General features: G+C 45.5%; 2 pseudogenes; both read left to right on the top strand.

Annotated features, from left to right (window-relative positions):
- Window positions 1–17623: 17623 nt before the first annotated feature.
- On the top strand, window positions 17624–29465 carry LOC123019746 (annotated as a pseudogene).
- Window positions 29466–40578: 11113 nt separating this feature from the next.
- LOC123019745 lies at window positions 40579–46822 on the top strand (annotated as a pseudogene).
- Window positions 46823–54684: the final 7862 nt, after the last annotated feature.

The following is a 54684-nucleotide window of genomic DNA, read 5'->3' as shown; positions in this document are numbered from 1 at the left end:
CATGCTGTATATTTGGCCTTTTAACTGCTGTGAATCACCAAGAGAGTTTTGGCTATTGGCTTGCTACAGTAAATGAATATATATATAATAATCCAGCCAACACTGCTGCATCTCTTTTGTCAAAAGGCTCCTAGTATTATTACATTCATTTCCCACTCTTTATCTTCTTGTATCGTAGTCAGAGCAGCTCACAAGGTTTTATCCACATTTTATTCAGAAAACCAAAACTTTGGAATGCCTGTGACTGGCGAAAGATCACCTTTTGAGTTTCATGCTCGAGTGGGGAGGACAACCCGTGTCTTTCCAAACAAGCCAAATGTGCTTGGAACACCTTCATTGTTGAGCTACCTTCTCTCTGCTCCTCAGAGAAGAAAGCTTCTCCTGTTGAACTTCAGCTTGGCTATATACTAAGACCTGCTGTTCTGCCAGATAATCTTGGACTGCCCATCCCCTGAAAGGGTGGCACTTGCCCTCCAGAATGCCTAGAATCGGTTGAGGTTTTTGCAGAAGTTTAATGCATGTGGTCAGAACAAGGCCTGGTTTTGCAATCAAGTGCCTACACACACAAGACTTGCAATGGAAAGCTAAGTTGATTCCTCTGAAAAATAGAGGACAGGCCCAAGCTTTTCACCTGATAGTGTCCAGACAGCAAATACTCCTGTTGTATCCAATCCCTCCTCTTGATTTCTAAAGAAAGAACATGAGAAAGAGTGGAGAAACCCAGTTAATTCTACCATCCTTCCTGGCTTAAGAAGTGTGGACAAGACACGATTCATGGCCATCCCACGGACGACATCCCTGGATGTTAGGGCAGCTTGATACTGAGTTTGGCATTTCAGTTTCCATGTCTGCATTTATGAATATGATCCTGCATCAGCATGGGTTAATCTGTGTGGTGCAAAGTGATTGCCTGGAGGGAATGGATGGTCCTGTGCAGTGGTCCTATCTCATGATATTGGACAGTTCCAAGTTCATTGTGGAGTGGGGGGCCATTCAAAGTTTGGTCCTTTTTGAATATACTAAGTGAGTTCACTTTTGATTCTTTGCCCATATAGAGAATTGTGATTGGGAAATTTCTTCAGCCTTGTTATCCAGACTGAGCTTTTCAGAGATGCCACTTTTCAGAAAAGACACTACTGGGAAAGGAGGCTTGATCCTGACTTAGAAGAAGGACATTCCTACAACCTAAAGGAGAAGCTTGGCCACATTGGCTTGAATGGGTCTCTGTCTAAATGCCTGGCTAAGCCACATGTTGCATTTGCTGCCCTTGCACAGATTCCAGGGTGTGTCAGAAGCTTTGTAGAGACTTTTCCCCTTCCCTGCTTCTGCCCCTCAAAATTATTTCAATCACACTGATTCCAGTCACTTCTCCCCAAACCTTGACGGATTTGTCTTGAGACGTTTTTTCACTCAAGAATGTAAACAGCAGCATCTCATGCCTCAGGAATAATATGCCTTCCACCTCTTAATTCAATACTCCATATTGAGTATTGCTAGTGCAAACCTTACCGGAGTGCAAACCTTACTGGAGTATTCATCAGCTTCATCTTGTGATTGTCCTGGCCTTCCAAAACAAGCAGACTTCCTCTAAGCTTGGCTCATTTTCCAAGACTGGACCTTGCAAGAGGAGAAGTCCATTCATGCTAGAGGGCTGGATTCTCCTAGGATTCAACCCAACCCTACACAAACCCACAACAACGCACACTACATGGCTTATCATGCTTGGAGAGAAGGAGAGGAAGGACCACATTTACCACCTGGGGAAACCAACATAGCTCTCAATTGAAAGAATGAGGATATCTGCAAAGGGCCAAATGTTGCCCACTACTGGAATATCAAAAGATGTTCCCGATTTGGGTTCCTTTGCAAGGGGGTCTCTGACAGAGGTCTGGCCAAGCTCCCATTTCCCACATCCTCTGCTTACAAAAGTTGCAGGCTATTAAAAGAGGACTAAAACATGTTTCTCTCTCTGTGCTTCTGTGCCTTGAGGCACACAATGGGTCCAGCAACAGAAGAATTATCTCTCTCCTGTTGGATGTTCCAAACAGAGTGATTATTTTTGATTCCAACCAATGCTCTGGAGGCCTTCTGGAGATTTCTTTTGAGACAAATAAAGAACATTGCAATATTAAGGGGAATGTCAGAAGATTGTATGCTTTGTGCCTGGCAAATTGACTATGTACAATGCCAGCAGTGCTCTTGAGGCTCATGGCAGGCAGAGAGATGCAGGGACTGTGCCCTGGTAAAGATTAGAAAAGCCCCCTTAGGCTCAGAAGTTATTGAATCAGTTGGACTGCAGGGTCAGTGGTTTCTGGTTGAGTTGGGTGTGCTGGTGAGAAGAGCAGGCACATGGGACATGTGGAAACCAAGGCAAGGTAACCCAGTGTCTGTGATTCTGCTGTTTCTGCTTTTGCCACATGCAGTTTCTGAGATGCAGAAGACAAATTGTCCTGTGAATATGTTTAAAGAAGGAACACATAACTATTATCAGCTGGGAGACTACCTGAGCAGTGGCATTGTTTCTTCACGACAGTTTGGGAATTACCAACCCTATGTCTTTTATGAGTCACCAGCCAAGCAGAGGGATCGGAAAGACATGATGCTTACATGCTTCCCATACCACACTCCAGCTGTGCCTCTCTTCTGCAGCCAGCCCATAGCTCTGGTACGATAGTTGTCCCCTCAGATTTTCTGCTCTGTATTTTGTCCCTCTGGTCTTTCCTGAAGGAAAATTGGGAGCATCCATAACAAAAAGCTGCAGTCTGCATGGCCACTGCTCGCATGGTTTCAGTCTTAAGGAGAATGTCTGCTTGCTTTAACAAGCATGGCAGGATCCAGGCTAGAGCCAAGGGGACTTCACATTGTGGTTGCCTAAATTACTCAACCTATCACATGCCTCCCCTGCCAGTTGCAAAGGAAGTGGATGTCTCTGAGTTTCATGTTATCTCAAGGAGGTAGAACAACATCCATTGTGGATCATCTGTGGGGAAGTCAGGGAGGCTGAATGCCAAGCAAGCTTCTTTTGTGTAAGCATGGGTCTTTTCCTTCAAGTATTTCCACTTGGCATCTTGGGGAGGAGAGGAGGTCTTGCTTCCCATGACCTTCTTTGACTTACCTGTTGGAAAAAGTCAGCCACATGAATGTTCCATCTCTGGCCCTTTCATGTGAATAAGAAAATCAAATACTTCAGATGGGGAGAAAATGAATGAATGTGCCTGTGAGTATTCTAGGTGCAAAGTAGTTTCTGTGACTCCTTCAGGCATTGTGGCACATCACCTGTTGGGACTTCTCATCTAGCCTTCAGCATCACAAGAAGACGTGAATGGTCCATCTAGGCCAGCATTTGATGTACACAGTAGCCAACAGAGTGGTAGTGGGAATCTCAAAAGCAGGAATGAGAGCAATAAAACCCCTCTATTTGCATTTGGGTTTTCATATGATCCTGCCTCTGCTAGGGATGTGTGAGCAATGCATCAGGGTGGAAACCTATCATATTCCTTGAGTTTGGCTCCCTAGAAGCCAGTTCACGTTGCTGCAGCCCAAAGTCCAAGTTGCTGGAGAGTTTGCCCAGTATTTTTGAGGAGCTATCCAGGAATAAGCCCACACCTTTCACAAGCAGTCCCTCTCTCACACAGCAAGTGAAGCTTCCCTTTGGGTGCCTGCAACTGATGCTGAAGAAGGCAGGTGTGGGGGCTCACTGGGAATGTGGTCCCCATGATGGCTGGCAGCATGCCCTTCACAGGCCAGGAGTAGCTCCCATGTAAGAGGTCACAACAGACAGGCAAACTTGCCTAAGTGGTAGTCTGCCAGCATTCACAGACTTCTTCTCAGGTCTGCAAAGATTTGAAGAACAGCCTGAGCACAAGAGGAAGACTGCAAATGCTCAGAGGAGGGATTTTGAGAAGTTTCATCCCAACTCCAGTCTTTAATAGCAGAGGCAGCATAGAGCCATCAGAACTGACACAAATTCAGACAAGTTGCCCTGACTAGGGTTGGTATGAACAGTTCTGGAATCCACCCGTGCAGAATCTGTGGGCTTCCTCTCATGTTTGGCTCAGCCCTACAATGGTAGCCGAGTCAAAAGGAAACCCATCCAAAATATTTCCCAACTAAATGGTGCACTTGCCACCAGTGGGCATGGAAGAATAGCACTGATTGTGCAGCATATGGGACTCTATTCCTGTGAAACGTCCTGCAAATGCTGGGTGTGCTCTCCAGGAACCCAGGCTCCATGCTGATGTGAAGACACATTGAATCTGGGAAACTAGAACCAGGCAATCCAACAGATTTTTTGCAAATTCCTAGCTGTGACTGCACCAGCTGCAAGCAAATGCCAGCATTTAATTGCATGCTGTCTGATTGAAACCTTCTCACTATGTGTCCTGACTCACATCTGAATCTTCTTCATAGAATGAGCAGCATTTCTCTATTTCTCATACTGCAGTTTCCCATTTGTGAGGTACTGGTACACATTGTCCTTCTTGTTTTCTATCTGTGAGATCAACAAGAATCCCAGGCTCATACCCAACATCAGCCTGGGCTACGACATCTATGAGAGCCATTTTGATGCTAGGACAACCTCCTGTGCCATGGTAGGCCTGCCTTCTAGTGGGGAAAGCCACCTTCCCAACTTCAGCTGCAGGAAGAAGAAGAACCAGCTGGCCATTCTCAGAGGAACTGAATCAGACATCTCCACAGTTATTTCAGCAATGTGGGGCATCTACAAGATTCCTCAGGTAGGCCCTGAGAGGGGAAGAGAGGGCAGCTCCACCCACTTCCAGGAGACTGATATCACAGCACTTGGACTGATATTGGAGGGATCAATCTTTCCTTGGAGACATGGACAAATCCAGCCATATCTCTCATGTGGGTGTTCCTTCTGGAGAATAAGGCAGCTGTCCAATGAGAATTCTTCTCATCAGTCTAGTGCTTGGAAAAAGAAGATCCCTAGTCTCTCCAAAGTGAAAAGGAAAAGAATCATTTCACATACTCACCTAGTCTTGACTGTTCTGGTCTTGTCTAGGCACTTGCTAGGCTGGGGTGGAGTTGGGAGAGGTCTGGTCCCTATGCAGAGAAGGGCTCCACTTCCCCAAGCAAATATTGAATTGCTACTGTAGAGATGATCCTTGATATGCATTGTCACTCCATTCTTCCACAACTTCCAATACCCTTGTGATGGGTGTCTGGTTAGACATTTCATGCTCATATGATTCTGCTGTTCATCGTAAAGATAAAAGGATACAAACCACCATGCTCTTCCTCTCTTCATTAGATCAATTTTGGCTTGGTTAACCCTCTTCTGGAGGATCAGACTCAGTTTCCATTCATCTACTGGATGGCCCAAAAGGAAGAAAACCAATATTTGGCCATTGTCCATCTGGTTGCAAGTTTTGGTTGGACATGGATCGGACTGTTTGCCCCAGACACTGAAAATGGAGAAAGGTTTCTGAGGTCAGTGATCCCACTTATGATCAGTCATGGGATCTGCACTGCCTTCACAAAAAGACTCCGTCAAAAAGTCATGGTCGGAATGTCTCAACCAGAGCTCACTTTTGCATGGGGAGAAGTGAATGCTGCAGTTTTCTATGCAGACTCTCACTACAGCTATATTCCAATTGGTTTAATGGAAGAGGTACTTGTAAAGGAACACATTGGAGGAAAGTTCTGGATCACAACCACTGTGACAGACATTAATTGGTCGATAGACTTTTATCCCAGTCACCTTCAGTTTCCCTATGGATCTTTGCCCATCATGAGGAGCCCCCAAAACAGAAGGCTTTACAACTACAATCCAGCTTCTCCTGCTACATTATGGTGTTGGTACAATGCTTGTCATTGCTTCTACTCAGAGCATGCTTTTTCCATGAAAAGTTGGTCAAGCAACAGACAGAAGGAGACAATGGAGATGCTTCCCCAGGAGGAGCTTGCAGAAGTCTTTTCTCAAGATGGCTTCTGCACTTACAACAGTATCCAAATGGTAACCCATGCCTTAAGTGCTGCATCCTCATTACAATTCAAGCAGATATTGATGGCTGGAAGAGGAGACAAGTCACAAGTGCAGAGGCTGCAGCCCTGGCAGGTATTCCTCTTTCCTGTTCTGGTTCCACAGCAAATGGCAAAAGATTCTGGGTTCAGTTGAGCAAATGTGTTTCAGGACATCATCATGCCTATTGAATGACAGTGCAGGAGAGGAAACTGGGCCTACTCTTCTGCCTTCACTCTACTTTTAAAATGAAAAATGGGAATGTATTTAAAAATGTCCTGAGAGCAATTGCTCTTTCCTTTGAGCCCCTCTGGCACACTGAGTCTTGTTTCCTGATATTAATTTCAGCATATTTTTGCTTTGTATATTCATGCAGTCAACTTGATGCTGGTGTTATGAGAGACACCATTCAGAAGTCTGTCCCCTGTGCTGGGTACATGAGTCTGCAGCCACAGAGTGTGACAAACCCACCCTTTCTCAAAGCACTGCCATCTCCAACTTCAGGGGTACCACATTTTCTAAGAAAACTGTTCTAGACAGCATAAATTCCAGTTACTAGTACCTAATTGCTCATAACTCCTTTTTGGCTCAGGTTCTTGAGAAGGTGCTGTCAGGTATTTGCAGGCAGTCTCAAGGATGGCCATATTCTAGAGCAGGGCTCGGCAACCTTAAACACTCAAAGAGTCTTTTGGACCCATTTCCCACAAAAAAGAAAACACCAGGAGCCGCAAAACCCTTTTGACATCTAAAATGAAGATAAAACTGCATATATCGTTTTTTACATTTATGCTATGTATAAAAAAACTATAGTGTGTTGCACTTATGAAATCAATGAACTGCTACATAGAAAACAAATGTTTATTTCTGCATGCAACAAAAATATATTAAGCATACTGGTAAACCAGTCTCGTCAGCAGTGAAAGCAAATGAATCTGCCCACGTACTGTTAAATATTATGAAACTTTTCTTTTCTTGGATTTATCCATAGTTGGCTTACTGGGGGTCGAAAAGCTCAATAAATTGTGTGCTGGTGGGTGTCACACATTGGCAGTTGTGATGCACATTTTGAGTGACAGGGAGCTGCAGCAGAGGGATGAAAGAGCCACATGTGGCTCTGGAGCCACAGGTTGCTGACCCCTGTTCTAGAGGTTGCTGGACTACTTCTGATCCCCAGGTGGTTGACCTTATTCCTATCCCCAACACTTGACTTGACCTCCAGATAGATGACCCTCATAGAGAAAACTGGGTGGACTTGACCCAGTTTTTTCCACCTGCTCTATCATTCCACTTTGATATGCTTATTCCTGGTATCCTGCTGGGCTAGCTTCAGTTTTGGGGTGTTGTGGGTACTGCATTCAGAGGTTCTGCTCCACTCTGCACAGCTGGTTTTAAAAAGTGTATATAGAGGTCAGTGTTTGACCCTTTGGCCTCTAAGCTTTTCAGTCCCACAAAACTTATTCTTCTTTGCAATCATTATTTTGAATGGGGAGAAAGTCAGCTTACAAATGAGATGTGTCTCTATGTCCCTGTAGACTCTGCTTGTGCTGTGGCCATGACAGTCCCTGACCAGGGCCTGGACTCCAAAATGCACTGGAAGAGGGTCAGTAGAATATTTGTGGAACCTGGGTAAATAGAGACTGTACCTTAAATATGGTGCAGGAGGAAAGCAATGTGGTTACTCAGGATCAACAGAAGGACTGAGTCTGGGAGCAAATCAGGCCAGGACTTTCCCCAAAAGCAAGCATGATGAACTTGAAGCTGCCACATTTCAGACACACGATTTGCAAAAGCTGAATTTGGGTTGTTGCTGTTGTTATCACACACCCTAATTCCTAGGGTTACTGTAAGGGCGTGTGATAACAACAGCAAGATGTAAAACCTCTTGCAAGTAGTTCCCAAGCCTGGAAGCAAGACTTGATGATTTTGGTAGAGTGTGTTACATTCCCCTTGCAGGAATTGTCTCTGGGCCAATTCTACACCCATAACTGGAGGATTGATCACTTTGGCAACTCTGATGCCTCTGCACCTCTTTGTCTTGCTTTCTGTCTGTGAGTATTCATGGAAGGGACAGTTTGGCTCCCCTGGTGCAGGCAGGCATTGGTCACCTCAGTGGTAGATTACTGCAATGTGCTCTGTGGAGAGCTACCCCTGAAAGAAGCATGAAAGTTGCAGCCATGGCAGAATGGAGTTTTCAGGGGCCACTCCAATTATTCCTGGAATGTCCATGCTAAAAGTCCTGCACTGGATGCCCATCTTCATCTTTGCGAGGTTGAAGAATCTGGTCTTACTCTAAAACTTTGGATCAGGAGATATGAGGGCATGTCTTTTCCTTGACCATCCTGTCCAATCATTGAGTACTTCTGAAAAGAATCCGCATACTTTGAAAAACCCCTTGGCAACCAGCAGAAGACCCTTTAATGCCACTATTTCCACACCACCATTGGTATGGTTATGTCTTTCCAGGCAAGCATGAACTAATTGAGAAATGTTGCCACCAGGTTTATGAGTCTTTTGATTTCTCACTTCATTCTGCTATCATGTACATTTTTACATCATTTTGACCTTGATTGATCATTGATCTGATCAAGCATTTTTGGTGTGAAGCAGACTCTAAATATTACAGAACAAAATCAGAAATTGCACACTATTACACAACCAGAGAATTATGATCTTGCATGCTGGGTCAAAGATTCACGGAAGATGTTTGCCCAGCTCTTTGAGACAAGTTCAGGTTTTGATGCCCTCAGTGGAGCTATATGTTTATGTACTCAGCTTGATGTGGTGTTATGATGTCTGTTACATCTGCCAGCTCCATCCATGCCATGAATTTCCACCTGATCATTAAGACCAAGTACTTGCAGGAATGCCTCTGAACGGTCTCTTCCCAATGATTTCCTATAGTGCCTACTGCAGAGGTACTACCATTTTTAAGAAACCTGTTCTAGAAGGAATGGATTTCCATAACAAGTACCTAGTTGCTGGTACCTCCTTTTTGGCTCAGGTTCTTGAGAACGTGCTGTCAGGTCATTTGCAGGTAGTCTCAAGGATTTCTGTGTTCTAGAGGTTGCTTGTCTAGTTCTGCTCCCCAGATGGATGACCTTCACACTATCCCCAACCCTTGACTTGATCCCCAGATGGATGACCCTCATAGAGAAAAGTCATTGCACTTGACCCAGTTCTTTCTACTTGCTGTATCATTCCACATGGATACACTCATCCCTGGCATCCATCAGTGCTAGCTTCAGTTTTGGGATGTTGGAGGTAACACATTTCAGTGATTCTGCTACAACCTGCATTATTACTTAAAGAAAGTACATAGAGAATCACAATCCTACATACTGAATCAAAGATTCAGGGAAGACATTTGCCCACCTCTTTGAGACAAGTACAGCTTGCCAGGGTACCAGTGGAGTTCCAAGTATCTTTCTGCCATGGTGACATTGGTTTTCCATGGTTGCTTTTTGGTGCCTGAGGGAGATAAGTTTGGGCTCTCCCAGCTGGGAGGCTGCTGATTGACAGTTGAGACTCTTCCAGCTGGAGGAAAGCCCCATCTTCACAGAAGTTCAGTGAAGACCTGTGAATTTGGGACTAACTCCCTTCCAAGCAAATAGAATCATAGAATAGCAGAGTTGGAAGGGACCATGAAGGTCATCAGATCCAAACCCCTGCTGTCGAGAGACAACAAGATACACCTTCCCACTCAGAAGGGTGTCCAGTTTCTTTTTGAATGTCTCTAGTGTGGGAAAGCCCACCACCTATCCAGGCTGTTGTTTCCACTGCTGTATTACTCTGACAGTGAGGAAGCTTTTCCTGATGTCCAGCCTGAATCTGGATTATCAGAGCTTGAATTGATTGTTCCGTGTCGCACACTCTGGCATCAGCAAGAAGAGATCTTGAACTCCCCTTTTGTAATAGCCTTTGAGGTACTTACAGAGGGATATTATGTCCCCCCTCAGTCTTCTCTTCTCAAGGCTGAACATGCCCAGTTCTCTCAGTATCTTCTTATAGAGCAGTGTTTCCAAACCCTAGATCATATTTGTGGCCCTTCCCTGGAACCTTTCTAATTTTTCTGCAACTTTCCTAAATACTGCATTATGTCTAGACAGCACTGACCACTAGGCAGTTGTTACATCTTCTCCATCTATGTTCAGTCTCCTTATGCCTATATTGTTGTTGTTGCTAGTTGTTAAGTCATGTCCAACACATTGTGACCCCATGGACAACACTCCTCCAGGCCCTCCTGTCCCCCAGAGACCATCCCCCAGAGTCCACCTAATCTCAAACCTACTGCTTCAGTGACTCCATCTAGCCACCTCATTCTCTGCCGTCCCCTTCTTCTTTTGCCAACTATTGTTCCCAGCATTAGGCTGTTCTCCAGAGAGTCCTTCCTTCTCATTAGGTGGCCAAAGTATTTAAGTTTCATCTTCAGTATCTGGCCTTCTGAAGAACAGTCAGGGTTGATCTCCTCTAGGACTGACTGGTTTGATCATCTTGTGGTCCAAGAGACTCGCAGGAGTCTCCCCCAGCACCACAATTCAAAGACCTCAATCCTTTTGTGCTCAGCCTTCCTTATGGTCCAGCTTTCACAGCCATACATTGCAACTGGGAAAGCCATAGCCTTGACTATACGCACATTTGTTGGCAGGGTGATGTCTCTTCCTTTTAGTATGCTGTCTAGATTTGCCATAGCTTTCTTCCCCAGGAGCAAATGTCTTTTAATTTCTTGGCTGCAGTCCCCGTCTGCGGTGATCTTGGATTCCAGGAAAATAAAATCTGTCACTACCTCCATTTCTTCCCCATTTATTTGCCACGAAGTGAGAGGTCTGGATGCCATGATCTTATTTTTCTTAATGTTGAGTTTCAAGCCAACTTTTGCACTCTCCTCCTTCACCCACATCAAGAAGCTCTTTAGTTCCTCTTCACTTTCTGCCATGAGAGAGGTATCATCTGTATTTCTGAGGTTGTTGATATTTCTCCCAGCAATCTAAATTCCAACTGGTGATTCATCTAGCCCTGCCTTTCTCATGATGTGCCCTGCATATAAGTTAAATAGACAGGGTGACAGTATACAGCCTAGCTGAACTCATTTCTCAATTTTGAACCAATCAGTGGTTCCGTTTCCAGTTCTCACTGTTGCTTCTTGACCTGCACATAGGTTTCTCAGGAGACAAATAAGATGGTCTGGTACTCCCATCTCTTTAAGAACTTGCCACTATTTGATGTAAACCACACAATCAAAGCCTTTAGCATAGTCAATGAAGCAGAAGTTTTTCTGGAACTCCCTAGCTTTTTCCATGATCCACTGTATGTTGGCAACTTGATCTCTCTTTCCTCTCCCTCTTCGAAATCCTGCCTGTACTTCTGGTAGTTCTCGGTCCACATACTGCTGGAGCCTAGCTTGTAGGATTTTGAGCATAATTTTGCTAGCATATGAAATGAGTGCAATGGTGTGGTAATTTGAACATTCTTTGGCATTGCCCTTCTTTGGGATTGGAATGTAAACTGACCTTTTCCAATCCTGTGGCCACTGTTGAGTTTTTCAAATTTGCTGGCATATTGAGTGTAGCCTTTTACTGCATCAGCTTTTAGGATTTTGAATGCCTCAGCTGGAATAGTGTCGCCTCCACTAGCTTTGTTGTTGCTCAGACTTCCTAAGGACCATTTGACTTCACATTCCAGGATGTCTGGCTCGAGGTCAGTGACCACCCCATCTTGGTTATCAGGGACATTAAGCTCTTTCTTGGATAGTTCTTCCGCATAATCTTGCCATCTCTTCTTACTCTCTTCTGCCTCTGTTAGGTCCTTGCCATTTTGGTCCTTTATCACGCCCATCTTTGCATGAAATGTTCCCTTCATATCTCCAATTTTCTTGAAGAGATCTTTGTTTCTCCCTATTCTATAGTTTTCTTCTATTTCTTGGCACTGTTCATTTAAGAAGGCATTCTTATCTCTTCTAGCTATTCTCTGGAATTCTTCATTCAATTGTTTTTATCTTTCCCTTACTCCCTTGACTTTCACTTCCCTTCTTAACTCAACTATTTGTAAAGCTTCCTCAGACAGCCATTTTGCTTTCTTGCATTTCTTTTTCTTTGGGATGGTTTTAGTTGCTGCCTCTTGTACAATGTTGCGAACCTCCTTCCATTGTTCTTCAGGCACTCTATCAGATCTAATTCCTTAAATCTATTTGTCACCTCTACTGTATATTCATCAAGGATATGATTTAGGTCATACCTGAGTGGCCTAGTGCTCTTCCCTACTTTCTTCAACTTAAGTCTAAATTTTGCAATCAGAAGCTCATGATCTGAGCCACAGTCAGCTCCTGGTCTAGTTTTTACTGACTGTTTAGAGCTTCTCCATCTTTGGCTGCAGAGCACATATTCAATCTGATTTCTGTGTTGACTGTCTGGTGATGTCCATGTGTAGAGTCGTCTCTTGGGTTGTTGGAAAATAGTGTTTGCTATGACCATTGTATCCTCTTGACAAAATTCTACCAGCCTGTGCTCTGCTGCATTTTGTACTCCAAGGCCTAACTTGCCTGTTATTCCAGTTATCTTTTGGCTTCCTATTTTAGCATTCCAATCCCCCATGATGATAAGGACATCATTTTTTGGAATTAATTCAAGAAGGTGTTGTAGGCCTTCATAGAACTGGTCAACTTCATCCTCTTCAGCACCAGTGGTTGGTGCATAGACTTGGACTATTGTGATGTTGAATGGTTTGCCTTGGATTCGAACTGAGATCATTCTGACATTTTGGAGATTGCATCCCAGCACTTCTTCTCCTATTCTTTCATTGACTATGAAGGCTACTCCATTTCCCCTGAGGGATTCTTGCCCGCAGTTGTTTACCTGATGGTCATCTGCATTAAATTCACCCATTCCTGTCCATTTTGGTTCACTGATTCCTAAGCTGTTGATGCTCAGTCTTGTCATCTCTTGTTTGATCACATCCAGCTTGCCTTGATTCATAGATCTTACATTCTAGGTTCCTATGGAGTATAGATCTTTGCATCATCAGACTCTCCTTTCACCACCAGATACATCAGCAACTGAGCACCCCTTCGGCTTTAACCCAGTAGCTTCATTCTTTCTGGCGCTACTAGTACTAGCCCTCTGCTCTTCTCCAGTAGCACATTGGACACCTTCTGACCTGAGGGGATCATCTTCCAGCATCATATCATTTTGCCTTTTGGTACTTTCCATGGGGTTTTCATGGCAAAGATATTGGAGTGGGTTGCCATTTCCTTCTCCAGTGGATCACATTTTGTCACAGCTCTCTGCTATGACCTGTCAGTCCTGGGTGCCACTGCACAGCTTTGCTCATAGCTTCATTCAGCACGGGATTGGGACCCGGATCTTGGAAGTGGTTAACACTTCTCTGAGGGAGAGTCGGGTGCCTGCCCCTTTAAAGGAGGCGGTAATATGACCAGTCCTGAAGAAAGCATCACTGGATCCAGAGATGGCCACTAACTATAGACCTGTGGCCAACATCCCGTTTCTGGGCAAGGTGTTGGAGTGAGTGGTGGCGGGACAACTCCAAGCACTCTTGGATGAAACTGATTATCTGGATCCTTTTCAGTCCGGCTTCAGACCCGGGTACAGTACTGAATCTGCCTTGGTCGCCCTGCACAATGACCTGTGCAGGAGGAAGGACAGGGAGAGTGCATCCCTGTTGGTTCTTCTGGACCTCTCGGTGGCTTTCGATACCATCGACCATGGTATCCTTCTGGATAGGCTAGCGGGATTGGGGGTCAGAGGCACTGCTTTGCAGTGGTTCTGCTCCTATCACAATGGTCAATTCCAGAAGGTAGTGCTGGGGGACCATGTCTCTAAGTCATGGCAGCTATGCCATGGAGTACCACAGGGCTCCATTCTATCCCCTCTGCTATTTAACATCTATATGAAACTGCTGGGAGAGGTCATCAGGAGGTGTGGGCTGTGGAATCATCAATACGCTGATGATACCCAGCTCTACCTCTCATTTTCCACTAATCCAGGTGAGGCAGTGGCTGTGCTGAACTGGTGCTTGGCCGAGGTAATGGAATGGATGAGGGCCAATAAACTGAAACTCAACACAGACAAGATGGTGGTCCTGTTGGTTGGCGGATCGGGCTTCGGAGAGGGTGGATTTGACCTGGTCCTGAATGGTGCAACACTCCCTCTTAGGGACAAGGTCCGCAGCTTAGGAGTACTCCTCGACCCAGAGCTTACTTTGGAAGCTCAGGTGACAGCGGTGGCGAGGAGCGCCTTCCTTCAGCTTCGGCTGATTAATCAGCTGTGCTCCTACCTGGAGTACGACTGCCTGGCGATGGTGACACATGCACTGGTGACTTCCCACCTAGACTTCTGTAACACGCTTTACATAGGGCTTCCCCTGAAGACGGTCCGAACACTTCAATTGGTGGAAAATAGAGCTGCCAGGTTGCTGACGGGGATGGAGCGTTATGCTCACATGACTCCAGTCCTCCGTCAGCTTCACTGGCTTCCCATTGAAGCCCAGGCCCAATTCAAGGTGTTGATTATGACCTATAAAGCCCTAAACAGCTTGGGTCCTGGCTACCTGAATGAGCGTTTATGTCTGTATATGCCCGACCACCCTTTGAGATCTGCAGGAGAATCCCTTCTCCGGGAACCCTCCATGCAAGAAATTAGGAGAGTAAGTACTTGGAGGAGGGCTTTCTCTGCGGTGGCGTCCAACCTATGGAATTCACTCCCCAAAGAGGTCCGCCTGGCACCATCGTTACTGGTTTTTCGGCGCCAGGTAAAGACCGTTTTATTTAAACATCATTTTAATTGTTAAAATATATGATCTGGCCAGGGCAACTTCTTCCTTCTCTTTTCTCCTCCTATATAATTTATTTACTTATTTTATACTGTTAGTTTTAATTTTATATTATTATGTTTGTATCTCGGTGTATTTTTTGTAGTTTTGTATTTAGTGGTAATTTATTATTTTCTATTGTATTTCAATGTATTTTTTTGTGTTGTAAGCCACCCCAAGGCTTCGGCAAGGGGCGGCATAGAAATGTAATTATTATTATTATTATTATTATTATTATTATTATTATTATTATTATTATAACAACAACAACAACAAAGTGGGGAAAATATTTTCTGTCCTATTATAGGCCTGTGACTCAGTAAAGATCTATTGATCTGTGGGATATCACATGCAAGGCATTTACTGTCATTCAATGCACACTTTCTAGGGAAGGAAGTGCCACTGAGCACATTGGGTCTTCCTGTTGCATTATGACAGGCAGGATGGCCTTCCAAAAGGGAAGCTTCTCTCTGGAGCATAGGCTCGGGAGTGTTTTAGGGTGTCCTTCTGGTTCCTCAAAGCACATGAGGTCACTAAACACTTGGATTATCCCATACTTATGAGAAAATCAGTATGCAACCTCCAGAAATGTTGACATGAAGAGCCAACAGCTATCAAAAGCAGAGTTGAATATTTAGCTGTAGAGAGAGGAAAAACAAAGGCTTGGTTCAGCATCATCTCCCCAGTCTGTGTGTCTTTCGTGTTGGCCAAGACCATCACTGTGGTGCTGGACTTCCTGGCCACCAAGCCTGGGAACAAAATGAACAGGTTGCTGGGGAGAAGTTTTGCATGCTCCATTGTAATTTCCCATCTACTGTCTAGGTTGTCATCTGCACAATCTGGCTTGCCATGGTTCCACCTTTCCCTGACTTTGACATCTACTCCCAGCCTGGACAGATCCTCTTACAGTGCAATGAGGGCTCTGTGGCCATGTTCTACACTGCCCTGTGCTGCATGGGCTTCCTGGCTGCCATCTGCTTCATGGTGACTTTCCTGGCCAGGATGCTTCCTGGGGCCTTCAATGAGGCCAAGCTGATCACAATCAGCATGCTGGTCTTCTGCAGTGTCGGGGTGTCCTTTGTGCCCTCCTACCTGAGCACCAAGGGGAAGTACATGGTGGTTGTGCAGGTCTTCTCCATCCTGGCATCCAGTGCCGGGTTAATTGGCTGCATCTTTCTTCCCAAGTGCTACATCCTTGTCCTGAGTCCTGATCTAAATAAATCAGCCTCTCACAGTTAAAATTAACCCCAAGCCTTTGCTGACCTGATATTTTTGGCAGCATTTGCAGCTGCTCACAGGGCATGAACCTCCCTAAGGGTGGAGCCAAGACCTCTGGGATATTTTAAGTTTGGAATCAGCTCGTTCCATGGGCAAAAACTTCTCCCACAAACTGAAGAGATTGTTCCTTGATGAATGCTAGCAGTGAACAACCTTTCTACAAAGCATCCTGTACCACCTTAAAACCTGTCCATCTCTAATAAAATATTTATGAAGAAAGATGCAGTCTTTAAAGAAAGTATGAAAAAAAGATGTACTGCCCACTTGGTAGAGCTGCTGCTATTCCTTTGGGTGACTGGAGAGTGTCCACTACTTGGGTGTGGTGGAAGTGAGTGGTGTGATTGCTTGAGGCAATGATTCTGTCCTACCAAATGTCTTAGTTTCCAAAGAAACATTTGTGGCTCAATAGCAGTTCTGTCAAGTAGTGGAGAAGGAAGTAGCTTGGCACCTGTGCACCATTGGTGTTTCTAGGGTTCTGTGAGAAATCAATTGGCTGTCATTGGTGTAGGAATCCACTGGATACCCTGGATTGGCTCCCTCTACTCTGGTCCACTTTCTAGTGCTCCTATCTCTGATTTCCTGCTCAGCATTTGTGGGCTGATCCCCCAGGAGTGGACCCAAAGATGACCACTGTGTGAACAGAATCCCCTTCTCTGCTCCTCCCTGTTACACAGGCTTCCTTCCATGTTTGTTTGCAAACTCGCTTGGCTCATTTTCCATGAATGGGCTGAGTTAGAGTAGAAGCCAATTTATGCTAGAGCAGTGGATTCTGCTAGACTTCAACCCAACTCTACACATTCCTACAACAACCCACACCACATGGCTTATTGTGTCTGAGGTGAAGGAGAGGAAGAACCACGTTTACAAGCTGTGGAAAGCCAACATGCCTATCAATTGAAACAATGAGGAAAGCTGCAGAGGGCCACGTGTAACCCACAGCTGAAATATCAAAAGATAACTCCAATCTGGGTTCCCTTGAAGGTTGGTCTCCGACAGAGCTCTGGCCAAGCTCCCATTTGCACACCCTCTACTTGCAAAAGATGCAGCCTCATCAAAGAGGAGTAATCACATGTTCCTCTGTGCCACTGTGCCTTGAGACACACTGTGGGTCCAGCAGCAGTGAGGATGGCTCTCCCCCACTGTTGTTCTAGCCAATGCACTAGAGGCCTTCCTGAGATTGCTTCTGAGAAATATAAACTAAATCACAAAATCAAGGGCAATGTCAGAAGATGCCATGTCTTATGCCTGAGGAACTGGCTGTGTGCAACACCTGCAGTGCTTCTGAGGGCTGGGGTGAGGCTCAGAGAGATGCAGGGACTGTGTCCATCTCAAGCTTAGAAAAGCTTCCTGTCAATCAGAAATGATTGGCTCTGTTGGATTGTAGGGTCGGAGTTTCTGGTTGAGCTGGGTGTGTGGGTAAGAAAAGCAGGCACATGGGGCATGTGGGAACCAAGGCAAGGTACCCCAATGCTGGTACTCCTGATGCTTCTGTTGCTGCCGCATGCAGTTTCTGAGATGCAGAAGACAAATTGTCCTGGGAATATGTTTGAAGAGATATCCAACTACTATCAGCCAGGAGATTACCTGATCAGTGGAATCATTTCTTCACAATATTATGAGCATCAGCAACCCTACGTGTTTTATGAGTCACCAGGCAAGCAGAGGGAGAGGTAAGTCATGATGCTTACGTGCTTCCCTTCCTGCACTCCACTCAAGCATCTCTGCCCCAGACAGTACATAGTTCTGGTCCCATGGTCATCCCCTTGGAAGTTCTGCTCTGCTTTTTGTCCTTCTTGTGCTTTCTGAAAGAAAATGGATGCATCCAGACCAGCAAACTCACATGTGTCTGGCCACTGTTTGCATGGTTTCAGCCTTAGGGAGAAACATCTGCTTGCTTTAACCTGCATAGCTGTAGCCATGGGGAACTTTTCCTTGGGGTTTCCAAATCACTGCACCTATTGCATGGATTGTGCCACCCCTGCATCAGCACCTATTATGCAGTAGAAAATGAGTTGGATGTCTTTGAGCTTCAGCTCTTCTAAAAGAGGTAGCACAAAACCATTGTGGACAATATGTGGGGAAGTCAAAGAGGGTGAAGGCTAAGCAAGGATTCTTGGCATGAGGGTGAAGATGTTTCCTTCAAGTATTTCCACTTAGCATCTTGGGCAGGAAAGATCTTGCTTCTCAAGTCCTTGCCTGACATAGCCTGCTGGAAAAGGTCAGCCAGTTGAATGTTCCATCTCTGTCACTCCCATCTTAATGAGAAAAACAAATACTTTTGCTGGGGGCAGGGGGAATACATGTCAAAGTCTTTCTATTTCATGGATGAAAGGCAGGTCTTTCCTCTACACTCTTCTGCCGCAGTAGTTTGAGATAATTTTGTGTGTCTGTGAGTATTCTAGGTGCAAAGTAGTTTGAGTGACTCCTTCAGGGATGGTGGTGCACTACCAGCTGTGTCTTCTCATCTAACCTTCAGCATCCCAAGAAGACATGAATATAAGGAGAGCCATGATGCACCAGACCAATGGTCCATCTAGGCTAGCTTTTGATGCACACAGTAGCCAATGGGGGGGGGCAGTGGGAATAGCAAAATTAGGAAGGAGAACAATAACACTTCTCTATTAGCATTTCCATCAGGAGATAATCATATTATCCTGCCTCTGATAGGGATGTGTGAACAATCTCTCTGAGGGAGGAAATCCATCGCATTCCTAGGGTTTGGCTCCCTGGAGACCGGTTCATTCTGCTACAGCCCAGAGTGCAACTTCCCAGTGAGTGTGCTCAGTGCTTTTGAGGAGCTCTCCGGAAAGTGAGCCACACACCTTGAGCAAGCAGCACATGCAGCTGCCCTCTTAGTGGCTGCAACTGATGCCGAAGAAGGCAGGTTGGGAGGAGGTCACTGGGACTGGTGCCCTGTGGCTGCTGGCCGCATCCCCCTCCCAGGCCCAGGCCCAGAGTAGCTCCCATGTAAGCAGTCACAACAGACACAGAAGCTGGCAGAAGTGGAGTTCTGCAAGTATTCACAGACTTCATCTCAGATCAACCTACCTGGAAGAGCAGGATGAGCACAAGAGGAAGCCTGCAAATGCTCGGAGGATGGATTCGGATCATCTCAACCCAGCCTTTGATAAGTGACGTAACATACAGCCATCAGAACTGGCCTTCTCCTCTAGGAGTTTATCCTGTTTAAGTCATCAAAGTTAGTGGCTGAGACAAGGGTTCATATGAATACTTTTGGAATTCACCCCTGCCGAATCTGTGCATTTCCTCTTGTGCTTGGCCTGGCTCTGCAAAGTAAGCTGAGTCAAGATGAGGTCAGTCGACTATACATCCCCACTGGCTGCTGCCAGTGCCAGTGGAGGACAGGGAAGAATCATGCTGATTGTGCAGCACATGAGACTCTTCCCATGAAACATCTGGGAAATGCTGCATGTGCTCAACAGCAACTTCAGCTCTTGTTTATGTGAATAGATATTGAACATGGAAGCCAAAACCAGGGAATCCAATGTATTTTCTGCACTGTCCTAGCAGGGGCTACATCAGGTGCACATGAATGCCAAAATTTAAGTGCGTGCTGTATGAATGAATCCTTCTTTTTATGCATCCGAAATCTCCTATTCATCCTCTTTATATAATTAGTCCAGTTCTAATCTGGCATTTCAGTTTCCTATTGCTGAGGCATTGGCACATGTTGTCCTTCTTGCTTTCCAGCCATGAGATCAATCAGAACCCCAGGCTCTTACCCAACATCAGCCTCGGCTTCGACATCTATGAGAGCCATTTTGATGCCAGGATCACTTCGTATGCCATGTCTGGCCTGCCCGCTGCCAGGGAAATCCACCTTCCCAACTTCAACTGTGAGAAGAAGAACCACCTGCTGGCCATACTTGAAGGAAGTGAATCGGGCATCTCCACTCTCATTTCAGCCATGTCAGGCATCTACAAGATTCCTCTGGTAGGCCCTGGGAGGGGAAGAGGGGCCAGATCCACCCACATCAAGCTAGCACTGCCACAGCTCATCCCTCTTCCCAAAGCATGGTTGCCCACTGAGGAAATACATCCTCAACTGAGGACGTTAAACTAAGAACTGGTGCTTTGAATTGGGAGGCAATTAAAAGGAGGCAAAATTTCTCCTGTAATACAGACATTCTGCAAAAACATAATTGAAGGTTGCCATCATTTCAAGTTGTTCCATACAGATGAGTATACAAGTGGAAAACATGTAGCAAGAACACAAATATCATCGTGCAGAACAAAAAGTTGTATGTGTAAAATTAAAATACTTTGGTCCTAAAACAGTATGACAATGTGAAAAACACCTTCTTGTCAACTTAGAAAGAGGAAAACAAGAATATATAAAAGTTGTGAACTGAAAACTTGGCAAATGACATGCCAAATCCTGCTTGGTCAATGAGCTATTAAAAAATCTGCAAAGGCAAATCCTGGACACATCAAAGATTTAGCTGCTGGAATGCCCACAAGATAGCATACTAAAAAGGGGGCCAATACCACAGCACTTGAGCTGATCTTGGTGGGATCAATCATTCCTTGGAGACATGGACAAATCCAGTCTTATTTCTCACAGGGATCTTCCTTCTGGTGAACAGGTCAACTGTCCAATGATAATCACTTCCATCATCCTAGTGCTTTGCAAAAGGAGAAAATATCTTAAGCGGAAAGGAAAAGAGCCATTTTGGGATACTCATCTAGTCTTGACTTTCCTGAACTTGTCTGAGCACTTGCTATGCCAGGTTGGGGTTGGGGCTGGGGTTGGGAGAGGTCTTGTCACTCTGCAGAGAAGGGCCCACTTTCCCCAAGCAAATATTGAGATGTTTTGTCCCTCCTTTCTTCCTCAACTTCCTCCTCCCTTGTGCTGGGCATTTAGTGAGAGGTTTCATATTCATAGGATTCTGGTTTTCATCCTAAAGACAAAAGGGTGCAAATCTCCTGGCTCTTCCACTCTTCATTAGGTCAGTTATGGCTTGGTTAACCCTGTTCCAGAGGATCACATTCAGTTCCCATTCATCTACTGGATGACTCCAAAGGAAGAAACCCTATATTTGGGCATCATCCAACTGGTTGCGAGGTTTGGTTGGACATGGATTTGTCTTTTTGCCCCAGACACTGAAAATGGAGAAATGTTTGTGAGGTCAGTGATCCCATTGATGATCAGCTATGGAATCTGCATTGCCTTCAGTATCTGGATCCTTTTCAGTCCGGCTTCAGACCCGGGTACAGTACTGAATCTGCCTTGGTCGCCCTGTACGATGACCTGTGCAGGGAGAAGGACAGGGAGACTGCATCCCTGTTGGTTCTTCTGGACCTCTCGGCGGCTTTCGATACCATCAACCATGGTATCCTTCTGGATAGGCTAGCGGGATTGGGGGTTGGAGGCACTGCTCTGCACTGGTTCCGCTCCTATCTCAACGGTCGATTCCAGAAGGTAGTGCTGGGGGACCATGTCTCTAAGTCATGGCAGCTATGCCATGGAGTACCACAGGGCTCCATCCTATCCCCTCTGCTATTTAACATCTATATGAAACCGCTGGGAGAGGTCATCAGGAGGTGTGGGCTGCGGAATCATCAATACGCTGATGATACCCAGCTCTACCTCTTGTTTTCCACTAATCCAGGTGAGGCAGTGGCCGTGCTGAACCGGTGCTTGGCCGAGGTAAGGGAATGGATGAGGGCCAATAAACTGAAACTCAACCCAGACAAGACGGAGGTCCTGTTGGTTGGCGGATCGGGCTTCGGAGAGGGTGGATTTGACTTGGTCCTGAATGGTGCAACACTCCCTCTTAGGGATAAGGTCCGCAGCTTAGGAGTACTCCTCGACCCGGAGCTTTCTTTGGAAGCTCAGGTGACAGCGGTGGCGAGGAGCGCCTTCCTTCAGCTTCAGCTGATTAATCAGCTGCGCCCCTACCTGAAGTTCGACTGCCTGGCGACGGTGACACACGTGCTGGTGACTTCCCGCCTAGACTTCTGTAACGCACTTTATGTGGGGCTTCCCCTGAAGACGGTCCGAACACTTCAATTGGTGCAAAATAGAGCTGCCAGGTTGCTGACGGGGATGGGGCATTATGCTCACATGACTCCAGTCCTCCGTCAGCTTCACTGGCTGCCCATTGAAGCCCGGGCCCAATTCAAGGTGTTGGTTATGACCTATAAAGCCCTAAACGGCTTGGGTCCTGGCTACCTGAACGAGCACTTATGTCCGTATATGCCCGATCGACCTTTGAGATCTGCGGGAGAGTCCCTTCTCCGGGAACCCTCCATGAAAGAAATTAGGAGAGTAAGTACTCGGAGGAGGGCTTTCTCTGCGGTGGCTCCCAACCTATGGAATTCACTCCCCAAAGAGGTCCTCCTGGCACCGTCGTTACTGGTTTTTTGGCGCCAGGTAAAGACCTTTTTATTTAAACATCATTTTAATTGTTAAAACATATGATCTGGCCAGGGCAACTTCTTCTTCCTTCTCTTTTCTCCTCCTATATTATTTATTTACTTATTTTATACTGATAATTTTAATTTTATATTATTATGTTTGTAACTCAATGTATTTTTTGTATTTTTGTATTTAATGGTAATTTATTATGTTCTATTGCATTTCATTGTATTTTATTGTGCTGTAAGCCGCCCCGAGGCTTCGGCAAGGAGCGGCATAGAAATGTAATAATAATAATAATAATAATAATAATAATAATAATAATAATAATAATAGACTACCACGAAAAAACATAGCCAGAATGACTCAGAACAAGATCTCTGCTTCATGGGGAGAAGTGAATGTCACTGTTTTCTTTGCATACCCTCACTATGGCTGTGGTCCAATATTTATGATGCAAGAGATACTTGGAAGGGAGCAATTGGAGGAAAGGTCTGGATTACAACCACTATGAATGACAGTAACATTTACTTAGCATTTGATCCCAATAACTTTCAGTTTCTCCATGGTTTTTTTTTCCTTCATCATGAAGAGCCCCCAGAAGACAAGACTTGACCATTACAGTCCAGTTTCTCATGCCACTCTATGGTTTTGGCAGAATGCTTTCCATCGTTCCTACTCAGAGCATGCTTTTTCCATGAAAAGTTGGTCAAGATACAGACTTAAGGAGAAACTAGAGATGCTCCCCCAGGAGGAGCTGGAAAGAGTTTATTCACAAGACAGCTTTCACACTTACAACATTGTCCGAATAGTAGCCCATGCCTTAAATGCTGCATCTTCATCCCAATCCAAGTGGATATTGATGGCTGGAAGAGGAGACATATTGCACAGGCAGAAGCTGCTGTCCTGGCAGGTATTCCCCTTCCCTGTTGTGGTATCACATGGAGAAAGATTTGGGGTTCAGATGAGCAAATATGAGTTATAGGACATCATCTTTCCTATCATCTGTCAGTGCAGAATGGGAAATTGAGCTTGCTCTTCTGCCTTTGCTCTACCCTTAAAAAGCTACTTGGGTTTGCATTCTCAAATGTCGTGGGAGCATTTGCACTTTCCTCTGAATCCCTCAGGAACATAGCATCCTATTTCCTGTACTTACTTTCAACATCCTTTGCCTTCCATGTTGATGTAGTCAGTTTGAATCTGGTGGTATGAGAAAGGCCATTCAGAAGTCTTCTACTGGCCCCATCTATTCCACTGATTTCCATTTATTGAGCTGGGGAAAGGGCTTTCAGTGATGCCTCTGACCAGTATTCTCCTGATGATTTCCCATAGTGCCAATTACCAAAAAAGTATAAGTGGGCAGCTTCAGAGTGTGACAAACCCACCCTTACACAAAGCACTGGCATCTACTACTCCAGGAGTACTTCATTTTCTAAGAAAACTCTTCTACATTGCATGTATTTCAGTAACTAGTACCTAGTTGCTCATAACTTCTTTTTGGCTCAGGTTCTTGCAAAGAGGTGGTCAGGTCATTTGCAGGAAGTCTCAAGGATGACCATGTTCTAGAGTTTGCTGGTCTAGCTCCAGATTGAATCAGACTTGGTCCCCTGATGGATAGCCCTCATACAGAAAGTGGGTGGGCTTCACTCAGTTCTTTCTATTGGCTCTATCATTCCACTTTTATATGCTCATCCCTAGTATCCTGCTGGGCTAGCTTCAGTTTTGGGATGTTGAAGTCCTGCATTTCAGTAGTTCCGCTCCACCATGCACAGCTGGTTTTAGATAGTACATAGAGAGTTGTGTTTGACCCCTCAACTCCTAAGCTGTTCAGTCCCACAAAACATGTCCACATTCACATACTTTTGAATGCAGTAAAGGGTCCTCAGCATGCTGATGAGAAGTTTCTCTGTGGCCCTGTAAACTGTGCTTGTGTTGTGGCCCTGATAGTCCCTGACCAGTGCCTGAACTCAATAATGCACTGGATGAGGGTCAATAGAATGTTTTTGGATCCTGGGAAAAAGGAGGCTGTGTCTGAAACATGGTGCAGGAGGAGAGCTTTGTGGTTAGTCAGGACCAAAAAGAGGACAAAGTTGTGAAAACTGAGTGCAGATGGAGTGTGTTTTGGATTCTGCACATGGAAGTTCAGAACTCAGAGCAAGGATGGCTAAAATATTGAACATCCTTTCAACTCAGAGAGCTCTAGGACTATGGAGTGGCCTACAGATGCAATGAAGGAAGGAAGGAAGGAAGGAAGGAAGGAAGGAAGGAAGGAAGGAAGTTAACATGTTGTCTTCTCTGTCATTCTAGTTCCACCATTTCTTAAGAGGTATCAGACGTTCTAACACTTCCATAGATGGGCAGCATTTGGACAAGGATGAATGGCTGGAAGCCAACTTTGATATTGTGAATTGGGTGTTTTTCTCAATCACACACCTGGAATGATGACCACTGGGAGTTGGATGAGAGGGGAATTCCCAGAGAAAAAACTCAGCATCAACCCAGGTGCCATTGTGTGGCCCAAGCATTTTAATAAGGTGGGGAAAATAATTGCTGTGCTATTATTGTATGTGGATCAGTACTGATCTATTAATCTGTGAGACAATACTTATAAGACCTCCATTGTCACTCATTGCACACTTGCCTGGCAAAGGAAGAACATCACACACCTTGGGACTTGAACTTGTGTGCATTGATACAAAATTGCCATGCCTATGGAACATCCTTATTGCAGTATAGGCTGGGGAGCTATCCAGTATCCCAAGCCATCCCATTTGTGGATCCTTGCTCTTGTTTTTCAATGCATGGGTGATGGCATGACAAAAGCCTTCAACAACACTCCCAACCTAATCCACACTGCCAGGTAGCTCAACTCCTGCAAAAGTAGACCCAGATCAGCCAATAGCTACTCCATGCAGCGGGGTGAACATTTATCTGTAAAGGAAGAAAAATAGAAAGTTGACTTGGAGTGACAAAGCAAGCTTAGCATGGATGAGGTGAAAGGACAGTGAAAGGTGAGGCTCCCAGGGAATATTCTAAATGTCCACGGAGAGAGCTGTTTTCAACTGTTTTTGTCCCATACTGACAAGTTGTCCCCAACTTCTGGCCAACTACCCATTTTATTGGGGATACTGCAGAGGTTTCTCCCCCACAGATATTCACCATATCTGCTAAGCTGCTGTGGTATTCATTGAGAGTTTTTTGAATGAAACGTAGAAACAGAGTGAGTCAGAAGGGGCCTCCTGGGCCATCTAGTCTGACCCCCGGCTCCAGCCAGCTCCACTCATATCATGCCCACCATGTGCATGTCTAATGAGGCGTCCCTGAAATGCAAAGAAAAGAGAGCTCCATTTCTGCCCAGACAGTGGAATTCAGGGAAGACAGGCATCTTCTGAAGCTGTGTCTGGGTGCACTAAATAAGGCCCACAGACTGGTTCTGATTCTTGACAACTCCCATATTGCATGGCTTGCTAGTTTGGAAATTCAAGAATGGGGGAGTCTGTGGCATTGCATTCTCTGTGAAAGAAGAGGTGTTTTTGGATGCCTTACAGGCAGTAGAAGTTCAAGTGACTTCTGGGACCTGGAGCAAGAGGCAGATTATGTGGGGGAGTGGGGTTGTGGGGGTTTTCAGTTCTGCCATTTCCTTGAGTTGCAGCCTGGCTTATATTCTCCATGTATTGGGAACTTCATCTCTATATCAATACCATGCACTTTATGTGGGGCTACCTTGGTACAGAGGCTCTGGTTGTTGTGTGACGTGGCAACCAAGATAGTGAAAGTGAGCCAAATCCATATTTATGCAGCATTTAGTATTAAAATAACATTTGCCATTTTTGCAGCCACATCACATTGTTTTTCATATTCAGCTTGTGATCTACAGTAGTTCTAGCTTCCTTCCCGAGTAGTCACCATCTGGTAGCCATGCATTTGGCTTCTTCTTCCTAGCTGCAGAACATGGCACAATCTCACTGTGCTGTTTTCAGTCTAGCACTCCATTCCATGAAAATAATTGAATTCTGTTTTTGTCTCCCAGGGGATTAGCTATCCCACCCAGTTTAGTGTATTATGAACATTCTATGTGCATTCCCTGAACTTTCTGCTCCAATTTAATGAAAAGTTTGGAGGACAGGGCCTATGACTGAACCCTGTGGCACACCACTCATGGCCTCCCTCCAGTTTGAGAAGGTTCTGAGTCTTTGAGTCCGATTCTGTAGGTGGCTGTGGTTCCATCTAATAATTTTTCTATCCACTCCAGCAACATAATTCCTTTTAACTGGCAATGCTTCATTTGGATTCTTCCTCTTCTTTCTGATGATGCTGATGGTGGTGGTGGAACAAGGGAAGTGACAGAGACCAGACAGGACCCTTCTCAGGTGTGGCTCTCAAATCTGAAGTAGCTTCCCAAACAAGAGAGGGACTGTCTCTACCTGCATTGAAAGCAGCAGTCAGGAAAAACAGGAATTTGGGACCAATCTGCCCTTTTTATTAATAATCAAATAAGGGCTTTTCCTGATGTCCCACACCACCAGGCTTTATGTGTGCTGTTGTAAAGCTTGTTTGCATGTCACTTCTGTTCTTTGAGGCTAGTTTGTGAGTTGATTGCACTAGTGATCTTGCAGTATTGCACAGTTTATTGCAAAGCCTGGACTGAATAAATGAGTGGACCTGCTGCATTGGAGCTGAAAAAAAAAGCAAAAGTCCTTGGGTGGATCATGCTTCCTTTACTTATTCCCTGCACAGTTCAATGCTCAAACAAGTGAGTGAATGAAACTGGATTCCCTGCCATATGTAGTACATGAAAGAGCCACATTCAGAAAGTATTTCAAAAAGGGATTGGTGGTCACTGGAACTACAGATCCCACTGGACACGTTCACACAATACAATTCACTGCCAGGAAATTTACTCCTCACACTGCTCCTTCTCCTCACTGCCAGGTGGCACCTCATTCCAGGTGTGTGGAGAGCTGTCACCCCAGTTATGTCAAGCAGACTAAGGAAGGGAAGCCGCCCTGCTGCTACGCTTGTGCCCCGTGTGCGGAAGGGACAATCTCCACTCAGGAAGGTGGGTCTCCACAGAGGAAACACTTTTCCCTTTGGATGTAAGGCAAATGGCTGAGTCTGCCCAAATTCTCTATGTGTAATAGGTGGCCCATTTGTGAAATGAAAGGAGCACATTAGTGAGCAAGAAGGGAGCCTTTTCAGGTGTGGCTGCCTGTCAGTGAAACACGCTGCCCAGAAGACTCACCCACTGCCAAAGGTGCTGGGATCCCAGTGGCAGGGGAAGCCAGGTACATTTGCTCCGCCGTTTTAGCAGTGTTGATGCTCTTGAACTTTGCATCCTCTCAATTAAGTCCTCCACTTCTTAGGAATTAATTGATCATCATTTTTAGACAAAACTGTCGAGGGTAGCTTTTGAAGTCAGTGGAGTATCCAAGTGGGGCTCCGAACATGTCCATTCCATCCTGCCCCTGTGATTTGGCTTTTCAAGGAACCCTCCCCACACAGCATTCTGCCAGATCCTGCCCCTCTTTAGGAACTGGTGCAAACTACCTGCTAACCTTTGCATTATAGGCAGCATAGCAATGAAGTAAAATGAAATGAAATGAAAGAAGGCAATGTCCCATAACTTAAACTTGCTTCACGCAACCACTTCTTGTGGACATCAAAGAGGAAAAAATGGGTCTCTCAACTATGTTGGCCTTAGCACAGTTTAGCATCATCTATTTATTTAGCTATTTGATTTGTATTCTGAGACTCTTTAGCCCAAATAGCCAACATGCATAATCCTTTCATTGAGCTCATATTGATGCTTTACTTCTGACTGTCAGGAGCTCCATCCTGTCCTACAGAGATGTGCTGACATATCCTGTTATTGCAGGACCTCTTGTAGTGGAAAAGCCAGAGAGAGAGCCAGGGAAGCAAAAGGTGTGCCCCTCCACCCCCGACCCTTGGAGACTTTGCCTTCTCTCCCTGCCAGATCACACACAATTACCTCCTGATGTCTCCCACATACCCTTCGTCACTAACTTCAGTAGCTGCTGATCTGGATGTACCACAGATGGTGACATTGCTGAAGGAGCTTCCCTTCTTTCCAGATGCAGAGCAGTGCAGCACGTGTTCTGAAGATCAGCATCCAAACAAGGACCGAGATCTCTGCATCCCCAAGAGAATTACTTTCCTCTCCTATGAGGAACTGTTGGGAATTCTCCTGGTTTCCTTTGCCCTAATTTGGCTTTTAAGCTCAGGTGTTATATTGGGAATCTTCATCAAATTCTGAGAAACACCAATTGTCAAAGCCAATAACAGGAACCTCTCCTACATTCTCCTTGTCTCTCACCTGCTTTCCTTCTTGTCTTCCTTTCTGTTCATTGGCCAGCCAAGCAAAGTGATTTTTCTGCTCCGTCAAACAGCCTTCAGCATCATCTTTTCAGTTGCCATCTTGAGTGTGTTAGCCAAAACCATCACTGTGGTGCTGGACTTCCTGGCCACCAAGCCAGGGAACAAAGTCAGAATGTGGCTGGGAAAGAGCTTGGCCAATGCCATTATCATTTCCTGTTCCAGTGTACAACTGGTCATCTGCTCCATCTGGCTGGCCATGTCTCCACCCTTTCCAACTCTGACATGAACTCCCAGCCTGGGCACATTATCCTACAATGCAATGGGGGTTCTCTGGTCATGTTCTTCACTGCCCTGTGCTACATGGGTTTCCTGGTTTCCATCTGCTTCACAATGGCTTTCCTGGCCAGGAAGCTGCTGGGGGCTTTCAATGAGGCCAAGCTGATCACCTTCAGCATGCTGGTCTTCTACAGTGTCTGGGTGTCCTTCGTGCCCTCCTACCTGAGCACCAAGGGCAAGTACATGGTGGCCGTGCAGGTCTTTTCCATTGTGGCCTCCAGTGCTGGGCTGCTGGGCTGCATCTTTCTTCCCAAGTGCTATATCATAGTGCTGAGGCCTGAGTTGAATTCCAAGGGACATCTCATGCTCAAAAGCAAAGGTGCCATCTGATTCATTTGTTTAGCCTGGGAATAGGACTCTGGATATCTGCTAATGTGATCGTCTTTTCAATACTGTTCCCCAAGGGGTTTAATGCACCTCCTACATAGGCTCAGCTGGCTACCTATTTTTTGACCTTTGGTGCCATGTGAAGACTTTTGTCTTCTTGTAAGCATTAAAGTTCTTCAGCAGCTGTTGCTTTAAACATGCAAGTATAGTTTTAGATCTTTGCAGCATTGCTAGATTGTACTATGACTTTTAAGTGGGGTGTCAAGATTTTGAATGTTTTACATTTTTTATGTTGCTGTATTTTTGTCCTTGTATCTGCAGTGAATGTCCAGAGAGTTTTGGCTATTGGCTTGCTACAATAAAGCAATATGGATAATAATCCAGCCAGCATTGCCACTTCTCTTTAATCAACAGGCTCCTGTTAGTACTACATTCATTTCCCACTCTTCATCTTCTTGCATGTCAGCCAAATCAGCTCACAAGGTCATTCTCCTCTATATTTTATCCTCAAAACAACAATTTTGTAACATCTATGACTGGTGAATGATCTCTGTATGAGTTTCATGTCCATGTGGGGTTGAGAACCTGTGTCTTGCCAAACAAGTTGAAAATAGTTGGAGCACCTTCATTGTCAAGCCACCATTTGTCTCCTCCTCTGGAAAAGAGAGCTCTCCATGTTGAGCTTCAGCCTGGTTGCATCTGAACACCTGCTTTTCTTCCAGAAAATTTTGGGGAGCAGATCCCCTCAAAAGGAGTTGGATGCCCTCCAGAATGCCTTGCATTGTTTGAGATCTTTTGCTGGGGTTTAATATACACAGGCCAAAATGACAAGCCCTGGTTTTGCATTTGAGCAGACACACACAGCACTTAAAAAAGAAAGTTCATACCTCTGAAAAATAGAGGGCAGGCACAAGCTTTTAACTTGATGGTGCCCAGACAGCAAATCTTCCTGTTGCATCCTGATCTTCCTCTTGATTTCTAAGACACTGAGAACAATGCTGGAGAAACCTAGTTCCTTAGCCTCTCCCTACTGGCCTGTGTGGACAAAACACAATTTAGGGTTGTCCCACAGAGGACCCCCCCCCCCGCCCTGGATCTGAGGGCAGCTTGAGAGCAGTTGCCATGTCTGCATTTATGAATATGGTCCTGCATCAGCATTCATTAATCTGTGTGGTTGACATTGATGTTCAGCCCCAGTTAAGTGGGGAACTGCATGTTTTCCTCTAGTAGGAATCCTGCACATTAATGCCAGGCTTTCTGCAGAATTGCTCAGACCATAAAGCAGATCCAGAGATTTCTGCACAGGGCTCAGCAAGACCTGTAGGAAGAAACTTGGAAGTGCAGGCTCAGAAAAGATGTAGGTGCCACATATCTTGCAGCCAAAGCACAGAAGAGGGAGGAAATTGCTCTGAAGTTCAGCACTGCTATCCCTGCCTGATCCAGGGGAACTGAGTGCTCTTTTCTAGGAGCCAGCACCCAAAGACCAAAAGTGGTCCCCGTGGTTTGTGGGTCCCACCCAGTGTTTCCTCAGATTTGCAGCACAAGACTGAGGCTGTGCTCAGACAACACAACAAGCAACTCCATGTGGTTTCCAGGGCCCAAGCACTGCAGCCTGTTAGAATGGGGGAGAAAACATTCATGGGCCAAAGCCCAGGTTGGTCGGGGAGGAAATGGGGTGGTCAAGAGAGGGAAAGGGAACAGGACAAGGTGAGTTTAAGGAAAAGGACAAAGTCAATGGCAGGTGGAAAATTGGGGTACACTTGCACACACAAAAGTACAACTAATAAATAACAAGTAAGTCCTGTTCTGTCAGAATGCACCTTTGTGATGTTGAACACTTCTTGTTCAAAGCAGTTGTAGAGAAATTGTGCATCCATTCAGTAGAAGTCACAGTGACAAACCCCCAGCAAATCATTTATAGATCAATGGTGTCCATGTTCATGTTGTGGTGAAACTCCCTGGAATTCATCCCTCTTCAGTTCATGAACACTCTCTTGGGCTCAAGCCTTCTTAGAAAGTGAGTTGAACTGAGAATATGTCCATGAGCAAGTGCAGAATTCTGGCTGCACTACTTGCCAAAGAAGGGCTGTGAGCATGTGCATGGAAGAGGGATCCTGCTTGTGCAGTAGTTGTGTGGGTTCAATTGCTGCTGGAAGACTCAGCAAGTACTCCAAGAAGTGAGACACATCTGCAAGAAAGCAGGAATCAGATGCATTCTGTCATGTCTAACTACCTGGAGGAGTCATTAGCACATGTAAGAGAGAGAGAAGATCCCAGTGAGAGTCAGGCTTTAGAGCAAGAAGATTTCTACTTGGTTCCCATAGCAAAAATGTCCTCCCCCCTGCCACCTGACTCTGACGAAGTTTTTGTCCGGCCTGCAGAAATTGCTGAGCAGACCATGGGACAGCCCATTGCCATGGAGAATGCCCAGCTGAGGAGAAGACTTCAGCGGTTGAGCCAATTAGAAGAGAGGCAAAGTAAAAGAAGGAGGGAGAGGAGCTTATCTCACCCTTGTGGGGAGGGGCATTCACGTAGGGTTAAGAGTACATCATAAATCTGAGATAGATCAGAAAGGAGGGGGCAACTGTATTGCTTAGAACTACCATTAATGGCTCCTGTACTATTCATCGACTGTGCATCTTTGAAGTTGTTTAGAATAAAAGGCTTTAAACTTTTATTGCCTGTATCTGTGTGAGTAATTAGGAAGAATGCTCCGGCCTCATGACACATTCCCACCCCAAACACTCTCCTCACACATCCAGCATCTCCACCAAACACACTGCTCCAACAGATGCAAAATTCCCACAACACAGCACACAGTCATACTTCTGCAGCACTGATCTTTTGGATGCGCATGGTGACCAGGACAGAAAACATCTGGGGCACCAGGCTGGCCTCAGCCCCAGCCATGACAGTGAACTTCTTTTTTTCTATGAGGTGCTGATGACCATATAAAACTCTGCTGCTCTGATGACTGCTGTTGGAGTTCCCCTAATAAAAGTTATGAGTTTTATACTTTGGAATAAAGAAAGCCTTGCCTGTGTTCCTGTTCCCTCCAATCTGCAGGGTTTTTCCATTCAGGTCCCTTCTATGGGAAAAGGATTTAATATAGCTGCTTCTGTCAGCATCCCACAGCCTTCCTGGAATTTCCTACCTTGGACTATAAAAAGCAAACATTGGCACTGATAATTCTGTAGCCTCAGCTTAGTTTTCATTATTGGGTTTTCCCTTTTATTTCTTTGGATGTTGGGTTCCTTCCTTCCTTCCTTCCTTTTTGGTTATCTATTATTCACGCCTTTGATATGTCATAAAGTTTTCCAGATGTCTCTAACAGTTTTGTCATGTTTCTGTATTGTAATTTTGTGCTTCTATTGTTCTTCCATATCACCCACTCAACATCTCCTCCCTCCTCCCTGCAAGCATATGGCATATGTGACACCAACACCATAAGCCAGGTTGTCCAAAGTCTGGCCCAGAGGCCAATTGTGGCCCGTTTTCAAATTTCAAGTGGCCCGCAGCCTCTTCTCCCCGCCGGCTCAGCCTGTCACTCATTCCCACTGGCTGGCGTTTTTCCCTTCACCGTACAGTGGTTCCCACATCTGTCCCCTGCTGCCTCCTGCTCCTTCAAGGCTGGTGGTTATATTTCACCAGAAGGTGGCAGTAGACCTGAGTCAGCACTCTGCCACATGACCCTTGTGACACAAGGCTTGTGTGCCCATTTCTAAAATGGCGACTGTAACTAAAAAAAGGAAAGTTGACAGCGAGGGCAGCTGCTTCCAGGACAAGTGGAAATTGGAGTATTTTTTCACTGAAATACAAAATAACTGTCTGCCTAATTTGTCAAGAGACTGTGGCTGTTTTCAAGGAATTCAATATCAAGAGGCACTACCAGACAAAACATGCTAACTACAACAAGCTAACTGTGAACGAATGTGGCAAAAAAATTGAAGGAACTGGAAGCTGCTTTAATGGCACAGCAGCACTTTTTCACAAGAGCCCGTGAGTCAAATGAAAATGCCACAAAGGTGAACTACGAGGTGGCAACACTGATTGCCAAGCACTGCGAATCTTTTACTGAGGGTGAATTTATTAAAGACTGCATGTTGAAAATGGTGGAGAAAATTTGTCCTGAGAAGAAGCAAGAGTTTGCCAGTGTTTGCCTGGCTCATAACACCGTGGTACGGAGAATTGAAGACGTTTCATCTGATATTAAGAGACAGAGGCAAAAGGAGTGGGGTTTGACTTTTTTTCGTTAGCCTGCAACAAAAGCACGGATGCATCTGACACCGCTCAGTTATTGATTTTTTTGAGAGGAGTGGACAATGACATGGACGTGAGTGTAGAGCTACTTGACCTCCAGAGCCTTAAGGACCAAACAAGAGGAACAGATTTATCTGTTTCTGTTTGTTCCATTGTAGATGACATGAAACTACGGTGGAAAAAGTCACTGGGATTATTACAGATGGCACACCTGCCATGGCTGGCGAGCTAAGTGGATTAAAAACCCTAGTCTGTAACAAAGTCAGCGAAGAAGGAGGCAAAGCTCTAAAACTCCACTGTATTATTCACCAACAAGTTCTCCGTGCCAAACATCTGAAATATGATCATGTTCTGAAACCGGTGATGAAGGCTATTAATTATATTCTCTCCAAAGCCCTGTGCCACCGCCAGTTTCAACAGTTTCTACTCGACATCCAGGCTGAATATGGAGAAGTTGTGTATCGCAATGAGGTAAGATGGCTCAGTCGGGGGCCTGCACTGCAGCTCTTCTACTCTCTTAGGGAGGAAATCGGACAATTCTTGGCAAAAAAGGGAAAGCCGATGCCAGAGCTATCTGATCCTGTTTGGCTGACTGATTTTGGATTTTTAGTTGACGTAACATGACATCTGAATGTGCTGAACACCAGCCTTCAGGGCCAAAATGCAGTGGTAAGCCAACTGTATTCACATATCAAAGCCTTTGGGACCAAGTTGTTACTTTTCCGAAGGCACTTGTCACAAATGCAGCCCAATACCACACATTTCCAATCGCTGCAGGAAATAATGACCAGTTTTCCGCAGAACAATATGAGTGTGCAAATAAGGAGGTATGAAGCAGACATCTCATCTCTGGCTGAGAAGTTTCAACAGCACTTTTGAGATTTTGCAGCTATTAAAAAGGAGATCACGCTTTTTTCATCTCCTTTCTCTGTGGATCCTGATGACACGCCAGACCACCTGCAGCTGGAGCTCATTGAGCTGCAGTGTGACGCTGAGTATCGCAGTCAGCACCAACAGCTCCCTCTTGTCAATTTTTACCACCAGCTGGATAAAGACAGGTTCCAAGAGATTCGAACATTTGCTAAGAAAATGCTGAGCCTGTTTGGTTCAACATACTTGTGCGAGAAGACATTCTAGGTTATGAATATTAACAAGAACCGCGTGAGGATGAGACTAAGTGACTTTCACCTGCGTGACATCTTGCACATCAAAACCACTGTTTTTGATCCAGACCTGGCCTATATAATGCAGTCGAGATCTCAGTATCACCCTTCACATTAGTGCAGTTAAGTTATTTGTTTAGTCTTTCATAAAATAGTTCATTTGCATTTAATGTTAATGGTTCAAAGAATGTCAGGTTGAATGGTTGGCCCCCACACATTTTCACCTCACCAAATCTGGCCCTCCTTGCAAAAGTTTGAACACCCCTGCCATAAGCACTCTGCACAACTCCTGTTTCCTGGTAGCCAGTCTTAAACTGCCTACCCCTCAGCACTGCTGTAATTGAGGGATTTCTGTTTACTTTTAATGAAATGTTGAGTGCTTGATTGCACGCTTCCACTGAATCCATATATTCATTCCAAGCAGTTCTAGAATCCTGATGCTGCAAATGCCCCACAAGCTAGTATCTCCTATTTTCTTCCTTCACAGTCTCCTCAAATGCCATCCAAGCACTGAAGGTGTTTTGAGAATAGGCAGGACTGAGATTGATGGGCAGCCACCCTAGATCCTGTGATTGGTACAAATTCAGGTTGACCAACTGGACAGGTATATATAAATGGAAGGTTCAACAAAGGTGCAGTCTAGTGTACATCAAGGATGAGTAAGGGGTGGCTCTTCAGATGTTGTTGGACTGCATCCCTTCCATCAAACCTTGGCATTGGTTATGCTGTCAACTGGGAATTTGTTGCTTGTTGCAAGTCACAGAGTCATGTCCAAACCACTGTGGCCCCATGGACAATGTTCCTCCAGGCCTTCCTGTCCTCCACCATCCCCCAGAGTCCACTTAAGGTCACGCCGACTGCTTCAGTGACTCCATCCAGCCACCTCATTCTCTGCCATCCCCTTCTTCCTTTCCATCAGTTGTTCACAGCGTTAGCATATTCTCCAGTGAGTCTTTCCTTCTCATTGGGTGGCCAAAGTTTTCCAGTTTCATCTTCAGTATCTGGCCTTCTAAAGAGCAGTCAGGGTTGATCTCCTGTAGGACTGTTTGGTGTGATCTCCTTGCAAGCCAAGGGACTTGCAGGAGTCTACTCCAGCACCACAATTCAAAGGCCTCAATCCTTCAGTGCTCAGCCTTCCTTACGGTCCAGCTTTCACAGCCATACATTGCAACTGGGAAAATCATAGCCTTGACTATATACACTTTTGTCAGCAGGGTGATGTCTCCGCTTCTTAGTATACTATCTAGATTTGCAATAGCTTTCCTCCCACAGAGCAAGCATCTTTTAATTTCTTGGCTGCAGTCACCATCTGCAGTGATCTTGGAGCTAAGGAAAATAAAATCTACCACTAACTTTTGCTCTCTCCTCTTTCACCTGCATCAAGAGGCTCTTTAGTTCCTCTTCACTTTCTGCCATTAGAGTGGTATCATCTGCATATTTGAGGTTGTTGATATTTCTCCCAGCAATCTTAATTCCAACTGGGGATTCATCGAGCCCCGCCTTTCTCATGATGTGTTCTGCATATAAGTTAAATAGGCAGGGCGACAGTACACAGCCTTGCACAACTCCTTCCTCAATTTTGAACCAATCAGTGGTTCCGTGTCCAATTCTCACTGTTGTTTTTTGACCCGCATATAGGTTTCTAAAGAGACAAATAAGATGGTCTGGTACTCCCATCTCTTTAAGAACTTGCCACAATTGGTTGTGATCCACACAATCAAAGGCTTTAGCATAGTCAATGAAGCAGAAGTCGATGTTTTTCTGGAACTCCCTAGCTTTCTCCATGATCCAGTGTATGTTGGCAATTTGATCTCTCGTTCCTCTCCCTCTTTGAAACCCTGTCTGTACTTCTGGTGGTTCTCGGTCCACATACTGCTGGAGCCTAGCTTGTAGGATTTTGAGCATAACTTTGCTAGCATGTGAAATGAGTGCAACAGTGCAGTGGTTTGAACTTTCTTTGGCATTGCTTGTCTTTGGAATTGGAATGAAAACTGACTTTTTCCAATTCTGTGGCCACTGTTGAGTTTTCCAAATTTGCTGGCATATTGAGTGTAGCACTTTTACTGCATCATCTTTTAGGTTTTTAAATAGCTCAACTGGAATGCTGTCACCTCCACTAGCTTTGTTGTTGCTCAGACTTCCTAAGGCCCATTTGACTTCACATTCCAGGATGTCTGGCTCAAGGTCAGTGACCACCCCATCGTGGTTATCAGACATATTAAGCTCTTTCTTGTATAGTTGCTCTGTGTAATATTTCCACCTCTTCTTAATCTATTCTGTCTCTGTTAGGTCCCTGCCTAACAACTTTCTTGAAGAGATCTCTGGTCCTCCCTATTCTATTGTTTTCTTCTCTTTCTTTGTATTGTTCATTTAAGAAGGCATCTCTTCAAGCTATTCTCTGGCATTCTGCATTCAATTGGGTGTATTTTTCTCTTTCTCCCGTGCCTTTTACTTCCCTTCTTTCCCTAGCTATTTGTAAAGCTTCCTCAGACAGCCATTTTGCTTTTTTGCATTTCTTTATCTTTTGATGGTTTTACTTACTACCTCTTGTACAATGATGCAAACTTCTGTTCCTAGTTCTTCAGGTACTCTTTCTGTCAGATGTAGTTCCTTAAATCTATTTATCACCCATACTTTATATTCATCAGGAATATGTTTTCAGTCAAACCTGAATGGCCTAGTGCTTTTCCCTACTTTCTTCAATTTGAACTTAATTGGGAATTTGGGAACTACCAATTGGGAATTGCCAAATTGGAATTGCCACACCTTATCTCCAGGGCCACCGATTCCTGATCCCTGGCAAATTCTAAGGTTTTTCTTAATCCTGACCCTTCTACTATATCTTCCATACCAGTACTTTCCATTCTCATTGAGCCACGTGAGAAGACGGAGCCCCACTGGGGAATCCTCCCAGCCTTCTTTTACTCCAGCTCTGCAGCTGCTCCTTCAGCCCTGTGGGGAGTCCATGAAATTGCAGGCATGACTCCTTTTCTGTCAACAAGCAAACATATCGTTGTTTCTTCTGCATGCCAAAGCTCAAGAGATTATTTTGCAGAGGTGGCCTTTGGGATCAGCAATCTGAACATGAGAACTGGGGGGCAATATCTTGCACTGTGACAGAAGAACTGGGTGGGTAGTTATTGAAACTCCTGTGGTATCTAAAGCTTGGGGTGTTAATAACCGGAAGCAGGCAGGCGGGAAACTCAGTTGCTGAAGCTTAGCAGCATCCACCACCCATATCAGCATTTAGATACTCATAGCAGGCTTCATTGTGCAATAGTTTTCTGTCTTGTCCTATGACCTGGCCATGGATATTAAAAAAGCAGGCACAGAAGGGGTGTAGAAAGTTAATGCAAGAAGAATGTCCTTGCTTCTCCTGCTTCTGATCCTGTTCTTGCCCCATGCAGCCTGCAAGATGGTGAAAGCAAGAGGTCCCTTTGATCTGATTATTGCTAAAAAGCCAGCATCAAATTATAACAGACCAGGGGACTACCTCATCAGTGGAATCCTCTCTTCACAGTACTTCCTGGATCACAAACCTTACGTCTTCTCTGAGTCCCCTTTAACCAGGATCAATCAGTAAGTGATGCTGATTTTGTGCCTTCCCCCTGCAGTCCAATTACCCCCTTCAATGGAGACCACCAGCATCTTCTAGACACTCTGGCCATCCCTGAAGAATCACTCTTTGCACTTTCTTCCTACTGTCCCTTGGTGTAGGAGAATTTGGTGGAGATGCATGAGATCTTTTTCCACTCCGATTTTGATCAATATATATCCAGTTCATGTCTTCTAGATTAGGCAGGGACTGTCAACTGTCATATTTTTGACCTTACAATGTGATTCATAGGATTAAAAATGTCCTTGATGGAACGTCTAGATTTTAAAAGGCATACTTTCTTGAAATGTTCCCAAATATGCTTTAGTGAGACCAGAAGCAGGGTGCACTCAAAGAGATTTTAAAAAGTAAAATTCTTCTTTGGAAATAGATTTCAGTTAGAAAGAACTTCAAAATGTGCACTTTGCTGATTCACGCATCTGCATAATCAGGGGAATGGATGCTCATTCCTTCCTGTGAGAACTCCTGGTCATTGCCAAGGGTTCCCCCCTGAGATTTTGGAGAGTGAGCAATTTTGAGCTTCTCCAGCTTGGCTCCTTCTGAAGCAGCACCCTGGAGGAGACCAGCAGGATCCAGAACTGGTGTCCAGACCTGCCAGTGAAATGAGCCAGAGCAGGGAATGGCTCATTGAGGGAGGAAAGCAGTCAACCAGCCACTTGCTGGTCAAGGCAGGTTGATGCAGGGTTGGTTTCAGAGAACCGTTTAGAGCTGGAACTCAGAACATCATTTTATGCAGGCTCAAAGAAGTGTGTGCACCTGCTACTATCATGCAAGTGCAGTGCAGTGTGGATCTCCTCTGCACTCTGGAGAGTTCTATCACCCCCAGCTCCGGGAGAACTCTAAAAGAGCCATGCTTGGTCAGGTATAGGCCTATCCAGTCTGTTTTCTCTTTGCACAGTGGCCAACAACTAGGGCAGGAAGAGCGGCTGCCTATGCGCCCATGTGCCCCAGCAACTGGGTTTATCTAGACATTCTGTAGCTGATACTGGAGGTCATACGTGTCCAGCATGACCACCACTGATGGTCCTTTTCCCCCGAAAGCCTTTATAAGTCACACACATGGGGGCATCTTAGAAGACCAAAGAGCTGCATCTTTGTATAGCCTCTAGGCTGTAGAAGCCTTCCTGGGAGAAGCAGCCTTCCTGGGATTTCTGCCAAAGAACATTCCTGGTTATGCACTGTCACCATGAGCCCCTCTTTGCTAGATGCAAATGGAAGATGGGTGAGCCAAAAGAGAGGGAAATACTTCTTTTCATTGACCAGCTGCATGATACACTTCTTTTGCCAAGCTCAAGGCACCAAGGTTCAATTTGGATATCAGGAAGTACTTCCTGATGGTTAGGACCCCAGGGGTATGGAATGGGCTTCCATGGGATGTGCTTGAAGCCCCATTTGGGAGGGCGTTCAAGGACATGCACATGGTAGGCGTGTCATGAATGGAGCCAGCTGGAGCTGGGGGTCAGACTAGAATGCTAGGGGACCCCTTCTGATTCACTCAGTTTCTATGTTAATGTTGTCAGGAGGTGTGGGGGCTCACTCATCTTACCATGACAGCTACTGGAGAGTCACCAGAGATGGTGGGGCATGACTGGGAATCTGCTTGGGAGGAACAAGGTATGGGAATCCATTTGTGGGAAAGTGTAGGTACACGCACAGCTGCATGGGATTGGCAACCGGAGCAGGGACAGTTGTGCTGGGGAAGGGAGAATGAATATAGGGCTGAGAGAAACAGGAGGGAGTGGTGAACAGAGGAAGAGAGAGTGAGTGAGAGGGCAGAGGAGGGAAGGAAAGGATAAGGTGCCTCACAAAAGCAGACTTTGGGAAAAGCTGGAAGTGGCTGGTGACTGAAACATGGAGATGACTGGACAGGAGCAGCAAGGGCAGACCCAGTGCCCAAAACACGCAGTTCCTGACAGAATATCAGTTTTCAATCTTCGAGGAAATAGACACTTGGCTCTGTTGGAAAGATCAAATGTTTAAACCCCTGCCACCTTATTGACTGGTGCCCAAGTATCTGCAGTCATTCACGATAATATATGACCAAGTAATCACAAACTCAACTCCAAAATCTCAGCCCATGTACAGACACTTTTATCACCTGCTGGTCAAGTTCACCAATGCAGAGTGTTTTCAGGTAATCTTAGTACACTAGCATCCTGGTGTCTTTAGGCATCACATAATGTTCTAAACTGATCTGAAATACTGGGAACAGTAGGATTGAAAACACTACTGACTCCTGTATTGATCGGTCAGTCTAGCAAATAAACAGGAAATGTTTAAACAAGCAAATGTGTCTGATGGAGGAGCCATTCAGGAAATCTGGTTTGACAACGTTTACTTAGCAGAAGCTTGCCTCTGTGGGACTAGATGCTTAGAAACAAATGGACAGCATCTTTTCAGTTTTTCTGATGAGAACAAACTCACTAATGGGATCAGCCTCCAGCAGCTTCTTACTCCAGCCAATAATACAATCTTAAGGCAACAGCAACGCTAAACAGCAACCTGGCTGGGAATTCTGCTGCCTTGTGAGAAAGAGTAGATTTGATTTTGTAACACAAAGGCACATATAAGCAACATTTTTCTGACATGATTTACCTATAATTGCCCAACACTCCTCACCTCCCCAGAGGCTTTCTCACTCTTTACTTTTAACTAGTGGCAAGGAAGGGTCCAGGTGAGGAGAGAGCTTTGGTGTTTCATGGAAGCTGTAAACCACAACTAAAAAGGACAAGCCGGGTAAGCTTGCTTCCTGAGTTTTACATGGAACAAGGCACCTTCAACTCGCCCCTCCCTCCTATTCCTGTTACAAATGTCAATCATTTCCTTGCAGTTTCCTGCTCCCAAAGTATTGGCACACCCTGTCCTTCTTGTTTGCCATTCAGGAGATCAACCAGAATCCCATGCTCCTCCCAAATATCACTCTGGGCTACAACATCTACGAGAGCCATTATTATGGAAGGACCACATCCTATGCAATGATAGACTTGGTTGCTGGGGGAGAAACTTACCTTCCAAACTACAGCTGTGGAAGAAAGAAGGAGCTGCTGGCTGTTTTTGAGGGGATGGAATCAGAGCTCTCCTTCCAAATTTCGACCATGTCAGACATCTACAAGGTCCCACAGGTATGAATAAGGAGGGGAGAGAAGGCAAGCTGCATGGAAAGGGGAGATGGGACTGTTCAATGTTCATGCTTTCCTCAGCTGTTCTTTATCCTGGTAAGAAAGAAGTCCAAAATGTCCATCCCTTCTTTGCTTCCCCAGATCAATCATGGCTTTGTGACTCACATTCAAAGTGATGAAAATCAGTTCCCTTTTCTCTACCAGATGGCCCCAAAGGAAGAGATCCAGTATCTGGGCATGTTCCAACTGCTCCTCTTCTTTGGATGGAGGTGGATTGGTGTCATTGCTTCAGACACTGACCATGGGGAGAGGTTCATTCAAACCATGGCACCCATCTTGACCAGCAATGGAATTTGCATCGCCTTCGCCAAAAAGCTCCCACGAAACATCAAGCGGCAGTTGCACCAGAGTGGCCTATCCGTCATGTGGAGACAAGCCAACGTCATTCTGTATTGTGCAGATCCTCATTATGGCTGTGTTCCAATCTACTTGATAGAGAAAATGCTGGAAGCAACACAGATGGGAGCAAAAGTCTGGATCACAACCAATTTCCGGGACATCAATTCGAACATGTGTCTAAAACATGCTGACTTTGCATACCTACATGGTTCATTGTCCTTTGTCATGAGGACCACAAAAGAGATCAAATACGACTACCAAGCACCAATTTCCAATATAACTAAACAATTTTGGTATAAAGCTTTTCATTGTTTCTACTGGACAGAGACATTGTCCCTGAACATCGGGACAAGATGCAGAGAGAAAGAGAACCTGGAGCTGTTGCCCCAGGAAGAGGTGGAGAGAATCCTGTCCCAGGACAGGTACAGTGTGTATAACAGTGTCCAAGCTGTGGCCCATGCCCTGCATGCTGCATCCTTATCCCAGTCCAAGTGGAGATTGAGGTTGGGTGGAGGAGACAGGCTGGAAGGTGCAGCATTGCAGCCATGGCAGGTATTTGTTTTTCCTCTTGCTTCACCAGAACAAAGAGCAAAAGAACCTCACTAAAAACAGCCAGGCATGTTTTCCAAATCTTGATGGTTCCTAAAACATGGCAGAATGGGCCCCAACAAGGACTATCTAACAGGGTTTCTAACCTCATCTAAGACGCAAATTCATCTAGCCTAGGTTCTGCTGAGATGGGCAACTGGCTGCCCAGGGAGCCAAGGAGCATCAAATATCATCCTGCTTGGGTGACCCAGGATGTGGTGAACATGGGCTCATGTCTCTGATATTGGAGGTGCATGTAACCCTCAGGAATATGAGCCACTCACAGCCTTCTCCTCCCAGAATGTTTCTGAATTCCATTGCCTGGAAATTTAGAGCTCAAAGTGAGTAGGCATAATGTATTGACTACTGCTACAAGTTTTCATAATGCTGCTTATTTTCTCACACATTCCAGCTTCATGCGTTCTTAAGAAAAGTCCAGTATTCAAATTCTTCCGTGGATGGAATACATCTGGGTGAAAACAGAGAACTGGAAGCAGACTTTGATATTGTGAACTGGGTGCTCTTCCCCAACAACTCCTGCAGAAGGGTGAAAATCGGCAGTATTGAGCGACAGGCATTCTCTGCCCGAAGGTTCACCATTCATCCAGAAGCCATTGTGTGGGCCAGATAATTTAGTGAGGTAGGAGAAATCACTGGTTTGCTATGGCTGCAAGCAGTTGAAAGATGCATAGGATACTCTAGTGCATCTCGATGTGCACTTGCCTAGTGGGCCATCCCATCAAATAGAGTGCAGCCGCCAGGAGAGACCTTCAGCAGATGTCAGAACCTCTGGCCTCACCCAGGCCATGCCCATGCTGCAGCTTTGGGAGGATTCAAGCATTTTGGGATTGGGCCCAGAATCTGTACAGATGGACCCCCTATGAAATATTGGTCCACCCCAAAGGGTTGGGACTGAGAAAGAGCTGGAGAACTACAAATGTGGCAGCTTTCATTGCTCCTGAGCTGGTTAAGGCCCTTGCTGACTTGGATTAGGGTTTTGACTATTCTGTGTGTGGAGCTACTTCTACATGATGGATGCTCAAACCAGTTGAGAAAGCTATCTTGGATTTTCTTGTGTGGATTTGAATGCAAAAGGACACTTGAACTTTGCAATTATACAAACAACTTCTACATTAGTGGTGTTGCCTTGGATTGGGTACACGCATTAGCATTTTGTTGTTGCTATAATTGCTCATGTTTTCTGTTATATAATTGTGAATAAGAAGCGCTTCATTTTGTGAAATAGTGTTTGCAGTGTTCATTTACAGATCTCTAAGTAAAGAAGTAGCCCCATTAAAGCTATAAGTGTTATGCTTACTCACCCCAAAATGTAGAAACTGAATTTGGGATTATGCCAAGCGTGAGAGAACTGGAGATGGTGGATAATGGCAGGGACAGAGAGGAGGAAAGGCAGAGCTGGGGATGTGTGTGGAATTCACTTTGCTGGTGCAGTACTTCAGATTGCTGGGGCTGTGCACCACAACTCTGGTCTGCTTTGCAGTGACCCCAGGTCCAAGTCCCTGGTGAGCATTCTCAACATCTGCAGCATGCTCACAAGGAATTCTGTAAGTGGTGTCTTATGCCACACCATGTTATTTATTCCCAGGGAATGAATTGGGGCAATAGGGTCTTAAGTGGGAATGGAAGAATGAAATGGAGCACCCTGCTCCTCCCAGTGAAGGCAGTTTTTCAGCATCACCAATACTGCCAGGGTTCATGGATTTTGCATTATGCTTTTTTTTTTTTTTAGCAGAAATTGCTGTCCGAGTATTCTGGGTGCTACAGCATCCCTTTGGGATAGAAATCACGCCCCTTCCATGCCACCCATGGCAGATGCTTCTCCTGCAGTTGATGCAGAAGAAGTCTGCAGCTTGTGCAACCTTCCTTGCAGGAACGGTCACAGACTTCCTCTTGGCTCCACTCCCTTGCAAAACTGGGCCAAGAAGGAGAGGAAGCCTGCAAATGCTAGAGTGATGGATTCTGATGTTTTTGCCAAACCCTGGCCAACTCTCTCCTATGTTTTCTAGGGCATGCACAGGAGCAGTGGCTCCTAATGAAGAGGAGGAAGGGCTGGCATCCAAGTCTCTAGAGTTAGGGTTTGGCATGAAACGGGAGGCATAGAGATCCGACAGGGTCCTTTCATCCTCTGGGATTCTTTTCCATGGAGGCAGAACATCTCCACACCTTTTCCCTGATGCTCCTCCAGTCCATGCCTCTTTCCAGATGCATTGAGATCTGTCGCTCTGGACGTGCCAAGAAGATCCTGGAGGGTGAGCCGCCTTGCTGCTACGCTTGTGTTCTGTGTGGGGAAGGGACAGTCTCCTCACCGGAAGGTACGTGGCCTAAGAAGATGGGCTGCTCCTTTTGGGATGCAGGCAAATACTTGAGACAACTCAACCTCTGTGTACACTGACAAAGAATCTCTTTCATCTCAAAACAAATGGGGAAGGGACAAGAGCAAGGACCTTTTTGGTTTGGGCACTGTGCTAATGGACTCCCCTTCCCCACTGTGAAAGAATTTCGGCATCAGTGAGGAAACCTTTAAAGTCCCAACCACTTTCATGGGTCTGCTTTGAATGAGAGCCTCATGCATTCCACTGAATCTCTGTTCTTTCCTTGATATGCTCTGTATTTTACTAAAATGTACTTTCTAATACATTTCATCAATCTGCTCTTATCCTGATTTTTTTTAGATGAGAAGGATCCAAAACATTGAAAACAATGCATGATTCACTCAAAGTTTCTCAAGGAGGATTTTAAGGCTTCAATTTTTGTTACCAGTTTGGCCTGCACATTGCCTTTTGTCAGTAAAATACTAAAGATGGACTTACTCTCCCTTTTCTGAGCTTGGGTTAAATTTAAGGATGGACTCTTTACACAGGCATATAGGAAAGTTCGCACTTCTTTTCATTACCCTCACCCCACTGGACTTTAACTCCCAGTTGTATGGAAAGGGATCAGCCTTGGAGATTTTGCTCCTTTGCTATGCTCTTGCTTGACTTCAGCTGATCATCTGACTGTTAGATGATTATCTGGACTGAGATTAAAATGAGATACATGATAGATGGATAGGTTTGTAGGTAGGTAGGTAGATCATCAGTTAATAACATTCAGCATTTAGATTTTGTGCATTAAAATGTGACATCTACCATTGTTCTAAGAAAGGGATGCTTATATTTTCTTGATAATCTTCTCACCTAGTTCAATAAAATAAAAGGAACAATTTCCAGGAAAAAAAAACAGAGATCAGAAAGTGTTCTCGATGTGTGATTATGGTTAGTGTTGCTGATGTCATTCTGTTTCAGATGCAGAGCATTGCAGAAAGTGTCCGGAAGATCAACATCCAAACAAGGACCGAGATCAATGTATCCCCAAGAAAGTAACCTTCCTGTCCTATGAGGAACCTTTCGGGATCATCCTGGCTTCCTTTGCACTATGCTTGTCCTTAATGACAGGATGCATATTAGGAATTTTCATGAAATGCCTGGAAACACCAATAGTCAAAGCCAACAACCGGGACCTCTCCTATGTTCTCCTGGTCTCCCTCCTCCTGTCATTTTCCTCCTCCCTCCTGTTCATTGGCAGGCCAAGTAATGCAACTTGCCTGCTCCGACAAATGGCCTTCAGCATCATCTTTTCAGTAGCCATTTCTTCTGTGTTGGCAAAGACCGTCACTGTGGTGCTGGCATTCCTGGCCACCAAGCCAGGTAACGCAATGAAGAGGTGGCTGGGGAAGAGTCTGGCCAATTCCATGGTCATTTCTTGCTCCAGTATGCAACTGGTAATCTGTTCCATCTGGCTGGGCTTAGCTCCCCCTTTTCCTGAGACTGACATGCACTCCCAGCCTGGACACATCATCCTGCAATGCAATGAAGGGTCTGTAGTCATGTTCTACACTGCCCTGGGGTACATGGGCTTCCTGGCTGCTGTGTGCTTCACAGTGGCCTTCTTGGCCAGGAAGCTTCCTGGGGCCTTCAATGAAGCCAACTGATCACCTTCAGCATGCTGGTCTTCTGCAGCATCTGGGTGTCCTTTGTGCCCTCCTACCTGAGCACCAAGGGGAAATCCATGGTGGCTGAGCAGGTCTTCTCAATCTTGGCCTCCGGCGCTGGCTTGCTGGCTTTCATCTTCATTCCCAAGTGTTACATTATTGTACTGAGACCCAACCTGAACACAAAAGAGCTTCTCTTGATGAAAACTAAGCACTGCATCTGATCTTGAGTACTGGAGGTGTGTTAGAATTCCGAAAGAATCAGAACCATAGTGTGCAGTCAAAATAGAAACATGAAGGAGATCTAAGAATTTTTCCTTTCCTGTATATGGTAAGCTAAGATTAAAATGGTGCAGTTTGTTGACCCATGGTTACTTCTCCAAACATTCTGTGGTTTAGTAGGTTCCAGCAAGATCTGGAGTTGATCCAGAAACATGCAGCCAAATGGCATGATCCAAGCACTTCCTCCCCTTCGTTGGACCAGGGCCTGTGGAGAGGAGGGAGCTGCTAGCCTGATCCCCAACATTTTTTCTGCATCAGCACCACTGTAGTGGTCTCAGATGGATCCAGCAGAGATCATATGGGTCAAGAGGCCAGCACTGTCTTTCCTTTAAAGCAGGTGCTGCAGTAGACCTGGAGCAATTACTGCTGACTGTGCCACTGACTCCCTTGGTGAAGCAGCATAAGGACCAGAATTTCCCTGGCTGACAGCAGGTCTTCTCCAAGTACAGTTGTCCCAATTCATTGTGCCTCTCAGGCACGTTTCTCAAAGAAATTTCTCCTGAGTAGAGAGTAAGGCAGGCAGGTCAAGGTCTGCTTGCTGGGGCTGGAATCAGGACTGGCATCTGCCTTCTCCTTTCCACTGCCCTGTGAGAAAGATGCTTGCACAGTTTCATTTCAAATGCCCTGTTTCTTTCCTCCTTTCTGTGATTTCGATTCGCCTTGCCTGTGAAACACCTTGGGGAGTTTGTCTGAAAGCTCAGGGGTAACACTTGGCATGAATCAAAAATTTCTCTGTTGAGGAACAATTCTTTACATCCTAAGTTCCTGATGAATAATGATGCCACATTGCAGATAGCTTTGCAAGTTCCTTGCATTGTGCTGTAGGCCACTGAGGATTGCCTTGCAGATCTCAGAGGAGTATCTGAAATGGGGAGCAATAAAAATAAATAATCTGGACCACCTTTATGGCAGATTGGCATGTTGCCTCCTCCCTTCTGAGCTCATCCAGAGATAAGCATCTCTTTGTGTCTTGACAGTTCCAAGAATCAGAGTCCCACGGAGTGCTGCTCTAATGATATATCTTTACTTGGAAGAGATATTTGCTTTCTTAAACTCTGAAAAAAAATCCTGAGGAGAATTCTGCATACCATGGAAGTCTCTCTCTGGCATTCTGAATATTTGCAGAGTTAAAGAAACTATCACTTTATCAGCTAAACTTGTATTTGTAAATGGAATTGGAAATTCCCAGACAAAGCATCTCTTTGGTTCTGTGCGCACAACACAACAAATCCCTCTGCATGTTTACTGTAGTTCATAGCTTTAAGTATTTATACATGTATTTTGGTTTCTGCCCTGATCCACTGATTCCAGAACCAGACAATATAGTGTGCTTTATCTTATGTTTATGGACAAGCAGCCCTTCGTGGGTATCATGGTTCTTCCCTCCACCCCTCATATTCTATTTCCAGACAAGCAGTGGGCGTCCGCTTTACCATGGTTCCAATCCCCAGGTAGTCCTCCCACAGTAATTGTGTATCTGATCAGCTGCCAACCTGAAATGCATTCCCAAGGTGCCCCACACATCACGGCTGTGCAAGGACTCTTTTCTGGGGAGGGAATATGTGAAATTCTTGAGGCATGGCATCCTGCTCTACAGTCAACTTTCCAGTGGCCCTGAGTTTCAGTACCTATTGAGCCCAGCCAGGATTCACAGGGTACATGCCTGGGCTCATGTCCCATGCACAGTGTAACCTGTATTCCTGTTCTGTGCCATCCACAGGAAGCATGTCCACAACTGCATCCAAGGAAGAGCAAGGTTATCACAGGCAGGGAGCCCCATGGAATCATTAGCAGCCTTCCCTCTGCCATGCCATCTGCAGCAGCTCATTGAGCTACAGCATCTAACATGGAGGAAGGTTTCCGGTTGCTCAGCCTTTATTCCACAAGTGCCTGCAGACCTCCTTTCTGCCTGGCTTGCTTTCTATGTCCAGGCCCAGCATGAGAGGATGGGTTCCACCAGGGCTCCTCTGAACCCTGCCACTCCATGCCTAAGTCACCTGCTTTTCCCTCATTGGGCTGCACACAGAGGTTTTGCCTCAAGCCACATTTTAAATTCATATTCATATCCCTCTTTTTTCTTAAAAAAACCTCAAAGTGTCCGAAATCAGTTCCTCCTCCTGCTTTCAATCATATCCCTACAACAACAGCCCTCTGAAGTAGATCAGGCTGAGGGTCTGTGACTGGTCCAAGTCACACAGTTTGTGCCATGTCCAAGTGGACACTAGAACCCAGATCACCTGAGTCCCAGTCCCCTGTGCTTCACCACTACACCACACAAGGAGAGCCTATAAAGTTTAAGAACTGATGTTTCCACTATTTGTGTGAAAGCACAGTGAATCCTTCTGATCCTCACCAAAGCTCAAGGGATGCTCATTGCTGGAGATTCTCTTTTCGAACAAGTACAGAAACCATCAAGTACAACATTTGAAAGCTATTATGCTGTCTGTGATGAGCTTGCAGCATAACATAACTAGTACAACATGCTACTTAGAGCTTGGGTTGAGATTTGGGGCAGGGTGCAATGGCCATGTATTTGGAGCAGCTGAGTAGGCATACCCCTCATGTGCTCTGGGCTCATTGCATATTGATAGGGTCTGCATCCTCATCCTGGCCAGAAGAGCAGTCATGAAGGAAGGGCAGGAAACAGCCAGTCCCTGAATGATACTCCTTTCCTTCTATTCCCACTTATGCTGCCATTCCAGGCAAGGCTGTGAATCCTGAAGGGAAAGAATTCTGTAACTGGGATGCAGGAAGACATCCTGAATACTGACAAGGGGCTGTTTCCCTTATGGAGCCACAATCATTTATGTATCAAGGCGCATGCATCTTTTCAAAGTCCTTTCAAACCAGTTTTCATCAGTGAGTTGTGGTGATGTCCCACTCCTCAACCTGAACTCCACTTGACCCCTTATTTTGGAGATGATCTTTAGATAATCTGTACTGAGTATGTTGAAAAAGTAATGGCAGGAAGTGATGCCTGGATTATTTTCTGTATTCATGGATTTCATTTTTGTAGCAATCCAATAGCAAAAAATAGTTGGGTGGTTCACCGCAGCTGAAGGGACAAAAATGCACAGATAGGAAAAAATAGAAAACGTGAACACTCCTATTCAAAGATGGAGTCAAACCCCAGATCATTGCCAAGTGATGAAATTACAGTTCTGCTTGCCACTCAGTCTTGAACCTCCCGAGGTGAACTTTGGCCAATCACAGACTCCCCGTCATGACTATGTCACAATAGTTGTGAGAACAATCTCATGGGTCATCTTGACTACCACACAAAAGGAAGAACAATGAGAAACAGATGCAATGACAAGAAGAGTGATAATATTAGGAAGCAGCATTGGTATTCAGGGGTGTGATGAAAATAGAGATGTGGAAGTGCTGCCTAGTTTATTTTATGTATTCATTTAACATAACAATACAGTGGCCAAAACTCTGGCTGATTTACAACAGTTAAAAGGACAAGCTTACAGAAACATGAAAAATATGAAACATTCACAAAAGAGCAATATTACAAGGATCAATATCTACAGTCACAAGTTTAAAATAATGAACTGTGAGCAACTGCGTATGCGTAGAGCAGGGGTCCTTAAACTTTTTGAACAGGGGGCCAGGTGAAATGTGCCAGTGGCACGGACAAAATTGTGAGAGGGCAGGGGCAGGGGGGCAAAAACACACACGTAAGAGGGGTGGCGAGGTGGCAGGTCACATGTACACGGGTGTAAGGGGAGGGGAGGCAAGGTGGGGGCACTTGAGGGGAGTTGAGGGGAGGCTGCAGTAGGTGCGTGAAGGGAGGGAAAGGGAGGGGAAGCAGGGGCAGGTGCACACGGCGAGGCATCAGCTTGCTCGCTTGCAGATCATTTTCTCCAAGTGATTCAAAAAAAATCTGCATAAACAAGCCGTGGCTTCCCCATGCATTCAACAAAGTGGGGGCAGGAACACACGGGGCAAGACAGGTGGTGGCAGACATGGGCACAGGCACAGTGAGTCCAAAACCTATCAGGCAGGTGGGATAAATGGGCAAGGAGGGCTGGATCTGGCCCACAATCCGTAGTTTGAGGACCCACGGCCTAGAGGAATACACAAGTCTTCACATGGCACTAAAATGTAAAAAAGCCTCCCTCCCTGAAAGGACCATCCTGTTAGTAGATATTCAGAGTCCCACTCCCAGGCTAAACACACGAATCAGATGGCAACCTTGCTTTTGATCATGAGATGCTCCTTTGTATTCAGATCAGCTGTCAGGAGAATTATGTAGCACTTGGGAAGAAAGATGCAGCCCAGCAACCCAGCACTGGAGGCCAGTATGGAGCAGACCTGCATGGACACCATGTACTTTCCCTTGGTGCTCAGGTAGGAGGGGAAAAAGGACACCCAGACGCTGCAGAAGACCAGCATGCTGAATGTAATCAGCTTGGCTTTGTTGAAGGCCCCTGGCAGCTTCCTGGCCAGGAAGGCCACTGTGAAGCAGAAAGCAGCCAGGAAGCCCATGTAGCCCAGGGTTATGTAGAACATGGTGACTGACCCTTCATTGCACTGCAGAATGATCTCCCCAGGAAGAGAATGCATGTCAGCATCAGGGAAAGGGGGAGCCATGCCAAGCCAGATGGAGCACAGGGCCAGCTGGACACTGGAGCAAGAAATGACAATGGAATTGGCCAGACTCTTCCCAAGCCATCTCTTCACCTTGTTGCCTGGCTTGGTGGCCAGGAAGGCCAGCACCACGGTGATGGTCTTTGTCAACACAGAAGAGACAGCAACTGAGAAGATGGTGCTGAATGCTGTTTGCTGGAGGGGGCAAGTTGCTTTACTTGGCTGCCCAATGAACAGCAGGCAGGATGAGAAGGACAACAGGAGAGAGGACAAAAGGACAAAGGAGAGTTTGCGGTTGTTGGCCTTGACTATTGGCATTCCTAGGAATTTAATGAAGATTGCTAACACAAAGCATGAGCTTAGAAACCAAATCAGGGAAAAGGAAGCCAGGATGATTCCCAAAGGTTCTTCATAAGAGAGGAAAGTTATCTCCTTGGGGATGCAGTGGTCTCGGTCCTTGTTTGGGTGCTGATCTTCTGAACACCTCCTGCAATGCTCTGCATCTGAAAAAAAGGAAAGCCACTTCAGCGTCATTAACATGAAAGCATCTGATAGCAGAAGAAAGGGCTGTGTGTACCACCTGGATCCTGCACAAAATTGAAAGGGTATTCAAACCGAATTAGCCATGATATTCAGCCTGCCCTTCAGAAAAGTATTAGGTGATTGACTGAGCGATCTTATTTCCAATACATGTATGCCAGTGCATCCCAGGCAGATTCCTGAGCTGCATCACTGCTCAACCAGAGCAGAGGATGAGCAATTTGTAAATTTAAAAGAAAGCCAAGATTTATGTATCAGCTAGCAACTTATGCAATGCCTCAGAAAATGAAGACATCTTCACCTGGAACTGCCATTTGGGCAGCGGGCATACCTGCCAGGTAGGGTATTCCTTGAGGAGGGTGCCACAACAGAAAAGGTTCTGCCTTTGATCACCTCATTTCAGATGGTGGGGGTTCTGGGAGAAATCCTCCAATTACACAGAAAGAGGTTGGGCAGATGCCCCATTTGCATCTAATGATCAAGGAGACACCCTTTCCTTTCGGGTCACCTGCCTTCCTCCGTGGAGATGGTCCCTTCCACACATGGAGTGCAAGCATAGCAGCATGGGGGCTCTCCCTCCTAGATCTCCTTGGCGCATCCAGGACGACAGCTCTGGACACACCTGGAATGAGGTACAGTCGGGCAATAAAGAGGAAAAGCATCAAGAGAAAAATATTAGGACCATTTGTGCCAACAGAAATGAGTCCTAGAGTTGGGAAGGATCCCTATGGCCTAGACCCAGTGTCTCCAGCATTGAAGGAATAGATTTATTATTTACAGAAGCTCACGGAAGTGTACAAAACAGAATTGCACAACATTGCAAAGCAAACAAATAGAATAAATTTCAGTATTCTGGATGCAATGTTCAGGCTAACATCTGGCTCGCTGATGCTCACTCCATTCAGTCTGGGCCACGAAATGAGCTGAGCTGAGCTGAGATCAAGTCTCAGCTATGGGGAAAGCAGAGAGGGACACAATGGATGTTGTCAGAAAGTGCTAGAAGTTGATGGATGTTGCCAAGAAATTGCTAGAACAGCACTACAAAGAAACCAAGAATCTGATTAGAGATCTGAGCAATGTTGGAGAATTCACATCTCAAATTACTACTCAAATCTCGTAGGATAGGTCTATGAACCTTTGGGAACTCTGCCAGCACCCTTGCTCAAAGCATGCAAAGTACATAATTCTGTGCACAAAGACCTGTAGCCACTTGTGCAGAAGCAGAACTCCAATTGCCCACTGGTTGTTTGGGTGGCCAGGAGGCAAGATGGACTCACTTCCTGAAGGATGACCACGCAAGCCCTCCATAGGAGTTGGTCTCAGGGCAGAGAGAAAGCAGGCCCTGGATGAGCCCCTGAAGATGCTTGGGGTGAATCAAGGTGGAGGTCCTCACACTGTCCATCAAAAGGATCTCTGCAGCTGTTTATTTCCTTTTTTCCTTGTTGGAAATCTTGGCCAAGGCAGTGGGAAAATGTAGATGAAATGCGTTAGCATGAAAGACATAATCTTCTGGACTTGCAATCATCTTCTGGACTTCCAACTTCCTGTGAATGAGGCAGGAGATGAAGCAATCCAAGCCTCATCAGGAAGAACATTTGAATTCTAGAAATCAAGATATATGTTTCTTAATCTCATTATCCTATTTCCAATAACCTGCTGCAAACAGAAGGACTGATGCATAGAAGCTTCAAGGAATCCATCTCACTATTTTTGGCAGACTTCCTTGCACTCTTGACTCTGGCTTTGAAAGTGAGCCAAGCAAAGAGAAAGTTCTAGATCACTCATGGAATCCCAGTCGTGCAACTGGCAACCTTCTTCCATGTCACATGCAGCAGAACAAGCAAAGTTGTTGCACAAGACATGAAACACGGAAGCTGGTTGCACACCAGGTGCCCAGGACCCAGTTCTAAGCAAGCATATGGGAGTCTTGCGCTCAGTTCTGCATCAGCAAAAGGGAATCCTTGTGAAGATTTCAAATTCATGGTGGCAGGAGAATGGGTCAAATCATGGGGATCTGACCAAGGAATCCAATAGATTCCCAGCAGTAATGTACAATAGAAACACAGTTTAGCAGATGTGCAGAGAAACCTGGACTAAAGTCCCATACGGGAAGGCTTGGAGTTGGTAAATTCTCCCTGGTCTGCACTGCTAGAAAAAGGTTCCCTTGGCATGCATTTGCAAAACAAGTCCCTTTCCACTCAGTGGAACATCATTTCCCAGACAAGTGTGTACTGGATCCCCCAAAATTCTTTCTAAATATTATCCCACAGATTAGTAGAACTTGACAGACATCACACAAGTTATTTGCCCCACCTTGTTAAACTGCCATGGCCACACAATGGCTTCCTCCTTGAGGGTGAGCCTTGTGTCAGGGGAGGCCTCTCTCTTCGCACTCCCAACTGTGACTCGACCGCATGTTCTATTGGGAAGCAGCACCCAATTCATGACGTCAAAGCTGGCTTTGAGCTCCCCGTTCTCATCAAACTGCAGCCCTTCCACAGAAATATTGGAGAACTGGATTTTTCTTAGGAACACGTGCAACTAGAATGATGGAGGAGTGGTGGGGGGAGAAAAGTATTAGAAAACAAGAAGGACATTTCCATATTCTTCCTATCCTAACTCTTGAGTCCTCATCAACCATATACTGGAACCTAATTGCATCCTATCT

This window comes from Varanus komodoensis, unplaced genomic scaffold (genome assembly GCF_004798865.1).
Source record: "Varanus komodoensis strain SLA01 unplaced genomic scaffold, ASM479886v1 scaffold136, whole genome shotgun sequence".
Classification (NCBI taxonomy): domain Eukaryota; kingdom Metazoa; phylum Chordata; class Lepidosauria; order Squamata; family Varanidae; genus Varanus; species Varanus komodoensis.
The sequence above is the reverse complement of the archived record's forward strand: the minus strand, read 5'-3'. Positions and strand labels throughout refer to the sequence as shown.